Below are 72,089 nucleotides of genomic sequence, written 5' to 3'. Positions count from 1 at the left end.
CAGTGCAATCTCTCTCAGGAAGGAGACTGAGGCAGAAGGAAATGTAAATAAAGTTAAATTTCTTCTAAACCTAAAACTCACTGACAAGGATGTTTGATATGTGACACTCCACCAGGAAACTCCCAATTGTCTTCATGTTAGTGCCTCATTAGAGGGAAAAACAGCCTTGGCTTGACACATACCAGGCCTCCAATATCCTGACAGTCTTCTTTACCGTGACAGCCCTTCTGAACGTCCCCTTTGTCCTCACCTACCCAACTCAGTTACCCCTGCCTCCGGGAAGGCTGACCGAAGGTTTTGAAAACAACACGCTATACCAAAGACCAATTGGGAATAGGATAGCTTAACGTTGTAATAAATTGTGTCAGAAGAAACAGGAACATAGATAGGGCCAGCAGTCGTAGCCCAATTACCTACTGCCAAGTCCACCCCTCCTCTGCCTTTAAAAACTCTGACTGTAATCCAGTTCCGGGTCCAAGTCCTGATTCTGCTGTGACGGGTATACTTGGGCTTGTTGAATAAACCCTTGTGTGATTGCATCGGTGTTGGCTCCTTGGTGGTCTCTCAAACACAAAAACTAGGGCACAACAAAACACACTTGAAATAAACATTCAAAGTAGAAATTATTGGGCCCCTGGGTGGCTCAGTTGGTTAAGTGTCTGCCTTTGGCTCAGGTCATGATCCTGGGGTGCTGGGATTGAGTCCCACATCAGGCTCCATGTTCAGCAGGGAATCTGCTTCTCTTCCCCTCCCCTGGCTCAGGTGCATTCTCTCTGTCTCTTACCCACTCAAGTAAATAAGTAAAATGTTTAAAAAACATAGATAAGAAAGTAAAGTAGAAATTATCAGTAAAGAAATAGGTGGTAGAAGAACCAAATGGAAATATTGGAACTGAAAAGTAACTAAAATTTTTAAAAGCTCATTGAATAGGCATGGTAGATGACAAGAGAGGACAAGAGAAAGACCTAAATCAATACAAATCATCCAATTTGAACAACAAAGAAAAATTCCAGGGTCACGTCCCAGGAGTCGCGGAATGAGAAGAGAAAGCATGATGCTGCAAAACGTCACAGAAATGATGGCTGACAATTGCCCAGGGAAGCTGAGCCTCAACCCAAAGAAATCCAAGCCCAGATACAACATAAACTGTTGAAAACTTAAAGACATCTTGAAAGCAGCCAGAGAAAATGAAACATTCCCTAGAGGGGATAATTCAAATTGCCGTCCATTTCCTTGGCAGAAACTGTGGAGGCCAGAAAAAGTGACATGTTCCTTAAAGTGCTTGAAAACAATTGTCAGCTCAGAATTCTGTCTCCAGTGCAATCTCTCTCAGGAACGAAGGGAAAATAACAACATTCTCTCATGAAGGAAAGCCAAGCGAACTGAGAGCTGGCAGACCGGCTTTAAAGGAAGAGTCAAAAGGTATACTTCAGACCCAAGAGGGAACTTGGAACGTTGGGGGCAAAGCAAGCAACAGTGATAATACGTGGTCTTCTGTCCTTGGTTCCTGAAACAGCTCAGAGCCTTAAAGGTGAAAGGTGTGCCCTGTTCTTCTAGACAAAGCCCTTCCAGCCACACCTGACTGGGTGTTAATGAAGTGACTTTGGGAAAGGCCCCAAGGATGGGGTTGGTGCGGAAGGACTGCTGCGATTGCAGGGTTAGGAACTCCCAGTCCCCACCCTGACCTCTCGGGAGGGGACAGTGCTAGAGATCAAGAACCAAGATCAAACCAACGGTGCCTGTGTAAGGAAGCGTTCATAACTCAAAAGGACAGGGTTTGGTGCACTTCTGGGTTGGTAAACACATGGCGATGTGGGGGAAGTGCTGTCCCTAGAGAGCATGGGAACTCCCACATACCTTGCCCTATGCCTCTCTTCCATCTGGCTCTTCCTCTTATAATAAACCAGTACTCTAGTAGGTAAACTGCTTTCCTGATCTCTGGGAGCCACCCAAGGAACTTATTTTACTATTTAAAACATTTTTTAAAAGATTTTATTTGTTTATTTGACAGAGAGAGACACAGTGAGAGAGAAGGAACACAAGCAGAGGAAGTGAGAGTGGGAGAAGCAGGCTCCCCACTGAGAAGGGAGCCTGATGCAGGGCTTGATCCCAGGACTCTGGGATCATGCACTGAGCTGAAGGCAGATGCTTAACGACTGAGCCACCCAGGCTCCCCTTAAAACATTTTTTAAAAACATGTCATCTTTATTTTCCCTCTGGATAACAGTGTTTACGTCCTGAAGTCTGTATGTTGCTGCAACTCTTTTGCTGATTTTGAAGTGAACTTCATTCTTACGGTGTTAGAATCAGAATGTTAGGGCTTAGAGATCACACTATCGTATCATATCGACCATAATATGATAATAATATATGGTCCTAATAGCATATCATATTAGAGATATATATTATCCAACCTCCTCATTTAAAAAGAGTACAGTGAGCTCAGAGAGGACAGTGACTTGCCTGGACACAGCCTCCATTGTAAAATGGACCCCCCTGTTCTCAAACACCAGGCCCAGCTCTGAGAGGGCACAAGTCCTCCTTTCCCTGCTCAGCTGCCACCTCTGTCTTCCATGGTCTAGATAGTGCCTGGTGCTTAGCAGACACTGTATTTGCCGTTCTTCCTTTCTTAAGCTTTTTAAAATTTTAATTCCAGTGCAGTTAACAATATTATATTAGTTTCAGGTATGTAAGGCAGTGATTTAACAATTCTGTACTATTCCGTGACTCAGTGCTCATCAAGGTAAGTATACTACAAGGTAAGTGTACTACTACCCACCTCCCCTCTGGTGACTACCAGTGTTCCTTTCTTCTCTTGCTCTCTTTTCTCGAGCTTGGTTGCTTTCTTTAGTGGTCCTTGGATTCCTTTCTCTTTATTTTTTGCATATCTATGACTGATTTTTGTTTGGTGGTTACCTCTAGGTTTGTATGTAATATCTTCAGTATATAGAGTTTATATTAAACTGATGACCCATTCTTTGCTCCTCTCATCCCTACATTTTGGGAATATGGTATCATACTTTAGATCCTTTTATTTTGTGAGTTCCTTGACTGATTTTTACAGATATACTTATTTTTACTGCTTTTGTGCTTCCTACTTTCCTTACTCTTGCTTATGGTTTTTCCTTTCCACTCAAAGAGTTCCCTTTAATGTTTCTCATAGGGCTGGGTTGGTGGTCATGAATTCCTTTAACTTTTGTCTGTCTGGGAAGCCCTTTATCTCGCCTTGTATTCTGAATGATGGCCTTGCTGGGTAGATTATTCTTAGCTGCACATTTTTTTCCTTTCAGCACTTTGAATATATCATGCCACTCTCTCTTGCTCTGCAAAGTTTCTGCTGAAAAATCAGCCGATAGCCTTGTGGGGTTTCCCTTGCATGTAACTGTCTTCTTTTGCTACTTTATTTTTTTTTCTTCTTTTGCTACTTTAAAAGATTTTATTTACTTATTTATTTTAGAGGGAGAGAGAGAGCAAGAACAGGAGGAGGGGCAGTGGGAGAAGGGCAGAATCTCAAGCAGACTCTGTGCTGAGTGCAGAGCCCAACACAGGGCTCAGTCCCATGGCCCTGAGATCATGACCTGAGCTGAAATCAAGAGTCGGACACTTAACCAACTGAGCCACCCAGGTGCTTTTTCCTCTTGCTGCTTTTAGAATTCCATCTTTATAACTTCCTTTTGCCATCTTAATTTCTATATCTTTGTGTGGACCTCTTTGGGTTGATTTTGTTGGAAGATCTCTGTGCCTCCTGGATCTAAGTTTCTATTTTTTCCCCCAGATTTGAGAAGTTTTCAGCTATTCTTTAAAAAAGTTTTCTGCCCACTTTTCTTTCTCTTCTCCTGGGATCCCTATAATGGGAATGTCATTATGCTTGTATTCCCTGTCTGTTCTCATTTTGCATAATTTTTTCTCTCTCACCTGATCAGCTTTACTACTTTCCATTACTCTGTCCTTCAGGTCACTTCTACCATCTAGTAAACTATGTATTCCATCTAGTGTATATTTAATTTCATTTATTGTGTTGTCTCTGATTGGTTCTTTTTTTATCTCATTGCTAAGGGTCTCACTGAGGTCCTCCACTCTTTTCTCAAGTCCAGTGAGTATCTTTATGATCATTACTTTAAATTCTTTATCAGATGGGACGCCTGGGTGGCTCAGTGGATTAAGCCACTGCCCTCAGCTCAGGTCATGATCTCAGGGTCCTGGGATCGAGCCGCACATTGGGCTCTCTGCTCAGTGGGAAGCCTGCTTCCCCCTCTCTCTCTGCCTGACTCTCTACCTTGTGAGTCTCTCTCTTGTGAGAGAGAGATCTCTCTCTTTGTCAAATAAATAATTTTTAAAAAAAAATAAATTCTCTATCAGACATTATCTCCATTTTGCTAAAGTCTCTTGTGATGATTTTGTCCTGTTGTTGTTGTTGTTGTTTTTCACATTTTGGACATATTCTCTGTCTCCTCATTTTATCTAATTCCCTGTGTCTGTTTCTGTGCTTAGGGAAGATAGCTGCATGCCCTGCACTTGAAAGTAACAGCCTTATGAAGAGGTCCTCTAGTGTCCTGCCGTGCAGTGTCCCCTACTCACCAGAACCTGTTGCTTCAGGGGTGTCTTCTATGGATGTTGGGTGCACCCTGCTGTTGTGGCTGAACCACTTTTTCCGTCAGTCCAGTAATCTGCAATGGCTCTCTTTGCCTGTTGTGGGCAGTGTTTGGTCCCTGTGGTGGTCATGGACTAGTCTGGGGACACCCTGGGCTTGAGTTGAGTCAGACCAAGCATTTGCCAGAGATGCAGTAGCACCAAACTGTGGGGCACTTTCCCTGTGTAGCTTTGGTTGGTGAGCAGGGCTTGAAGTCAGACCAGTTACCTGCTTCCAGTCCACTGCAGGAGCCAGACTAGTTTGCGTGATTATCTTTCCCTTTTTCTGGGGCAGGAATTATTGTGGAGCTGTGCTGGCCAATGTATGGGCTGCTTGCTCTTTTCCAGGTCTGTGCACTGCCCTAATGGGCTCTAGTCAAGAGCCTACTGGAGAGGGCAGAGCCACCAGCATATAGCATGGGGGTGTTGGGGTAGGGGTGTGAGGTTAGCAAGCTTTGACTTCTTGCTGTGCCTGGATTGAGGTGGGCTCTCCAGAGGGGTGAATGAGCAGAATAGTGTGTTTTTGCTCGAGTGGGGGGGGGGCTGTTTATGGGATATGGAGGAGGTGGAGCTAGCAAGTTAGTGAGTCCCCCGGGGTAGCTGTGTGTTTATACTGCATGGGAGGAGGGGAATGGTGCCTGCCAGGTTCTTTGTTCCTGCAGGAGTTCCCCAGTGATTTCGGTCTTTCCTGACAGGGACTGTGCTCTGAGATTAGTAAATAACTCTCCCTCCCATATGCCCCAGGCATTTTTCAAGCTGCTGCAGTATCCACGTGGGCTGTTTGTGGCTGTGTTTTTTTTTTTTTTTAAGGGCGGGAACTCAGTTTCCTGTCGCCCACATGCTCTCTAGACCTGAGCCTGCTGATTTCTTTGGCCCCTCGGGTTTTCAAAGCCAAATGTCATGGGGATTCATCTTCCCTGTGCGGGCTCCCTGGTGTGAGGGTCTGTTTCTCTCCCCTCTGCGTGACCGTGGCATCCTTCCCTCCCACAAACAGCTCCTGAGTCTCTGCACTTCCTACCCTTCTTGACTGGCCTCTTCTCTACCTTTAGTTGTAGAGTTTCAGCCTTCAGACTGTTTTTCTGCGTTGTTTACACTGAGGTGAGTGTTATCGAGTTGTATCCATGGGATGAGGTGGGCCTGGAGTCCCCCTACTCTGCCATCTTCCCTGGAAGTCTCTTTTCTTCTAACCCATAGTACAGTTGATGCACATAACATTAGTTTCAGGTGTGCAACATAGTTATTCAACAAGTCTGCACGTTATGTGGTGCTCACACGTGTAGCTACCATCTGTCACCATACACAACCATTACATATCATTGACTGTTCCCTGTGTTGCACCTTTAATTCCTGTGACTTACTCATCCCGCAGCTGGAAGGCTGTGTCCTCCCATCCCCTTCACCCGGGTTGCTAACCTTCCCCCCCTTTCTCCTCTGACAATCACCAGCCTGTTCTCTGTATTTATGGGACTGTTCTGCTTTTTGTTTGTTTTGTTGGGTGTTAAATTATACCTATAAGTAAAATAATATGGTATTTGTCTTTCTCTGACTTATTTCACTTAGTGAAATACCCAATGGGTTTAATGGCAAGATCTCTTTTTTATGGCTGAATACTATTCCATTGTGTATATAACCACATCTTTATTTGTTCAGCTATTGAGGGAAACTTGGGTTGCTTCCACATCTTGGCTATTGTAAGGAATGCCACAATAAACATAAAGGTGCATATAGGTTTTTGAATTAGTGTTCTCATGTCTTTTGTATAAATACCCAGAACTGGAATTACTGGATCATAAGGAACCTCCATACTGTTTGTTTTCCACAGTGGTTGCACCAATTTACATGTCCACCTACAGTGTATGAGTGTTTCTTTTTCTCCACATCCTCACCAACACTTGTTATTTCTTGTATTTTTGATATGGCCATTCCAGCAGGTGTAAGATGATATCTCATTGTGGTTTTGAGTTATATTTCCGTGATGATAGTGTTGTTGACCCTCTAGGAATCTAATAGACCCAAGGAGGGTCATGGAACCTCCAGTTTATAACTGGTCAGACAGAAGTACGGGTAATAATCTGGGCTTGTGATTGGCATCTGATGTGGGGAAGGAGGGCAGTCTTGTAGGATTGAGTTTTCAACCTGTGGGGTCTCATAGTATATCCAGGTAGATACTGTCAGAATTGAATTAAATTGTAGGATACCTGTTGGTGTCACAGAATTGCTTGATGTGTGAAAAACCCACAAATCTGGTGTCAGAAGTGGAGTAGTGCTCTAGTATTGAGAGCAGAGGAGACACAGAGGAGAAGTGAGTTTTCCCTTAGATCCTAACAACAGTGCTATAGGATATATGAGCTTCTGTCCTAATAATGCTGTCATGAACATGGTGAGTGTTCCTAAAGCTTGGTGAACTTCTAGAAGCATGGCAAGGATCATCCCTACAGAATCACAACATGCAAGAAGAGCAAGGATTCTCTGTATGCCCAGGGAATGCAGGGCTGTGACAGGAAATAGAGGAGCTCGGGTGGGCAGACTAAGTTGTCCTTTCAGAAAAGGCTAAAATTGCAAAGAAAATCATGCTTAGGCAAAATATATGCAGGAAAATCTGACGATTGGAAGGAAAATTAGACAAATTTACAATTACAGTTGGAGACACTATCAGTAATAAAACTAGGAGACAGAAAATCAATGAAGATATAGAAGAGCTAAGGAATGCCACAATAAACATAAAGGTGCATATAGGTGCAATATTATTAATTGAAGAACTGGCATTTATAGAACACTTTACCCAACAACAGAAAAACATATTTGTCAAGTGCACATGGAATATCCATTAAGGTAGACCATATCCTGTTTATAAAATAAACATTAACAAATGCAAAATAATTGAAATTATACAAAGTATATTTCTGATTATAATGGAATTAAACTGGAAATCAGTAACAAGAAAGATAACAGGAAAATCTCAAATCAGTTGGAAATCAAACAATATACTCATAAGAATCTCCCAAGGAAGCCTCAAGAACAATTAAAAATATTTTAAATGGAAGAGAAATGAAATTACAACCTATTAGAATTTGTGGGCACAGCTAACAGTGCTTAGAAGGAAATTTATAGCTTTGAGTGTTAATATTAGGAAAGAAGTTCTTGATCAATAACCTAAGCTCCCGTCTTAAGAGACTGGAGAAGAATGAGGAAAATAAACCCACATCTAGTAGAAGAAAAGAAAGTAAAAGGATAGGAATCAATGAATTTGAAAACAAAAATGAAACAAATAGCTCGTTCTTCAAAAAGAACAAAACCGATAAATGTGTAGCAAGACAGAAAAAAAAGAAAAAGTCATATATTACCAATATCAGGAATAAAATGTGGTTATCTCAATTTACATTTTACTTGGTAATGGAGGTTCACATCTTTTTCATGTCTGTTAATCATCTATTTCTTTGTGTGCTTTCTTCTTTGTGTGCCTTGCCAATCTTTTAAAAATATATTGGAAAAATTAGAAAAACACATTTTTTAAAAGTACATTCCTATCTGTCTAGCTTGTTAGGATCTCTATACATTGGTGTCAATCTTCTGTTACTGTGTTGCAAATGTGTTGTCCTAGCCGATGCCAAACTTCATGTGTTCCATTGTCTTATAGGAAATATTAATATGCAGAGTCAAACCTTAAACCTTTACTCTACAGATGGGGGATTTTGTGTCACTTTTAGAAAGATTCACCCTTTGATCATTAAAAAAATTCTGTATGTTCTCCCAATGCCTTAAAGAAAAAACAAACCCTTGCCTATTGTTTTCAGTTTTTTATTCCAACTGGAATTAATTTTTTGGTGAATATGAAGTAGAAATTGAACTTTTTTCCTCCCAATTAAATGAGTAGTCAATAAACTTAACACTATCCAGTGAAGAGCCCTTAGATATAAGATGTCACATTATATGTTTTCGTGAATTGCCATAGATTGAAGAGTAAGTTTCTAGAGGTCGCTCTTGTAGGTCTGTGAGGTAAAGACAGGTTGATCTAGAGAAGAGCATACTGGCCATACCAGATACTGAATTTTCTAAATTATTCTTGCCTATATAAAAAAAGGGGTTAAACTAGAAGTAATGCTATTACTTTTTCCAAGAAATGAGGGAAGGAGAATGTAGGTAAAGACTGAGAAGTGCTCTCATTTAGTAAATATTTTGGAAAAATTTCAAAAGAACCAGAAAATTGGAAATGACCCAATTGTTTACCAGTCAGGAGCTGGTTAGAGAAAACATGGTCAGAAGCAACACTATGTAGCCTTCAGTGAGAAGATTAAGCTCTCGGTGTACTGAGATATGCAAGAGCTCCAAGATACAGTAGAGATGGAAAGTGGATAGTATGTAAGATGTTACCTTTTGTTTAGGGGAAGAGTAATAAAAACTATCTGTGTCCAAATCAAGAAGCTGGAGGGGAGTACACAAAGGACAAGAGGTTTCGTACAGAGTTGAGGGAAGAATGGGGGATGGGGACACTCCACAGTGTGTCTTTCATTCTGCTTTGATTTTTGACAAAGAGTGTATTAGATATTCAAGAAAAAAATCCTAGAGAAAACACAAACTAAATATCCCTCTTCAAAGGTATGTCTGCCCCCTGAAGATTCTTTTGTCTTTATTCAATTCTAGCTTTTCCATAAATACTGTAGTAGTCATGAAGAAAGTAGTTTTACTCCGCTAAGAGCAGTCTCCGGCTACTGCTATGAGGTATACGCTGAGCTTTGTTAACAGTAAGATATAAATCCCGAATTTTCACTAAAAAGACTAACCTTTTCTAGGCTAATAAAGAGAAAGTATAAAACTTATGGTTTGGAGTTTAAAAAAAATTTTTTTTTAAAGATTTTATTTGACAAAGAGAGAGAGGTCACAAGTAGGCAGAGAGACAGGCATAGAGAGAGGGGTAAGCAGGCTCCCCACCAAGCAGAGAGCATGACGCAGGGCTCCATCCCAGGACCCTGAGATCATGACCTGAACTGAACCATTCTCTGATCTAGGTAAGAGTAACTACGTGTGTGCACTGGCTTTACTGTTCCTTTATCTGTCATTGTTTTTATGGCCTAGGTGTTGACTAACAGCTGTGATGACATCGGTTTTCTCTTTTCACGTTCTTACGGCTTTAGGATTTCAGAACTTTGAGTTCCTTCATCTCCATGCTGCTTTCAGCCAAATGCTTGCTTCCTGCCCAGAGCCCCCTCGAATGGCTCACCTGGCTCAGCTGGTCACCTCTGTCTCGGGCAGGGCTCTGCACCCTGGCTTAGCTCCAGGTCCTTTGTCCCGTGCTCACTTGGGGATGACCCCCAACACTCAGCCCTCCTATTTGCTTTCTGTACTTTCTACAACATCCATTGAACTTCTACTTTGCCCCCAGCGGAGTCCCGTGCTGTGTGGCGTCACCCAGTAACAGAACAGACCTGACCTGCAGGGAAAACATGACGTCAACCCTATGAACAAACACCTGACTTGGCCTAAAGTTGAGGTCACTACACAGGGCCCAAAAGGTAAACTCTATTTGGTAAAAGTCGGAAGCAACAGGTTAGCATTTTATTAGCACAAAGCCAAAATTATTGCTGGAAATGAATAGGAGAAAAGAATGTCACAGTAGAATAATCTGATAGTTAGAGATTAAGTTAAGAAAAATCCTGAGTAAATAAAGCAATTTTTCTTTTACTCTTGCTCAAGGACTAACTTAAAGAAATGGAGATGAGAAGCAGCACAGGCCAGGGTAGCCTGGGTCAACAGGAATGTGGTCTCGGCAAATTACATGCAATGTTGCGGTGGGGGCTGCAAACCTCACCATGTAAGGGGAGGATAATCTCAGTACAGGCTCCCCCCGGCACATTCTTACCTTTCCCTTACTATTTAACTCACCTACAACTTCAGTTCTGGACAGCTTTAAAAGCCACCGACGAGAAGATGGTGGCAAGCATTCTAAAAACCAGTAAGCGTGCCTTTTCAGCCATGCACTTTTAACTTGTAGTATTTTCAATTAACTAAAGGCAGGCACAAAAGTCAAGTTACCCAAATTGCAAGGTGGTTTTTTTTTTTTTAATTAAAAAAAAATTTTTTTTTAAAGATTTTATTTGACAGAGAGAGATCACAAGTAGGCAGAGAGGCAGGCAGAGAGAGGGGGGAAGCAGGCTTCCCGCTGAGCAGAGAGCCTGATGCGGGGCTCGATCCCAGGACCCTGAGATCATGACCTGAGCTAAAGGCAGAGGCTTAACCCACTGAGTCACCCAAGTGCCCCAATTTTTTTTTTTAAATCAAAAGCTGATTTTACAGTGATGAAATCAACATATTCCCCCCCAATAATTTAGCACCAAAGATTATTTTTAAAGTAAATATCACTCTCACTAGTTAAACTAAGAACTGTTTATAGAGTTTTAAGAATTCCAACAAATGGATGTTTGAAATTTTCATAGTAGATTTTAAGGCAAGAAAGGATTCCAGCCACTAGAAATCCCAGTGCCTTGTCTGGCTGCCGAGCGGTGGGGTCCATAGCGGGCACCCAGTGCCTTTTGCTCACTTCCTAGGGGCGGTCTGCGGCTACGCCCCGTATTTTGGGCCCTCAGTTGTGAGATGGGGGAAGATCTGCTCCATACTACTACGAAGGGCTGTTCTGAAAGTTGAATCAGGTGTTAAATGTAAGAATACTTTTAAGCTGTAAAATATGCAAAACCCTTGGAAAAAAGGTTTTATTATTATAGAAATTTTAACTGATAGTATTAGAAATGAGCTTGTTAAAAAGTTTTTAGTAATTTCACTAATAAACTTTTTTGGTTTTTGTTTTTTAAGAAATCATTGGTTTCCCCCCACCCCACCCCACTCTCCAGCTGGAAGCTATCTCTGGTTTGAGTCACCTGTGGTCAACTCTGGTCCATAATTATTAAATGTAAAATTTCAGAAATAAATGATTTGCCAATTTTAAATTGCATGCTCTTCTCAGCTGCAATGTCCCACCCAAGAGGTTAAGCCTCCCCTTCTCTGACATATCCATGTTGTGCGAACTCCCCCCATCCCCCCACGAGGAGTCACGGGGCCCACTTAGCTCTCAGTGTGGCTGTGGTGGTATTGCAGTAGTGTTCAGGGAACCCCGATTTTACTGTCTGAGGGTCCCAAAGCACAAAGCTGGTAATACTAACAATTTGGATGTTCTCTTACTGTGCCTGATCTACAAATTAAACCTATCATAGCTATATATATGAAAAGAACATGGTGTGTGTGTGTGTGTGTGTGTGTATAGTGGTCAGTAGGATCTACAGTTTCAGGCATCTGCTGGGGTCTTGGAATGGGTACCCCGGGCTGTACTTGGATCAGAGACCCAGGGAGCCACCCATTTGCTGAGCCACTCAGCAAATGGATTTCTCTAAGTGCTGAACTATAGTTCTCATAGCTCAGACAGGGTGAAAGTTTGAAAAATCAGGTAAAAACTGGTCTAATCAACTTAAATAGATACAAAGTTCAAGTTTCAGGTGAAATCATTTAATCTTAAGATTAGAGTAGGAAAACTATTTGCCATTCCTCTCCCCCTTTGAAAAGGCAGCAGGGTCCAAGTTTTCAAGATCTGATTAGGGCTCTGGCTTCTCCAACACGGGGACTTGTCAAGTGTAACAAAGTATGTAATGAACAAAACGGAGAGATTTGACACATTCTGCCCCCAAGCATTTATGACCCGTCATACAATATTTAGCAAGCTGAGCATGCCTAGGTCTAAAACAAGAGACATCAATAATCATATCCTCAACTGCTTCTCACAGCTCTCAAGCCTAAAGCTTGGTCATGAAAATGGAGAGGACAGGCTGAGTACCTGCTTTCCCACAGGCTGCACCGTGAGGTACCAGGAGGTCAACCAAGAGTACAGACAGAATTCCCAAGATATACTCATCCAAAGAAAAACCCCCGCTGCCTAAATGTCAAAGCTCTTACCACTAGAATGTGAAGTAATTGGATAACTCTGTTACCCAAATTTCGGAAAGGGAATAGGACATATGATTTTAGACACTTTTATTAAAATGTGTCCTGGAGAAGATAGTTTTGGACTGAAATTTTGGTTGACTCTTCAACTTCAATAACTTGGATGTCCAAATGACTTCCCTGATTTGGGGAGTTCTCAGCCTCTACTTAAAAAAATTTTTTTTTAAACATTTTATTTCAGAGAGAGAGACACACACAGAGCATAAGCATGAGGTGGGGGCAGAGGGAGAAGCAGGCTCCCCACTGAGCAGGGAGCTTGATCCCAGGACCCCAAGGTCACTACCTGAACCCAAACCAGCCACTTAACTGACTGAGCCACTAGGTGCCCCCGCCAAAAGTGTTTTCTCCCTTCTCTTTCAGGGACTCCAAAGCCACGGGTAGGCTTTTTGTTGTTGTTGTTTTTAATTTTTAAAATTAAAAAAAAAATTTTTTTTTAAAGATTGTATTAATTTTTCAGAGAGAGAGCATGAGGGAGAGCACAAGCAGATGCAGAGGGAGAAGCAGACTCCCCACCGAGCAGGGAGCCAGATGAGGGACTCAATCCCTGGACCATGGAATCATGACCTGAGCCGAAGGCAGCCACTTAACTGACTGAGCCACCCAGGCATCCCAGGTGGGTTGCTTCTTAATGGTGCTCTGTAAGTCCTGTAGGCTTTCTTCATTCCTTTTCATTCTTTCTTTGCTTCTCTGGGTAATTTCATACCATCTGCCCTTAAGCTCATGGATTCTTCCGTCTGGTCTGCTGTTGAAGCTCTCCACTGAATCCTGCATTTTAATAGTTGTATTCTTCAGCTCCAAAATGTGTTTGGTTCTTTTTTATGTTTTCGGTCTCTCTTTGTTGAACTCATTTTGTTCTTGTGGTTTTTCTGAGTTTGATAAACTGTTTGTGTTTTCTTGTAATTCTCTGAGCACCTTCCAGAACAACTATTTTGAATTCTTCATTAGGCAATTCATGTCTCTCCATTCCTTTGGGGGTCAGCTTCTGGATGTTTCTGGCGCTGCTCTTGTGTTCCCCAGTTCTTTGTGATCTGTCACCTTGCAAAGGTATATGTGCATTTGGAGAAGCAGTCATCTCCTTGACTGCATGGACTGGCTTCAGGGAGGAAAGCCTGCCGCTGCGAACGGAGGCTGCTGGGGCGTGCTGTGTCACCAGGACTTGTCACGCAGGGTGCCGAGTGCCGGAGGGTGTGGTGGCTCCAGGTCAGATGCTGTATTAGTTCAGGCCAGTGAGGTCCACGGCATCAACTGGGTGACCCTTGGCAAGCACTGGTGTGCGAGGATCTGCGGCGGCTTCAAGGGCTGTTGGGATCCTCGGTGATGTTTCCTGTCCAGTAGCTCGGGACCAGGGCAGGCAGCAGTGGTGGCCAGGCTGGTGGTGTGCGCATACTTGGCTGCGGAAGCCAGCCACAGGTGTCGGAGTAGTGGCAGAGGCCAGAGCCAGCAACAAGGATTTGGGCCAACCGCAGGCCCAGAAGCAAGCAGCTGGGGCACCCTGGCTGTGGGTGTGCACTTCTCTGGCTGCAGTATTGACCAGCGGTTGGAGTCAGGCTGGTGGCCTGCGAGTACCCAGCTGTAGGGGCTGGGGTAAATGTGCACGTGGCACTGGGGGGTCAGCCCTGGCATGGCGGAGGGGAAGTACAGGCTGGCACCTTGCACTCATGTAGCTGCAGACCCCGGGCTCTGGCAGGGGCACTGGGAGGGAGCAAGGAGGGACTTGGGCACCTGGCACAGGGGCAAAACAAACAAACAAACAAACAAACAAAAAGAATGAAATCTGCAGGGGTGAAAGCTGCAGGGTCCTCTGCAGAGGTCACTGGCGATCACGGCTGCTCCTGCAGAGTGGCTGCGACCTAGAGCCCTTGGCCCTCTTCCTTGCTCTTGGCCATCTCTATAGGTCTCAGTGTTGCAGGATGCTGGCTGGGGTAAAACTGAAGTGGGTCCTCTGTGTGGTGCCCCAAGAGGCTCGGGAGATTGGTCATTCCCTCCACTCTCCCTTGCCTGGTGGGGAGAACTCTTCCGAGGGGCTGTTCTCACGGTGCCGAGCCGTGCCGGCCTCAGGATGCGAGAACACAGGCAAAATGAAGCTTTTCTTTTTCCCCCTTTTTGTGGTTATTCTCAGGTTTTTTGTCCCACTGTGTTGAAGTTAAGTGGATTGCTGAGCTCTCCTGGAGCTGATTTCGTGGAAATGTGTCCAATGTTGTCCAGATTGATCTTTGCGGGGGGAGAGGCTGGGCTCCTCTACTTCACCGTCTCGGTGATGTCATCTGCAAAGGGGCTCTATGAGTTACGAAACTCCCTCCTGGACAGAAAGGGATTTAGCAGGATCATATGAGCACCTTTCGGGGATTTTGCAAAAGAGGGATCTTGCCGTGGATAGATGGGACATCCGAGTACTTTAGAAAGCCGTGGGGACAGAATTGACGATCATCTGTCCTTCCCACAAGCACTCCTATGTGTCCCCAATGGGGCACACAAAAGGCAGCCCCATTCTGGGGAGGTCTTAGCCCAGGAGAGAAGACAAGTAAGAATAACATATAGATAAAAGCGATCAATATCAAAAGAAAGGTTAGGATAGAAAATGACAAGAGCAGAGTGTGCTGCTGTCCGGGGCAGGAAGGGGCTTAGAGGAGGCTCCCAGCAAAGCAGTTCCACAGCATCCCCTCCAGGACAACAGGCTGAGCCCGACAGACTTGCAGAGCTGGTGGGGGTGCATTTCAAGTGAAGAAAACACACGGTCCATGCAAAGACACAATGGGAAAGCAGAGGGGCATTCAGAGAAATGTGCATGTCCTATAAAAGCACCAGTATCCCCTGGAAACGGGCATAATATGACTGTGGGTATGTGATGTATATTTATGGCCATGGAAACGAATACAATGACTGTTCTGGAAAAGGGAATAATGGGGGAGATTTACTCTGAATTACTCATATTACAAAAAAGAAATTCCATATAAAATGACTTGAGGGCCGCCCCCCAAACACAGAGAAATCAGTATTTTACTGATGCTGTGCTGGCCACCCCAGTGCTCCTGCTGCAGGAACAAGGGCCCCCAGGGCCAGGGACTGCACTGCTGTGAGTTAGCCACATGCTCTGAAAACACTGTACAAAAGATTTGCATCTTGCTTTTTCCATAAATGCCAGAAAACTTTATATAATTGCAAGACAAGAAAAAACAACCATTCTTGGCTTTGTATCAGTATCTTTTAAGAAGTTCTTAATGGCAGGGCGCCTGGGTGGCTCAGTGGGTTAAAGCCTCTGCCTTCAGATCAGGTAATGATCCCAGGGTCCTTGGATCAAGCCCCGCATCGGGCTCTCTGCTCAGCAGGGAGCCTGCTTCCTCCTCTTTCTCTGCCTACTTGTGATCTCTATCTGTAAAATAAATAAATAAGATCTTAAAAAAAAAAAGAGGAAAAAACCCAAAGAAGTTCTTAATGGCACGGTGATTATGTAAAATTAAAAACATTCTTGGGGCGCCTGGGTGGCTCAGTGGGTTAGGCCACTGCCTTCGGCTCGGGTCATGATCTCAGGGTCCTGGGATCGAGTCCCACGTCGGGCTCTCTGCTCAGCGGGGAGCCTGCTTCTCTCTCTCTCTCTCTCTCTCTGCCAGCCTCTCTACCTACCTGTGATCTCTCTCTGTCAAATAAATGAATAAAATCTTAAAAAAAAAAATAAAAACAAATAAAAACATTCTTTTCGGAGATGCATACTGAACTAGTGTGGGTGCAGTGGCAGATGCCTTGGATGTTTGCAACGTTACAGCATGAAAAATGGGTCAGAGGTAGAGCAGACAGAGACACACACAGAATCACACCATTGTCTTCTCATAGTATGTAGTATTTTCTAACCTGGGAGGGTGATGGCCGACACTTAGCCATGGGTCTTCCTGAATCTGCTGGGTGTTTTCAGAGAAATCCCTCTAAAAGTCTGAAACAACTCCTCCAAGAATTTAATACAATTGGCAAGTAACTAAGCCACAACTGGGATAAACTCTGATTATACATATATGAACAGGTGGAATGATTAGGAAAGAGTCACTTTACAACTGGCACATTAAAAAAGATTAAAAATTCATAGGTGTTTTGAAATTCCTCTAAATCTCCCCTCAAAAAAAAAAATAAGGATAGGGGCGCCTGGGTGGCTCAGTGGGTTAAGCCACTGCCTTCGGCTCAGGTCATGATCTCAGGGTCCTGGGATCGAGTCCCGCATCGGGCTCTCTGCTCAGCAGGGAGCCTGCTTCCCTCTCTCTCTCTCTCTCTGCCTGCCTCTCCATCTACTTGTGATTTCTCTCTGTCAAATAAATAAATAAAATCTTTAAAAAAAAAATAAGGATAAATTTGACAGAAAATGAAGAACCACCAATGGTGTTACAGTATGATTTGCTAATGATTTAAATTTCTAATTTTTTTTTCTTTAAAGATTTTATTTATTTGACAGAGACAGAGAGAGAGAGAGAGCACAAGCAGGGAGAGCGACAGGCGAGGCAGACTGAGAAGCAGACTTCCGCTGAGCGGGGAGCCCAACGTGGGGCTCAGTCCCAGGACCCTGGGATCAGGACGGGAGCCAAAGGCAGACACTTAACTGACTGAGCTACCCAGGTGCCCCGAATTTCTAATTATAACATCAGATTTTTCATCACTCTGAATAATACTGATCTGCTATGAAATCCTTAAGATTTCATTAGTCACAATAAAACAGGTTTTTAATAAAACCATTAGATTTCCAAACTGTGACATTCTTATTTTCACTAAATGCTGGACTTGTAAAAGAACAAACAATTCCAAGTCTAAATGGAGTTCAGAATATTTTTCTACAAAGACTGAAAAAATACTTTTCTAGAAATGTAAATTAAGAGTATCCTGGAAAGCCATAAGTTGTGGAAAATGTATACATAACATTTACTAGACTAGAATATAATAACATATATTTGTTTTTTTGTTTGTTTTTATTATGTTTTATATTTGTTTTTTGTTCCCGATTCCTGGCACGGCGCTCCTAAAACCCCTGACTCTTCCTGTGATGGGCTGTGTTCTGTTAGTCACAAAGCGTCCCGCTGAGCATGCTGGGGCTTATGCTAATGAGGCGACTGAGGATGCGGCCCCCTGAGCCTCAGACGGAAACTGGTGACCAGAGAAAGACCAAATCATTGGAGGGCCTGGAACTTTCAGCTCCACGACCTCAACTTGGGAAGGACGGGGGGGCAGGCTGGAACAGGGCTTGATGAGTTTCCAGGCTGATGAACAAGAACACATCCTTGACTAGGAGGCTGGTGCACCCCAAACTCCAGGGGCACAGGGGCTCCTGGGCTCGGGACCCTTCCAGCCCCGGCCCCATGTATCTTTCCATCTGGTGGTTCGCCGGTAACCTTTGTGATGAATCAGCATTCTAGCAAGTAAATGGTTTTTCTCAGTTCTATGAGCTATTCTAGCAGATGAATCAAACCCAAGCAAGGGGTCGTGGGCACCTCAGATTTCTAGATGGTCGGAAGCACAGGTACCTGCTCACTCGTTGTGCCTGAAGCGTGCGTGTGTGGAGGGGCAGGGCAGACCACGCCCGGACCTGTGCCGGCTGCGTTATCTCCGGATGGATAACCTGGGACCCAGGGGCTGGGATCTGTGCAGAACGGAGAACTGGCAGAGGACACTCCACCGGCCAACACTCAGTTCTCCTCCTCCTCCATTTCTCCCGAAGGCCTTTATTAAGAACCACCATGGTTTGGTTCTCCAGCAACTTTTATTGGTCAGAGGATGTGGAATTATATGCAGTACCTGTGGTTTCATGAATAGGCTCATTTAGAAACCAACTTCACATTCATTTAAAAAATTCCTGCTTTTGAATAAATGATGTGTAGAACAGACATGCTCCTGTCCCAGGCAAAATGCGGCTCAGACGTGAGCGGCCCACGGAACTGTCATAAATGCGACACTGCATCCAATGTTCTCCCAGCCCGGTCCACGGAGTAGCTCAGTCTCAGAGTCTGCGTCATATTCTGACTTTTCAAAAGAAAATATCCATGGCATTGGAAAAAAAAAAAGCAAAATGGAAGTACCTAAAACAGATACGTACTATTTTCCTCCAAATCCACCTTCCAGTCTGTGGCGCCGCTGTGCTCTGTTGACTCCGTCAAACAACAAAAGCGGTGGGCAGCTTCTAACTGAAAGGCAATGAAATCTCCCAGTCTGCAGCTAAAAGTCACAGTGAAAGAACACACTGAAGGTGAAGAATGCTTTTTAACCTTTTAGCCTTAAATAACACTGTATTCCAACTTTAAAGAAAAGTTCTATTATATGCTTTTTGCATTGACATTTTAAAATATCAGAACAAGTCTTTGTAATACAATATATATAATACTTCAATACACCGTAGGTGAATTAAAAACATGTCAACTTGATAACCGTAGTAAGGCATTTAAGTATTCAGCGAAAGCTATACAGAAATTTCTTAATGAGTGGTATTCCTTTAATATTGACTTGATTTAGTGGGTTTCCTTAAAACAAACACGAAACAATAAAAGACTTAAAAAAGAGGCAGTGACATCATACACTGAATCCCAGGAAAAGCACAGTTAACAAACAATGTCTTCCAGCAGGGGACCATCAAGAGCAGTAAACCAGAAACACAGGAGCAGCCCCAGATTACACCATCCGTCACACTTACGAACAGCCAAAAGCAGAACGGATCTCCCAGTCTGGCGCCTAAAACACAGCGGGCCCTCAGGCTATGCTTCCCAAACTGGTCTGGATGAAGATACTTTAAAGTTGGCAGAGTACTGGACAGTGTAAAGTTCATGGAAACACTCCACGTTTCATTTTACCTCCGTGTGGGGATAACTACTGGTCTAGCATTTCAAGGGCGGATGATGGAAACACTTGAAGGACGGTGGCAGGCGGAGTGCTGCACTGGCCACCGAGGCCAGAGTCTGTGAGTGTCAGGTCGTAAATGTAACCAGCTGTGCGCGACACCTGACGTGATGACCCAAGGACACCTCACCACTAACATATGATTAAGAACAACAACATCTTTGACTGCACTTAGGGCAACATTCTACCATGCCCGACGTCAGATACCATGCTGTGGAGACGTGATTCGCTGGAGCATATATACGGCACACAGGATTGCAACCAAAAGTGAAAGGGAAATATGGAGCAGAAAATCTTTACATACATGTATACACCTCACAGGACCGTCCATTTAATGAGATTTATTACTATCTGATTCGCTGTGCCACATCTATAAGCTTGCATAACACCCCGGATCATTTTTCTTCGCACAAACATCTACTTCTGTATAAAGTAGGAAAAGATGGTGGTAAAAAAACTTCTTCTTCAAGGTCCAACAACTGTGTCCCAAGTACCACTGTATGAACACCTAAAATATATTAAGAACAATTTAGAAATATGCATAACTATAAATGTACAGACAAACATAGCTTGAAGTCCCATTGGGACTCAGTGAATGTATCTTCCAACTTCACTTAAACCTACCTAAACCTGTTAGATAATGTGGTAGGTACGTTAAAAAAGTCCACTGCGGTAAATGGGAAAAAGAAAGCTTTAGAAAGGTAAAATCTCCATCTGCAAGTTTTCATAAATAAGCCTTCTATTTTAGCAACAGATACATTTAGACTTCAACTTACCCAAAAGTCTCCTTATGGATACAAAGGCAGAAAAATCTCTATCCCAATTACTCCCTCCACTTACCACTCATCCTTTCGTTCTGACCAAGAACCTAAAGATTTCCTATAACGCTTAAATTCTTTCAAGCAGAACATCTTTTCTAATTGGTAGAGTTTAACCGACCATTTCCTGTTTGATCTGTTCTTTACTCATTTTCTTCTTCTGCCTTCTTTTTGATTAGTTAGCTTAATTTTGTGTTTACTCCATGTAAATTCCTATGTTCGCTCATTAGCCAAAACTTTTTTTGTCCTGTTATTTTAGTGGTTGCTTTAGGATTTTTTTCTTATGATTTTGTGTTTTTCTTATGAAGATTTTTTATTTTTATATTTTCCCATACGCCTCTGCCCACACACGTGCAGAGCCTCCCCCATTATCGACATCCCGGACCAGGGAGGTCCGTCTGTTAGGACTGATGGAGCTCCACTAACACACAATTGTCATCGTCACCCGAAGTCCATTATTTACACCGTGGTTTCCTCCAGATGCTGGACAAATATACAGTGACAAGTGTCTATCATCGCGGTATTATGCAGGGTATTTTCACTGCCCCAAATATCGTCCATGCTCTGCCTATTCACTCCTCCCATCCTCAACCTGAAAACCACTGACCTAGTTGTTACTGCCACAGTTTCATCTTTTCCAGAATGTCAGTGTGGGGACCACGCAGGATGGAGCCTTTTCTCCAGATGGCGTCATTCACTTAGTAACGTGCTCTCACAGTCCTCCACTCTCTCATGGCTTGATAGCTCATTTCTTCTTAGCACCGAATAACTGCACTGCTTGGATGTACACAGGTTAGTCTATCCATTTGCTGAAGACCATCTGAGATGTTTTTAAGTTTTGGTAATTACGAATAAAGCTGCTATAAACATCCACGTGCAGATTTTTGTTTTCTTTTCTCTTTTTAAGCAGGCTCCATCCTCAACATGGGGCTTGAACTCATGACCTTGAAAGTTAGAGTCACCAGCTCTACCAGCTGAGCCAGCCAGGCACCCCAGATTTTGGTGTTTGCACCTCCTTTCAGTAAATACGGAAGCAGTGAGCCTGCTGGGTCATGTTTACAGAGTGTGTTTACTTTGTGAGAAGCTGATCCATGGTCTTCCAAGGTGGCCGCACCATTCCGCCCTCCCGCCAGCAACGAGTGACCATTCCGACCACTCCACATGCTTGCCAGCATCTGGTGGTGTCCGTGTCTAGTATTTTGGCCATTCCAGTGTATTGTAGTGGTATCTCACTGTTGCTTTCATCTGCATGTCCCTGACGACGATGCCTGCAGTATCTTCATAAACTCGCCGCTGTCTACAGTGTATGCCTCCTTTGGTGAGGCGTCCGCTATAGTGTTTGGTCATTTTTCTTATTAAGTTGGAAGGGTTCTTTGTCTATTTGGATAATAATCCTTTATTAGATATGTCTTGGGAATATTTTTTCCCAGTCCGTGGCCTGTCTTCTCTATCTCTCCTCATCTTTCTTAAAGCAGAAATCTTGTATCAGCTTATCAATTACATCTCCCATGGATCGTGCCTTTGGTGTTGGTTCGAAAAAGTCACTGTCATACTCAAGGTCCTCTAGGTTTCTTTCCTATGTTATCTTATAGGAGTTGAAGAGTTTTATGTTTTACATTTGGGTCTATGATCCATGTTGAGTTAATTTGTGTAAAGGGTGTAAGGTAGGTGTCTAGATTTTTTTTTTTTTTTAATGCAGATGGCCAGTTGTTCCAGCGCCTTTTATGGAAAAGACTATCTTCACTCCATTGCCTTATCTGTGTTCCTTCATCAAGTGACTATACTTATGTGGATGTATTTCTGCGCTCTCTATTCTGTTCCACTGATCTGCTTGTTTTTATTTTCATCGATACCAAACGGTCTTGACGACCACAGCTGGACAGTGTCTTGAAGTCCATTAGCCACAGTCCTCCAACTTCGTTGTTCTTCCATCCTGTCTTGGCTCTTCTGGGTCTCTTGCTACTCCATAAACTATAGAATCAGTTTGGTCTTCCTCATATAGATCTTGTACACATTTTATAGGAATCATACCTAAGTATTCGCTTTTTTGAATGCTAATATAAACAGTATTGATTTCAAACTGTACTTGTTTATCAGTGGTACACAGGAAAGTGACTGGCTTTGTACACTAACTGTATCCTGCAATCTGACCTTGCTGTGTAACTGCTTAGGCAGGAGTCTATGGATTCTTTCAGATTTTCTACATTATAGATAACCAAGTCACCTGTGAACAAAGACAGTTTCTTCCTTCCCTATCTGTATTCCTTTCATTTCCTCTTCTCATCTTCTGCGTTAGCTAGAACTTCCAGTACAATGTTGAAAAGGACTGGTGAGGTGACATCCTTGCCTGTTCCTTTCAATAATGGGAAAGCTTCAGGTTTAATGATGTTAGTGGTAGTTTTCTGTCGATATCCTTTACCAAGCTGAGGAAATTCCCCTCTATTCCTAGTTTACTGAGAATTTTCATCATGAATGTGTACTGGATTTTGTCAAATGATGTTTCTCTTCACAGGATCATGATTTTTCTTCTTTAACCCATTCATGTGATGGGTTTTGGAATGGTGAGCCAGCCTTGCATACCCAAAATAAATCCCACTTGGAAGTGGTTTAGAATTTTTTTTTGTACATTGCTGATTTAATTTACTAATATCTTATTGTGGATTTTTGCATTTATATTCATGAGAGATACTGGTCTGTAGTTTTCTTCTAATGTCTTTGGTTTCAAAATTAGGGTAATACTGGCCTCATAGGATGAGGTAGGCAGCATTCCATCTGTTTCTCTCTTGTGAAAGAGACTATAGAGAAATGGTATAATTTCTTCCTTAAATGTTTGGTAGGATTCACCAGTGAACCCATCTGGGTCTGGTACTTTCTGTTTTGGAAAATTATTAATCACAGGTTCAACTTCTTTAATAGATGTAGACCTATTCAAGTGGCCTATTTTTTCTTGAATTTTGGCAAATTATGTCTTTTAATTAATTGGTCTAGTTCATCTACGTTATCCAGTTTGTGGGTATAGAATTATTCATAGTGTTCCTTTATTGTCCTTTTAATGTCCGTAAAACCTGCAGTGATGTCCCCTCTCCCATTTTTGATATTAGTAATTTATGAACCCCCTTTTCTTAATTAGTTTGGTTATAGGCTTATTGATTTTACTGATCTTTTCAAAGAATTAGCTTTGATTTTACTGATTTTTCTCTATTGACTTTCTGGTATTAATTTCATTAATTTCTGTTGTAATTCTTATTTCTTCTGCCTACTTTGGATTTAATTTGCTCTTGTTTTTCTAGTTTTCTATGGCAGACACTTAGATGACTGATTTTAGATCTTTCTTCTTTTCTAAGTATGCATTCAATGCTTTATATTTCTCTCTAGGCACTGCTTACACAGCCTCCACCCACATTTTCATAAGGTGAATTTCATTTAGTTCAAAATGTTTTTAATTTCTTCTTGAGACTTCTCCTTTGACCCAAGAGTTACTTAAAAGTGTGTTGTTTAACCTCCACATATTTTGGGTTTTCCAGTTATCTTTCTGTTACTGACTTCTACTTTCATGCCACTGTAGTCCAGGAGAAGACATTGTACAATTTCTGTTCTTTTAAATTTGTTAAACTGTGGTTTTATAGCTCAGAATGTGGTCTATCTTGCTGCACATTCCACATGAGCTTGAGAAGCATGTGTATTCCACTGTTGCTGAAATATCTAACTTTTAATTACCCACTCACCTCTCAGGTTCATAACGACGCTGCAAAGAGGAATGAGAAGCTTCAAGGTTAAGCATGCGCAGGACTCCAGAGCAGTGGACAGAGTCTACGGTAAGAGGGCCAGCAGAGGTGATGTGACAAGAGCACCTACCTGGATACTCTGCTTCTCTAACAACCACATTCCTGAGCGCTTGGGGCCTGTGCACGACGCGGTGACCGCAGCTGTCTCAAGGCGGCATCCCCGTACTGAATACCAGAGCCCATTCTTTCCGGGTCCAGCTCACCTGAGTACCAAACAAGTTTTCTTTAAAAAAAGCTTTCATGTTTCCGTGATCCCCAAGAATATGTTAAGTGAAAAAAAAAAGTGCAGAATGCTGTGTATAAACAGTTGTTCTGAATAATGAGCAAAAAATATACACATATGTTTTCTTATATGGGCACAAAAATATCTTTGGAAGGAATGAGAATGGGGGGTGCCTGGGTGGTTCAGCTGGTTAAACGTCAGCCTTTGGCTCATGTCATGATCCCAGCGGTTGGGGAATGGAGCCCTCTGTTAGGCTCCCTGCTCTCTCTTGCTATTTCTCTCAAATAAATAAATAAATACATAAAATCTTAAAAAAAAAAAGTGAGAATAACAGTTGACTTCAAGAAGGGGTTTTAGATGGCTCGGGGACAAGAGAGGGGCTATAATGGAGGGAGACTTCCACTGTATCCACTTTTGTATTTTTTGAATTTGGAAATATATGAATATATTATGTATACAAAGATAAATTAATTAAAAATTAAACCACAAAGAGACCATTTCCTACTTATCAGACTGGTAAGAACCCAAGTATGTTAATGCACCACCCTGTGGGCATGGCTTCGGTGAAAGAAGCACTTTCATTCGTTGTAGTGGGATCATAAATTGCTACAACCCATGCTAGGAGGAATCTGACAGTCTCTACCCAAGTTCCAGATGCACGTTCTTTGACCTGGCAATTCCACTTCAGGAACTCATCCTCTACATACCCTTCACACAGGGGAAATTATATGTAAAAGATTATTTACTGCAGTATTTGTGACAGCAAAATGTTGGCAATACTCCAACGTCCAAAGTAAACTGGTTAAATGATGGCAATACAGACAACCAACATTACACACACTCGTGTGTATATGTGCGTCAGCATACGCATGTACATGTACGGAAGTCTCTATGTGTTCATTTGTAATGATCCGTAGGTCCAGTTAGCAGAAGCAGCAAGGCGTAGAATTTATAGTACACTAACTTTTGTGTAAAAAAAAAAAAAGAGGAGGAGGAGGGGTGTCTCGGTAGCTCCTTTGGTTAAGTGATTTCGGCTCACGTCCCAACTCCAGGGTGGTGAGACTGAGCCCCACGTCGGGCTCCACCCTCAGCAGGGCGCCCTCTTTTCTCCTCCCCCACCCCTCCTGTGCATGTGTGCTCTCTCTAACCAATAAATAAGTCTTGAAAAAAAGAGGAAACAGTGGTTTTTGAACCATGTGAATGTACTGCCTATTCAGAAAATTTAAAGTACTGCTGAAAAATTTTAACTTACATCTGTATATTTTCTCACCTAGATGTAATTATGATTTTGATGATCTTTTTACCTTGATGATTGCATATGCAGTATTAAGGAAGCAAAGTAATTACATCAAACCAGGTGCTAAGCTTAATAATACTCAACGCCAAGCCAATTTTAATAACAATGTTACGGAGTCTTTAAAAGTAACAGTTTTTCTGCCAAATTTAGTAAAAAAAAAATCCTTTATTTTCAGACCAAGAAAATCCAGAAGGATGAAGGGTCCCTCTTTTCCATCTGGGCCCTTGACGCTCTCTCCCTGCAGCTCACCCCGCATCCTGCTGTCTGTCATCTCCTCTCCTTTCCTTCCACCTGTTTCTCTCTCTCTCTCTCTCAGCATTCACACAAGCTAACATTCTTCCATTACCAAAACCTCTTTAAGTTAACCCTTTGTGCCCTACGCTACCACTACTTTCCTTCCAGAGAAGAGTCAACACTCACTCTGCCTTCTCACCTCCTCTTTGTTCCTCAATTGCTGTCTTCTATTTTCTTAATTCTACTGGCATTGATCTTGATAAAGAAGCCCAACGACTTCCTATTGCCCACCCCAGTGGGTATTTTTCTAGCTTAGTTCTTGGCTTAGGAGACTGTTCTCTACTGCATTTGATAGTGAACAAGTATTTGACTCATTGTTTTGGCTGAAATGACAGACACTTTCCCCTGGTTCTTTCCAAACATCTCTCTGACCACTTCCTACTCCTCTTTTGTAGGTTCCTCCTCTTCTCCATTTCTCGGTCTCCAAGGTCTTGCTTTTGATCAGTGCTTTTCTCACTCTCAACTGCTCTCAGATGATCCTGTTCCTTCCACAGTTTCAACCACTCTATGTACTGATGGTTGACAAATGCATAGTGCTGGCCCAGACTTCTCCCCAGAGCTTATGAGATCATTCCATGGGCTTGTGCCAGTGGTACTGCAAAGGGAAGACGTCCAGAACAGAATCATCTACATGCCCTTGACCCTGCTTACCCTCTGGTTTAATGACATCTCTTTACCGAGTCACCCACGTGTGACATTTAGTTACCCCCGGCTCCTTATGCCTTCCTAACCCACCTCCTCACCACTCCCCACCCCCAAATCGACCGCCCTGTCCTACTACTCAGCACGAGTCATATGATGCTACTACCAAAATAATTCTGATTCATCTATATTTCTTCGTCTCTACTTCCACATCCTCCTCAAAGCTTTAATCAGTCACCTTTTACATGGATTACTCAAAAATGCCTTAATTGTGCTGTCCTTTCAATCCTTCCTCAACATGGCCACCTACATACATGATTTACCTCAAGTCTCAGCCTGACCACACTGCTCGCTGCTTAACATCCTTGAATAGCTTCCCGGCCTCTACAGCAGCAGTTCCTAATCCTGGATGAGCATTAGAATCAATCATATAAGAGGGCTTTTAGAAATGCTGATGCCTAGACCACACTTCAGCCCAATTATTCAGGATCTTGAGAGATGGCGCCTGGGATCTGAATTTTCAAGCATCCCAGGAGACTCTAGTGTACAGCCAGGGTACGACTCAGTAACCCACAAGATGAAGTTCCAGATCCTTGATGAGAATCACTAGTGTGGCTGCCGCCTCTCTCCAACCTTCTCACCTGCCATTCCCATGGGAGTCTCTCTGGTCCAGTGACTTTTCTTTCCGTTACTTTCAAATCATGCTGTACCCTCGGCGGGAGTACCCCACCCCATTAGCCAGCTCACCCTTCCTCACATTGTGAAAGGCTCAGCTCAGCTGTCCCTCCTCCTGGAGCCCTCCCAGACACTACCTCCCTGACCTAGCTAGGCAGGTCCCCCTTCTCTGTGTGATCCCAGGATCCTACGTACCCCTCAGTTATTGTATCCACCACACTGTATTGTAATTGTTTTTTGATGTCTCCCATGAAAGACAGTTTCCTGAGGACAAGGATTATGATTAAATCATTTTTGTATCCCAGCGCCTGACAAAGAACAGACATTCAGATATTTGATGGAATCAATTAAAAAGTAAATGTCCACATATAATTTCAGTAATATTTAAATAAAGTTCAACTTTAATAAATGACAATTATATAGTAATGGTCTAAATTTGGGTTATTTTAAATTTATTTTTACCAAAGCAACAATTACAACAATAATGAGACAGGTTACAACCGAGGCACACACTCAGTTAGCTTGAGAAATAAATTCATGATGCCCAAGCTAGAAGTATGCACATCATGCGTGTACCTAGAACTCGCTCAATCTGACTCAGGTGGTCCCCCATCACACCATGGGACCACTGCCCAGCAGGGCCAGCAAGCTGTTGACAGAGAGTGGACCACAACCCCACCTTCCTCCTCTAAGCAATGGACCCACAAAAGGCCGTGGTTCTGAAAGCAAACACATGCGGAAACCCTGTCCATTCTCTTTCACCAATGGTGCAAGGAAGCCCCTGGGAAAAAGGGGTGGGCCTTTGCCTCAGCCACGAGGATGAGACCTTCAAGACCGTAAGTGGCAATTTTAGGTTGGCAGGTGTAGAGAGGGTGCTCTTTGACCAAATCACTCCTGGAAAATTAAAAAGTGGTACTGTTGAGCTAAAAAGGAAAATATGCTGAAGAAAAGTTTATCAATGGAAAGCCTTTTACCTGATTCAATTTTGTTAAGTATTTTTCTTGCACATTGTACAAAGGCCTCTTCCACATTCTCCCCCGTTAGTGCACTGGTTTCCAAGAACATCAGCTCTAGAAGTGACAGCAAACAAAATGTGAAGCTACGTTTAGAAGGTGACCACAGCTCAAGTCCCGACGGCCTGCTGGGCATTCTCTTCCCACAGCAGGCAAATGGACTCTGTTACTTCAAAACCACGCAATTCTGTAAATACAGCATCAGTAAATGTCAATACATTTTTTTAAATGTTAGCAGAATTCTAAGCCCCTCTCAGCAGTGACAGGTGTCTTGTGCTGGCGCTCGTCGGTGGAGGATGCCGGGCCGGCCCGGGGCCCGCTGAGGAAGCAGGCTGCCTGGAGACACCCAGTTGTCGACAGGAGACCAGAGTCTCCAAAAACTCTTCATGTCACCACAGATACAACTGACACGGGGGGGGGGTGGAGGGGGGCTACGCTGCAGCTTGTCCTCCTGACGGTGAAGAGGTCCTCTCTGGACTCATACTTCTTTTACCCACCAGAGCGGTCACCAGCCCAGTGTCAAGGCGGGCTCTCCTGGCTTCTGGACGTCTAAATGGCTTCTTTACAAACTCACGATAGCTCATGTTCGTCTCACATGCTTATTTTCTTAGCGTAAAACCGGTCAGTTTGTAAGAACCGAATTTGGTAGTCCTAGAGGCCAACTGAAAGTCAATACTAGAGTATTTTAATTCTTGACTGGTTCTAAAAATTAAAGTTCTTTAAAATGTCTGAACTCTGATCATTCTGTTACCTATAAGCAACCATTAATTTTATGTGTCATTCTCTGGTTTTCTACATGGAAATTCAGAGAATTTTTGAAGGCATATAACCAAATGACTTATATTTAATCGAAGTAAAATAAAACCCAAAAGCCCAGTATTTCTGCCACTGCTTTCCCCTTCTATTTAGAGCTAATATTCCACCAACTTAGCTCTAAATTATATTAGAAAACAGGACAGGACATCATGCGATTAGGGCCTTTAAAAATCATTACAAACTTCACTTCTGACCAAGGCCTGAGCTCAGACCAAAAAGTCATTACAGAGTATTAGCACACTGGTCTTTATCAACATCATGACTTCTGTAGGCAGAATGCAATACAGTGAAAATAGGCTAAAGACACCTAACTTCACTAAAAACACCAGGAAATTTCACTTTTCTTGAGTGCCATTTAATCTTAAAATTCCAATAATGTAAATTCAAAGCAATGTTATTACCCCCAAATTTGCCCATTTGAAAAGCAGTCGTATAGGTAAAGGGTCACTTGCCATTTTCTTGAGCGAATCTGGAAGCTTCTAAGAAAGTAACTTCACGGTCGGCATCCAGGTCCTTCTTGTTCCCACACAGGATGATCACAATGTTCTGACTCGCTAGCATTCTGGCATCTGTTAACCAATTAGTAAGCGCATTGTAGGTTTCTCGGCTGCGTAATATAAGATTGTGAAAACAGTACATGTATTTTATAAGACCAGCAACTCTTTCCAGTCATTCACACTACTCACATGCCACTTTTGCACATGTCAGGGTATCGCCGACAAGCTTGAATTTAACGCAGGAAGCCTGAAGGCCCAACCACACACCATACCTAGTGGGGCTGGACTGTTCTGTTTCCAGAAAAATGAAACCGCAAGTCAGAGGTTTTGCTGTTTGTTTTTGCCCAGTCAAGGTACAAAAGGAAACAGATATTCATTTACTCATTGTACAAATATTTACTGAGCTCTTAACTCTAAGCGCCATTATGTGCAACATGGGTAAGCAAGACGTGAGAGCCAACCGCTGCTGGTCACCAGCTCTGTGCAGTGCGGTGGTACTTTGTTTTGTAGGATTTATCACATTCTTTCTAAGGGCTCTGTGACATACACTGTAACTCGCTTTTCCAGGAGAAACCTGAACCCAGAGAGTTTAGTTAAGTTGCCCAAAGGCACAACGGCAGCCAGCGGCAGAGGCAGGGCTTGCCCAGGTCTGTCGAGCTCCAGGAGATCTGTTTTCAGCTCAGACACACCCAGGGATACATGCGCCCTGCTGGCACCCTAGACAGCCTCAAGACCTCACTGGTGAGCAGGCTGAGCCTTTCACCACCTGAGCAAGTGCAGGGGGACTGGGCCAGCAGCTGCCCACCTCCCGGCCAGCGTGCCTCATCCTGAACATGCAGACGGGGGGTGTGTCACAGCACAAGGATGACCCTCTTAGCTGTGCAAGTTCCCACCCAGACAGCCACCAGACGATAGGGCAGAGATGCTGTTTTTCAGGTGGTGTCAGCAAACACTGAGACTGGCGCTGTCTGCTGGGACTTCTGCAAGGATGAGAATGTTCTATGACCCGTACCATCCAATACAGCCACCACCAGCCACATGTGGGCACTGAGCACCTGAGATGGGGCAAGTGAGACCAAGGTACTGAATTTTTAATTTAATTCGTGATATTTGAGTAGCAGCTACACATAGGACAGTGCACTCAGATTCTTAGCATGTGCCGAGAGCTTCACATTAACCAATTTAACAACCAGAAAATCTCGTGAGTGTAACACAATCAGCATGACTGCATATAACAGGAAAACTGAAGTCCGGACAGCAAGAGAACTTTGCCCGAGGACATCACACAGCTACTGACCTGGAACTGAGACTTGAACCCAGGCAGCCGCAGGGCAGAGCCTGTGTCCTCAACGTTCATCAGTGTCCATTACTTCTACTAACTGACCACGTGTGAGCTTCCCCCCTGCGAGCCTGGAGGAGTATGTCAAAGCACCGTGCTAAAATACACACACCCCAGGGATGCTTTATGTATCTCGAACCTCACCCGCAGATTTCCTGACGGGGGAAATCTGAGCAGGGGGAGGGCTTGCCTCCATCGCCTCTAAGACCCCAAACGAAAGGGCTGAGGGGATTCCAGATTCCCAGCCACACAGCACACATACGACACGCAGGTGCGCCTCGGGAAGACGAGACTCGGGGAGCAGAGTCCCCAGCTGTGTCTCCCACGGGGGAGTGCGCATTACCTGGTGATGTCATAGACGAGGAGAGCTCCTGCGGCGCCTCTGTAGTAACTTCTTGTCACAGACCTGAAAGAATCACACTGCTTTGACTTCTGGCCAATCGAGACCCTTCCTACTGAGCACCACCACCCATGTTTCTGGGTAAACATCGACATAGGGATGGATGTTGCTTCAAACAGAAACGGTTCAGACATCTGAGTGTAAGGGGGCTCTTCTGTCTGAAATCATGTCACAGAAATGCTGGGGAGGTGGGGACGTTAGACTGAGACAAATAGGACATTTTCGAACAGGGAGATGAAGCTCTCCCACAGAACTTGAGGTTATCTTTGAACTTAGCGGGAGAGGAGAAGCACTCTGGAGAGTTAGGTGGCCACTAAGCGCTCAGCCATCCTACTCTGCTCCCTCTGGGGTTCCAGTCTCCCCCAGACCCCTGCACAGCTGCTCCCTACTCTTTCCCAGGGGAAGTCCTCCGATGGGAATAAGCTCATCTTCCAACCAGGAACCCACAGCCACCCCCGCCCCTCAGTACTTCCCTCCAGCCCCTCCCTGCTTACTACCAAGGAAACAGGGCTTTACCTAGCTTACCTATCCCCACAGAGTGCCTCCGAGCATCTTAGCTGTTCTCCGGTCCTGCGGGTTAGTGTCACTAACACTTTCTCTGCATTATCAGTCTCTCCCTCTTCATTAGATATTTCCCCCATTAGCAACATAAAATGTGCTCTGGTATACCTCCCATCTTAAAATACAAGAAGATATGCAGCCCTGTCCTTCTAGAGCTCTTCTCTGGATCCAAAGTCCTCCGAAGAGTCATTTTTGCCCACTGTTTCCCTCTCTTCCCTCCTCTCTGGTGTCTGCCCCCCTTACTCCGCAGCTCTGAGCCCAGCGGCATTTCTTGGTCCTCACCCTTCCCTGAACACCTTCCTCGCTCCACCTCTGCAGCCACAACGGCCTCCTCTCTCACCGGCCAGCTCTCCTCCTCAAGCTCTGGGTCACTCTTCCAGGCCTGCCTTGTTTGTACCGGAGCTCCTCAGTGCTGGGGCTCAGTCCCGCGTTCTCCTTCGTCCTCACACCTTGACTCCAATGTCCTCTTCAGCCCAGACTACTTCTGAAAGATCTGGCCATTGCCCCACCGTCTCCATGACTGCCTCCTGAACATGTCCCATGTCACATTTGTAAGACAGAACACTTTGGTTCCCAGGCTGTAGGTCCATCCTGGTTTGGGGCGGAGGAGGGCACCACCAACCCTCTGTTTATACCACCAGAATGCTCCACCTTTATCCTCGCCTCCTCTTTTTGCCCATCTCCATGCTGGAACCACAAGTCGGTTCTGTCGCACGAACATCTTCATCCTCACTGGTGCCATCATAATCCAAATCACCGAGTCTCCGGCTGGACTCCTGCAGTCACCAGTGCCTGGTGGCCCCACTACCATGCATGTCCCCACTGCCACTTGTGTCCCTCGGTCCACTCTCCTGAGCAAGCCAATTCCTCAAGACCTACAATGCTCCCGGTGCTCAGGGGCTGGAGACTGAGTTCAGTCTCCAAGGGGCAATGATTTAATCAGTCCTGTTTACCTCCTGAAGCCTCCATAAGAAACCCTAAATGATTGAGGTCAGAGAGCTTCTGCTTCGTGAACACTTGGAGGGAAGGTAGTGCGCCCACAGAGGGCCTGGGAGCTCAGCACTCAGCTCCCACAGCAGCACCCAGTGCAGCTCTTCCATTTGGCTGCTCCTGGGTTCTGCCCTTTATGATGATCCGGCAGCAGTAAATACGGCGCTTTCCTAAGTTCTGTGAGTCACTCTAACAAACTGCTGGGCCTGGGAGATGGGTCATGGGGCCTGTGACTGGTGTATGAAGTGGGAGCGGGTCTGAGGGATGGCGCCCTTAGCCTCTGCGGCCTGCTGCTAACTCCAGAGAGTCAGAACTAGCTGAATTGTTGGCCACAGACTTGACGCTGGAGAACTGAAGAACTGGTAGGGGAAACCCCGCCCCCCTCATCTGGTGTCAGAAAATGGGCACCACAGAGTGATGCTTCCCTTCAGGGTAAAAAGAGAACTGGGGACCTTATCAAAAATAAACAGAAGGACTCATTACGGCTTCGACACTTTGAAAACGGCAGCTATTTTTAAATGTACTTTTAGCTCCTAAACTCCAAAGGCTACCTATCTGGTAGCCTGAAGCTTTCCCTTTCCACCTCTAGACCGCTCTGCAGATGGGCATATGCTTTAAGAAATGGCAGACAGGCGCCGCATGAGGAAGACCGGATTGCGAGTTCTTCCTGGGGTTTCCTCTCCAAGTTGGAGGGAGGCTTCTTTTCCACATAGGTGAAGAGGCAACTTTTTTTCTATCTTAGTTTCTAGAAACTAGCAGGTTTCTAGAGAAAGAGGTATGTAAGAGTTCTCCTCAAGAGAAACTAAGTTACACCCATGCTGAGTCGTTGACTTCACCATCATTTATCTCACATTGACACGTGCCATCTGACAAATTATTCAGGTATACAAGCTAAATGCTTAAGAAAAGTACTTTTCTGAGGTATTTAATTTTCTCAAAGTAGTTTAAACCAGAAGTAATACTGCCACCAAGTTTGAAAAGCAAAGACTGCTTACGGGCCCAATGTTGCAGTCTGCAGTCTCCTGCCGCACTCTTCCCGGAAGCCCCACTCCCCAAGGCCGTCTTCAGATCTGACTGATTTCCTAAATGCAGTCATTAATGGAATACATGGTGAACGTCCATGTGCTACATTCTACCCTGGGCTTTGCAGAAGCAACAACAACAAAATACAAATGTCCCTACTTTCATGGATCTTAGTTTTGTCTTCCTGGTATTTGCTTCCATCTTTCTATAAGACGCTTGTGAAAACATTTGACTTATGAGCTTCAGGACTTACTGCCTTCCTGCTTTGACGAGACTCTAGCTTACCCGTATGCTCCCAGCCCCTTCCCTGCATCTTCTCCTCCTCCTGTCGGCAGCACCCTTGCCCGACAGCTGTGCTGGCCCCGTCCCCGCTCGCCTCCCCAGCCAGGTCCCCGGTTGGCTGGACTTCACCTTCCTCTTTCAGCGTTTACTTCCTTGTGTTGACAAAGTATCTCCTCCTGTAATTTCTAAGAATACGTGAAAAGATGGCCTTTGTTTCCCCTATTCTTGAGTATCTACAGCTCTTCTCCCCTAATTCTCACACTTAATGGACAGTCTGGCCAAGCTTGGTGTTTCTGCTGGAGAGGAGTTTTCCACGCGGAATTAGGAGGGCAAGGCTTCCGTGCCTTCGAGCTTAGGCAAGTTGCTGTGGAACAGTGTAACGCCATTCCTCTTGCTAGTCCTTGGGTGGGACTGTTTCTTTTTCTCTTGGGATCTGTTTGCATCTTCAGTTCGTCCGAGTCCTCCACAATTTCACATGATACATACTGGTTGGGACTGTCCCTCCACTCAGGTATTTGGTGTGAGGTGGGCCTGGTACATCGGGGATCTCGTTTCTTTGGTGGAGAATTACAGCGAGCAGGCTGTTTTATTGGGGGGGGGGCAACACGTTTGTATATTTGGCCTTTCCTCTGGAGCTATTCATTTCTCTGGAGAGAAAAACCGTTTACCTTGCCTGAGAACACATACACACCTGGATGCCAGCAACTGGGAAGAAGTGGGGAGAGGCTTGGGGTCGCAAACTTGCACAAATTTCCTTTTTCTCCTCCTTCCCTCAACTCTGCCCTCTGCTGGCATTAGAAATTCCGAGTCCTGACCCTATTTCAACTCACACTGAACTTCTCCTGTGGGTGCGTACACAGGCAAATGTAAGCACTTTAACCCTCCCTCCTGCAGAGCCCCAGGCTTCCACATTCTGACCTTTTCTGGGACTCAGCAGGAGGACGTGGCCCCCCGCTTGCCGCCCTTCCCCCACGACAGGCCCTGAAGACGCAGCTCCCTCTGCTTTCAGGCACTTAGCATCCATTCGGGATCACTGACATTTGGGTTCTTTTTTGGGGAAATCGCTTCATCATCATTATGTACTCTCCCTTTCTAGGTCTTTGTAAGCAAATGCCATTTCAATTGTTTTACAGTCATTTTAGTAAGGGTTTGGGGGGAAAACACATCAAGTCTGGCTTGAATCCACAGTGTTTAATCAGTGGTTCCAGAAGAATAACTGTGATTAAAATTTTTTGAAGCAATTATTGACCATTTCAAATACAATATACACCTGATTTTAATACTACCAGGAAGAGTGAGTTTTACTTAACTAAGTTTTAAAACTGCTTATCTGTTCTGACTTTGAGTATCTGTTCAAAAACCACAACTAAAATACTAACCCACTACCCTGCTGCAGTAGTTACAGAATATTAAACATGTAATCTCATCTGCAGCGATCTGGGTTATGACTGTAGTGTAACAAAAATGTGCAAGACAGAGTATTTGGTGGGATGCATATCAACCAACAGAACCTGCTCTACTTAATATAAAACAAAACAAAAATGCCAAAAGAGGTTTTTAAAAATTCTCCTGTAAAAGTGAAGAGAAAAACTGCTGTGCTATTACTTTGCCTTCATTTCAATCTAAAGTATACTGTAGAGTACACAATACCACACCCTCTAATGTACTCACTAGTCCCAAAGCATAAATCAGCCTCTACGGGAGAGTGCATTCACTCGAGACACTCTAATGCATTCTTTAGTAAATCAATGCTGCATGGGGAAAACTTGACTTTTGGCTTGTCTTAAAGCTTCTGGAGGTGAAGTTTCTGAAATCTGTGCAGGGAAGGAGGAGACTATATATATGTATACATAAAGAGACTATAATTGGTTATTTCAAATCCAATTTTCAAATATTTTTATTACATTAGAGAGAAAGCTACCTGAATCGTTCTTGGCCTGCAGTATCCCATATCTGTAACTTTACATATTTACCACCAACATTTATTATCTTTGAACCAAATTCCACTCCTATTGTATGATTTGAGTCATCTTTGACTGAAAAAGAAAAAGAACAAGATATTTAATTTGAGAACATTAAAGAAACAGACTAACAGATTTAAACAAGCAAAATCAAGGGCTAAAGTCAATGGAAATGTAATTTACTGTAGCCTTTCGTTTTTCCAGTGGTCAGCTGATAAGAAGCACACAGAATACACATACAGTTCCTACTCTGGAGGAGATGATAAGGCTCTTTCACAAAACCCCTAGAGCGAACCATCCATCGTAAAGCCTAGGCCTGGAGGTGGCCATGCCACAGACAGTCACAGTCACCTGTCCGCTGCGAGGGCACTCACACGTGGAGACGGCATAAAGTACCCGGGGGCCAGTCTGAAGGGCTGACAGCCCAGTGACAGGTCTGTCACTGAGGTGTGACTCTGTCAGTACTGAGGTGGTGACTGTCTCCACTACCTAAATGGATAACTATTCCAAAGAAATAAAAGGGAAGGAAAAGGACTGTAGCCCCCAAAAGGAACTTGATGGACACCAAAGATTAAAGGAAAAGGAGGAAAAGATAGACAAAATAAAACAAAGCCGAATAACAAAAATTCTGAACACATCGTAGCTGTGGACTTTCCATGAATTTGCAGGTTGTGTGACAGTAATTTGGGATGAATTTGTTGGAGAAGCCGATACTGTCTCTACTGAGAGGCAGGCAAACAGAGCAGCTCACTAAACCTGCCCAGGATGAACTGTCTGTGAAAAAAGTCCTTGTGGGGGATGAAGAGCCAAGTTATCACTAATAACACAGCTATACAGCCCATGACTGACCTACACTTCTTAACCGCAGGGCAGAATCTAAGTGTGTTAGAAATCACCAATGCCACTTGAGGTGCACTGAGTGTTTCCTGGGGCTGGGGTGGGGGACTGACCAGTTAATACCGACCACACCAGCCTGTCCCAGAAGATGGGGAACTAGTGTGGACATTCTAGAATTCAAGCTATCGAGAAACCTCAGAGTAAAAGCATCAGAAGGTGATGGCTGAAGTCCAAGGGCGTCCTGATTACAGTACGGCCACAGGACCAATCAAGTGGAGGCCTTCCCATCATGCATAGACCACGCAGACTAACCCAACACACATGTCGCCATGGTGAGGAGTTGGGGAGGACTGTCAAGGGAGAGCTCGCCACAGGGAGGGGACACAAAGATAGGCAGGTGGGTTCTGCGCCCAACATCCTCAGGGCACTTTTTTCTGAGATGCTACAGTGCAGTCTTGGCACCTCCTGAAGAGACCTGGACCACCCAATGAGGAAATACTTGTTACATTCACTGAGGATTGGCTCTGTGACTAGCCCGTGCGGGCTCTGTGTCACGAGACAGAAGTCCCAACAAGCTCTTAGACAACGAACACCGAAGTAGCAGAATATGTTCCTATAGTATTTTTCAAAGCTCCCTCTGCTGTTTCCCCATGTGACCCACCACCACTTAGGTGCACATGCAGTCTGTGAAATTAATTATTTTTTGTGTCTTCAACCCGACTGCTGTGAAATAGGTCATCCTCCACAATTCTTCCCATGATTGTAAAAGCACTGTTCATTTTAAGGGTCTTTCAACTTACAAGTCTTTGATACTACCTTGGAATAAAATATTTAACTTCCCTTACCAAAACAGTGTAAGTCAATGGCAAAAAGATGGGTCTGTGGTCAAAAGACCTAGACTTGAGTCTAACCAACTTTAGCGTCCAATCCCAAGGGCACACACCCAACTGCTCTAAACCTGTTTCCTAAACCTACAAAACAGAACTGATGACAATAACCACCTCCACTATAGTACAAGGCCATCGAGGACCCAAGAGGACTCTTATCTACAATGTAATACTCGGGCTTCCTGGGCGGCTCCCTGTCAGGGCAGGAAAGTCCTCTGTGGCCTTCCGCCTCACGGTGTTGTATTTTGATATCTGGAATGTATTAGAGTATCTGGAAAGTGTACAGTATGATAATATATTGAACAATGAACCACCATAAAACAGAAATAACTTAATAAAAAACTTAGTCATACTGCTAGAAGCTTAATATAAGCTTTTAATATGATTTTAATATACTTTTAAACTCTAACTTTTTTCTTGAAATAATGTTCAGAAGTTTGGCTATAAACAAATTTGAGCAAGAGAGCACTCTCAGGGGAAGACATGCATGAAACACGGACCATCTGTTGTCACTTACATTTTTTTTCTATAAACTGATGAAGCAAGCAAGACTTGCCAGTTCCTGCATTTCCAATAACCAAGAACTTAAACAAAAAATCTGAAAAACAAAAAGAGATCATGAAAAATAACTTTAAAACATGTGCTACAAATGTATCCTTAGACTATGATCAAAAAAAGTTAGCAAAATCTTACTTGTTAATATAACAGAAAAAAGGCAACTATTCTGTGAACATAACAAAAAACATGTCAACTCATCTTTTCACCTTTTTGGTATTGGGCACATATGCCAGCTCTCAGTGGTTTTCTGAACTCCGCTCTTGGGAAAATTTCCTTTGATATCGGAAGTTTGAAGACTATTCTTGTAGTGAATAAAATCTGTCCCTTTGCTAGTCACTATTCAAAGAAATATGTATAAGCAGTGATAAAAATAGTCTAGAAATTTCAAGAGTTTTCTGTATAAAAGAAAAACCCTGGGAAACTTCTAGGCTTTGAGAAATCCACTCCCTTCTTCTTTTTAAAAACAGGTATGTTTCCCCCACCCCTGAAGATTTTTTGTGGTCTTGCTTCTATTCCCTTATCTGTAACTTGTGGGAAGGACAGCTTAAGCCAAGTTTGGGTTAGTATTTGAAGTGGGAAATTTGTCTCATTCAGTGCGGCAAGAATTCTTCCTTTCTTCTTTACACAGAGTAATATATAAAATTTGGAATATTATTTTCCATATAATGGAAACGAAGACTCTCCAGTAAAATTTTAATTAAATTAGCATGATGTAGCATCAGTAGCCCCACGTGGCCTAAATGATTAATTTTGCTTCTTCTGTTAGCAAAGAACTTTAGTTCTGCTGAGACCAGGAGCTGCAGAGGACCCACGCCCTCCCCCACCCCTCACACCTTGATCAGAATCCTACCATCACGAGCCCCCCATCCCCCCCATACCCCGCTGCTGGACTCATTCTGTGGCCCTGAAGGCCCTGGTCTGTCCCGGTTCCCTGGTTTGCACCTGTGAAAGTGTTACCTCCACACACCTTTTCCAAACCCAGACCAAATTCTCCTGGCCCTGGCTCCTCTCTCCCTGACGTAAGTTCAAATGACCTATTTCTTTGCTGACATTCAGTCTAGCCCTGTTTCTTCAGAACTATATTCAGCATCACTCAGAGACAGAGCCTATTTAGCCTCTCATGATTTTCCCATGGTTACAGGCAATAAACCTACAGGACAATGATATCAGAATTGTCAGCATTTAACCATATCAGGTTTTACGCTTCTTACCGCATGATTTTAAAGCATGCCACATTCATGATCACAGGAGTCAAAAAGAAGCAACCCATTTATAGATAAATGGATAAAAAAAATATGGCATAAACATACACTAGAATGTTACTCAGCCTTGAAAATGAGGAAATTCTGACACATGTCACAACAAGGTTGACCCTCAAAGACATTAGCTAAGGGAAACATTCCAGTCACAAAAGGAGAAACACTGTATGATTCCATTTATATAATGTACCTAGATTAGTCAGATTCGGGGACAGAAAGTAGAATCGTGGCCGCCAGTGCCGGGGGAAGGCGGGGAATGAGGAGGTATTGTTTAATGGACATGAGTGTCAGTGTGGAAAGATGGAAAAGTTCTGGAGATAGATTTTGGCAATGGTTGTCAACAACGTGCATGTCCTTAATACAAATTAACTGTAGACTTAAAAATGGGGCAAGTGGCAAATCATGTAATTTTACTACACAGGCACATGAAACAAAACATGGCAAGTCAATCATGTTCACTGAACAGCTTTTATAACCTAAGAAATCAAAGGTTAAGATTGCCAGGTTAAAATGGAAGTCCTGGAATTTCTCAGTCTTTTTTTTTTTTTTTTTAAAGATTTTATTTATTCATTTGACAGAGAGAAATCACAAGTAGATGGAGAGGCAGGCAGAGAGAGAGAGAGAGAGAGAGAGAGGGAAGCAGGCTCCCCGCTGAGCAGAGAGCCCGACGCGGGACTCAATCCCAGGACCCTGAGATCCTGACCTGAGCCGAAGGCAGCGGCTTAACCCACTGAGCCACCCAGGCGCCCCTGGAATTTCTCAGTCTTGTTCAACATCTTCTTCTATTTAAAATATAAAGCCCAATACATCGTAAAGTTGCCCTCGAATGACTACGTGGTTCCATATACATGAGAATTTTTTACAGGACAGAACTGCACCTGTATTTTCTCTTCCTTGTAATTTTCTTTCTTTTTTAAAAAAGACTTATTTATTTATTTGTGTGAGAGAGAGAGAGAGCGTGTGCTCACAGGAAGGGGCAGAGGGAGAGCAAAAGACAGAATTTCAAGCAGAATCTGTGCTGAGTGTGGAGCTCAATGGGGGGCTCGATCTCATGACCCTGAGCTCATACCTGAGCCAAAACGAAGAGTTGTACACTTTACCGACTGAGCCTCCCACATTCCCCTGCCTTGTGACTATCTTTAAGGATTTTATTTATTTATTTGAGAGAGAGAGAGAGCAAGCAAAAGCAGGGAGGAACAGACGGGGAGGGAGAAAGAAGGTGAAGCAGACTCCACATTGGGGGTAGAGCCCTACTCAGGGCTCAGTGCCACAACCATAAGATCATGTCCTGAGCTGCTAACCAAGAGTGGGACGCTTAACCGACTGAGCCACCCAGGCGCCTACCTCCTTGTGATTTTCTTAATAGCATTTTCTTTTCTCTAGCATGTTTTATTGTAAAAATATGTTACATAATACATCGGAAATATGTGTTAAGTGATTGTTTTTGTTATCAGTAAGGCTCCAGACAACAGTAGAATATTAAGAGTTAAGTTTTTGGGGAGTCAGAATTTATATGCAGGTTTTCAACTATGCAGAGGTTTGGTGCCCTTAACCCCTTTGTTGCTCAAGAGTCAACAGAAAAAGGTGAGAGCCAAATAGAGATGCTGCCAATATGTAGTGAACAGCAAATACTAAGAATGAAAAGAATTTCTATATGCAAATGGAAATATTTCTTATGTTTTGTATGTATACAGAAAGATGAGTGTCACAAATCTATGTGATCTTGGAACAAAACTCACATATCTAGACATGGACTTTGGCTTGGTTCTTGTTCCACTGTTATTTTCTGCTTTGGAAGTTTGGCTTGAATGCACTTTATTATGGTAACTGTTATCTAGATTGTACCAAAGCTCTATCAGACAAAAGAGTAACATATCCACTGAACTACACCTTGCTGGGCAAAAGACAAGGAAGACGTGTAGTGTCCATATGTTAAAAATTCCTCCAACAATATTTAAAAGATTTATTTATTTATCTGAGAGAGCAGGGGGAGGGGCAGAGAGGGGAGAATCTCAAGCAGACTCAGCTGCTTAGTGTAGAGCCTGATGTGGGGGTTGATCTCATAACCCTGAGATCATGACCTGAGCCGAAGCCAAGAGTCAGATGCTTAACCAACTGAGCTACCCAGGGGCCCCTCCAACAAATTCTTCATACACCACATCTTGTAGCTCAAACAGGTAAGTATTCGTACTTTAGTAGAAAATCTTTTTGTTTCAAAACCCTTTTGGGTCAAACATCTAGAAATGCTGGATAAAATACACATTAAAAAAAAATCATAGCTGAGCTTTTAGGAAAGAAAGGAAAATTCTAGATACTTGGGAAAGAGAAGAAACAGAAAAAAAGCAATAGGAGCCCAGATGTGTCAGTATTGAGTGTAAAATGTGTATGGGACAGAGCATAAGAGCTTGTGCCCATGCGAAGGAGGGAGTAGAGAGCTAACTCTGAGTTCTTCTCAAGACTAGGTCTGAAGTGAAAGGGTAGGCTGGAGGAAAAACATCTATTCACTAGCTCAGGGAGATGAGGAGATTTCTTTCACTCTGCCTGGCCTCTTTAATGAATGGGAAAAACATTTCCCTTTGAAAACTAATCATGGGCGCTGGTAAGACAGGTGGGTTTGAAATTCAAGTTTACATAAACATGTGCACAATGAACCTCCAAATCAAGAACTGAGCAACAGTAAGAATGAAAGTGACATGACTAGGATGCCTGGAAGAATTACTTTGGAAGGACATGTGCTCCACCCAAGAATTGGAATTCTCACATTTACAGCTCCTTGAAGATGAGCTCACAATATAAAATTACAAGACACTCAAGGAAACAATCCATCACAAGTCCACCACCTGCAGACGGATTACACTTCCAAGAGTTTGATTTAAAAAAAAAAAAAAAGAACCCAAAAAAGTACAGGTGATCCTTGAACAACATAGGGGTTAGGGGCACTGACACTACTCCCCTCCCCCTATCCTATGTTATGCAGCTGAAAAACCCACATACAACTTTGACTCCCCAAGTACTTCACTACTAACAGTCCACTCTTGACTACTAGTCCATTCTAGACTGATAACGTAAGTGGAGTAATACTTATTTGCTATGTTATATATTATATACTGTATTCTCACAATAAAGCAAGCTAAAAAACAATGTTACTAAGAAAATCATAATGAAGAGAAAACACATTTACATTGCTATATTGTAAAAAAAATTCATGTGAAGTGGACATGTACAGTTCAAGCCTGTGTCATTCATGGGTCAAATGTCTACCCAAGATTACAAATACCATAAAAAAGGAACCGAATTTATAAGAATAAAGTAATATGAAAAAAATAGGTAGATTTCTAGAATGTGTCCAGAGATAAAAATTGCAGTCTTTAAAATTAAATAGTGAATGGATGGGTTTAAAAAAAAAAAGAAATCAGCAAAAATGAGAAATTTAACTGGAATAGGGACTGAAGAAAATTACTAGAAGGCGAACAAAGAGTTGAGAGGAGAGGAAACTGTGTGGGTTTAAGCAACATGGAGGATTAAAGGAAAAGGTCCAATACAGTTCTAATTGGTATTTGGGAACAGGAAAATAGGGAATGCGGTATAGAGCCAACATTAAAAGAAATCATGCCTCAGAATTTCAACAGAATTAAAATTAAAGGGACTATCAGATCCAAAATAACTGTGACCCATGAGAAGGATAAATAAGAATAACTCCACATCTAAACACATTATCATCATAGTGAAATGGAAGAACTAAGACTATAAAGGCAATCAGGAAGAACGGAAAAATTCCCTGTTAAGGAAATTAGGTTCCTTATCCCAAAGGAAATTAGGTTCCTTATCCTAATAAGGCAGTGAGATAATCACAGTGTTGAGAGGAAGAGCACAAAACCAAAAACTCTCTAATGTAGAATGCAATGTACAAAAATTATACTCAAGGCCAAGGTATACCTCTGCTTCCAGAAGCTGAGACAGAAATACTTCTTCCCGCTCAGTATAACCTAAGACACTAGACAGTATATATAAAGGCAACATAAGGAGACTTTGAAAGTGTAGCAAAGAAGGCAGACTGGCCAGGGACCTTGGGGCCTGAGAAAGGACACGGGTGAGTTCTTCAGGTTTTCCTTTCGCCTCACATACCCTAGACCTGGAGCTGAACAAGCTGGCAATCTGCAAATGGCAATGGGTGAAGATCTTAAAAAGCCCCACCCCACCCACCTCCCTCCCCAAAGCTGTTCTGTGTAGCCGTAGAGCCAGGTGAGGGCAGCCTAGCAAGGAAAAAACTTTTACACATCAACGGCTCTACTGCAGCCAAGCAGCACAGGAAAATCTGGGACCCCACCCTGACCCACACCAGCAAAGGCTGAGTGGGGAGCCTAGACGTCCCCCAGGGAAGCCGGAGGACCTCATTACGGCAGGGTGGTGTAGCAGCACAGAGCCAAGACTTTCATTTCCGGTAGCTGGTCATGAGCCGCCCCCAGCCCTCCCCACAGTGTCAGCAGAGACCCCAAGCCCCTGTGGTGGTGGTGGTGGTGGTGTGGGAGACGTGGAACATGGGCACTCTCGGCCCCACCGAGCAGTAACAAGGAGCACTCCCTCCACCCACAGGTCAACAGAAGCCCAGCCTGGACTATGCACTTCTACCTTCACCTGGCAGTAACGAGGTTGTGCCCAAGAATGGAAACCAGTTAAATAAAAAATTTAAATAAAGATCTCAAGTCTCATAACATAATATAAAAAATGTCCAGGCTTCAAGGAAAAATCACTCAACGTACTGAGAACCAGCAAGGTCTCAAACTGAAAGAAAAAAAGATAATAGATTCCAATGCCCAAATATCAAAAATGCATGACAAGGGACACTTGGGTGGCACAGTCGGTTAAGTGTCTGCCTTCACCTCAGGTCATGATCCCAGAGTCCTGGGATTGAGTCCCACATCTAGCTTTAAAATCTTTAAAATCTTAAAGAAAAAAGAAATGGATGACAAAAATTTTAAAGCAACTTAAAATCTTTTAAAAGAGTTTTAAATATAAAAATATTTCAACAATACAAACATGCTTGAAACAAATGAAAAACAAACCTTTGGCAAAGAGAAAATCTTATCAAAGAAATAACAGATATAAAGAACCAAATGGTGTTTTTAGAATTGAAAAATATAGCAAAATGGAAGGGACAGTGGAAACAATCTGTTAACTGGATGACAAAATGATAGAAAATATCCAATCTAAACAACTAAGAGAAAACAGACTGAATATGTATGCATAGAGCCTCAGGAACCCTTGATCCTATTAAAAAAAAAAAGCTCTAATATTTGTATCACTGGAGTCAGGAAAGAAGAGGAAAAAGAGAATAAGGTTGCAAAAATACTCAAAGAAACAATGGCTGAAAACTTTCCAAATCTGGCAACAGACAGGAATCCAGATTCAAAAAACTGAGGACAAATCCAAATAAATCTATGCCGACATACATCATAACTCAACTTCTGAAAATTAAAGACAAAGAAAAGTCCTTGAAAACAGACAGAGAAAATGACAGGCCAGAGAAAATGATGGCTTGCCTACAGAGAAAAAAAAAAATAATTCAAGTGACAGCAGATTTTTCATCAAAAAACCAGAGGCCAGAAGAAAGCGGCACATTTTTCAAGGGCTGACAGAGAACTCTCTGTCCAGAATCTTGTATCTAGTAAAAATGACGGTCTGGAATGGAGGGAGAATCAAGACATTCTTGGGGGCAGGGTGGGGTGGGGGGACTCTAACAGAATTTGTCCATAACAGACCAATCCTAAAAGCATGTTTAAAAGAGGTAAAGAAGTTCTCTGAAAAGAAAGTGAATGATAAAAGGAACCTAGAATGTCAGGAAGGAAGGAAGAACACGGCAAACAAAAACACATCTAAGTAAGGGCGCCTAACTGGCTCCGTCAGAAGAGCAGGCAACTCTTTTGATCTCTGGGTCATGAGTTTGAGTCCCATGTTGGGTGTAGGGATTACTTAAATAAAAACTTAAAAAAAAAGCATAAATACAATAGACTTTTCTTCTTCCCCTATTGTGCTTTCTAAATTAGATCTGGCTGTTTAAACAAAAAGAATTAACAGTTATGTGATTCTAAATATGAGGAGAGGAAACATTTAAGACAATTATATCAAAGGTGGGACACAGTAAAGAGATGTAAAAGAAGGCAAGGTTTTTATATGTCCCTCAAATGGAGAAAATGATGACAGCAATAGACTGTGAAATGTATTTATAATGTAACACACAGAACAACCCTTAAAAAACCTATACAAAGAGATATTCTCAAAAATATAAATAAAGTGAACAGAATTCTTAAAAATGTTCACATAAACTGCAGGAACACTGGAAAAAGAAATGAAAAACAAGGCAGGTTAAAAACTGGTAAAAATAAGTCCTAATATACCAATAATTACAATAAATGGAAACTATAAATATCCCAATTAAAAGACGAAAACTGGCAGATTAGATGAAAAATCATGACATGACAATATGCTGTCAACAAGAAACTCACTTTGATTAGAATGACACAGGCAGGCTGAAAGTGAAAGGATGAAAAAAGCTGTATCATGCAAACATTAGTCAAAGGAAAGCATTATTATTATCAGATAAAACAGACTTCACAGCAAGGAAGATTGCCTGAGACCAAAAGGATTATTACATAATGATAAAGGAATAAATCCACCAGCAAGACAGGAATCCACACCTGAAATTAATAAAATAGAGCTATAAAGTGTATGTCAAGCAAAAACTGGCAGAACTAAAAGGAGAAACAGGTAAATCCACAATTACGGTTGGAGACCTCACCACCCTTCTCTCTACAACTGAGAGAACTAGAGAAAAAATCAGCAGGATACAGAAGGAAAAAATCATAGCAAACCAAAGCGATCTAGCTGACTTTTACAGAATACTTCAACAAGAGCAGAACACACTCTTTCCCAGGACCCATGAGACACATTATCAAGTTAGACAATATCTTGGGCCACAAAACAAACTTCAACAAATTTAAAAGAATGGAAATCTCACAAGAATGTGTTCTCTTAACTACAATGTAATCAAAGTATAAATCAGTAATATGAAGACAACAGGAAAATCTCCAAATACTTGGCTACTAACCAACATATTTCTAAATAATCTATGATTTCTCTCTTTTTTTCTTTTTTTTAGAGATTTTATTTATTTGAGAGCAAGGGAGAGCAGAGCAAGATAGAGAGCATGAGTTGGTGGGGGGCTGTTGGGGAGGGAGAAGCAGACTCCTCGCTGAGCAGGGAGACCAATGTGGGGCTCGATCCAGGGATTTCGACCAGAGCCAAAGGCAGAGGTTTAACTGACAGAGCCACCCAGGAGCCCCTAAATAATCTACGATTTAAGGAAGTCTCCTGGGAAAGCAAACAAATATATTGTGCTGAATGGAAAATAAATTACAACCCATCAAAATTTGTGGGATACAACTAAAGCACTGCTGAGCGGAAACTTTTTAGAACACTAAATGCATACATTAGGAAAAAAGTGTCAGTCAATTATCTACATTCCTACCTCAAGAACCTAGAAAAAGAAGAGTACGATAAACTTAAAGCAAGCAGAAGGAAGGAAATAAAAAGGGACAGAAATCAATGAAACTGAAAATAGAAGAACAAGAGAGAAAATCCATGAGACAGAAGCTGGCTCCTTGAGAAGATCAATAAAACTGATAAACTTCTGGCAAAACTGTTACGAGTTCAAGGAATTAGGGGCTGAGCCAGGAAAAAGACATGGCTGGGAGACAGCACACACCACTTCCTTCGGGCAGCACTCTGACAGGCTGCACTGGAGGGGACATCCCTCACGGCAGGAGAGCTTCCAGAAGGGGACAACAGCAGGGGACTTATGAGGGAAAAGGGTCTGGAGAGAGGCTTTATGTGTCCACACGATGTCACCCAGCAGCCTGGGGGGCAGCCAGCGGCTTGAGGTCTTTAATAGCCCCTGAGTTTGTTTATCAAAGGTTAGCAGATGGTGAGTGTTAATTTCACAGGGTATGCAAAGCAGGAAGTCTCTAAATGGCTAAAAATATTACTTATTTGGGCTGTATTTTAAGCAACCTAGGGTGTAAGAATTTTAGTGTAGTGCTGGTAGACTTTGAACTAATGTCCTAGCTTGCTGTGAAGAAGAAAACAAAATAGAGGCTAATATAGAAGGCTACCTTTAATCCATTTATACAACTAAGACTGACAAAGTAAAGGAAAGAAGACACAAACAGTTGATTTCAGGAAGTAAACAGCAATCATTGCAGACCCTGCAGACATCAAAAAAATAACCAAGGGGTTAACATGAACAATTCCACATACATTAGTTTAACAACTTAGATGGGACAGGTCAATTCTTTGAAAACACAAAGTACCACAGCTCACTCAACATAAAACAGACAAAATTTAAAGAGCCCTACAGTGATTAATAAAATTGAATTGTTAGTTTTAAAACTCGCAAAAAATATTCAGGCTGAGATGGTTTCACTAGAGAATTATATCAAATATTTTAAAAAGAACACAATTCTATACAACCTCTTTGAGAAAACAGAAGGGGGAACCCTTCCCAAGTCATTTTAAGAAGCTGGTATTTATTATTACCTAATTTACTATATGTTTTTGTTTATTTAAAAATTTTAACATTATATATTTGACATATTAAAGATGTTTCACATACTATATACAAGTAATATGTTAATATAAGTATGTGTTAAGTAGATATTAAGTTATGTAACATATTACATATATGCATATTACATAGCATAAAAATATTGAAAATTTTATTTATATATATTTATTATTACACTGACACCAAAAACCAGATGACAGTATTGAAACAAAATAGACTATAGAACAATATCTCTGAGTACTTAATAAAATACTAACAAATAGAATTCACTATTATTTATATTTATAAATACAATTATACACTATGACCAAGTGGGCTTTATTTCAGAGGTGAAAGGCCAGTTCAATATTTCAAAATCAATATTAATAGGCTAAAAAAGGGAAGTCAGATTGGTGCAGAAAAAGCATTTCACAAGAGTTAACACGTGCTTGTGATAAAACTCCCGGGGGCGGGGGGGGGGGGGGAACAGAGGGCAACTTCCTCAACTTGATAAAGAGCATTTAAAAATTCCTACAGCTAACCTTATCCTTAATGATGAGACTACTTCCCCCTAAGATCAGGAACACAGTAAGAATGTCAGCTCTTATCACTATTTTTCAATACCACACAGTAAGTTCCAGCTAGTGCAATAAGACATGAAAAGGAAACAAAAGCACACAGATCAAAAAGGAAGAAATAAAACTGTTTATATTGGTAGGTAATATGATTGTATACAAGAAAATTCAAGGAATCTCAAAAAAACAAAACCAAACCAAAAATTTCCTACAACCCATAAATGAATTCAAGGTCAAGATTACAGAATATAAAAATCAACTGTATTTCTAATACTAACAACAAACATGTGGGCATCAAAATTAAAAATATAATGCCACTCACAATCACTCAGAAAATACACTTAGGTGGCACCTAAGTGAAGCCTCTGCCTTAGGCTTGGATCATGGTCCTGGGATCTGGGGATCTAGTCCTGTGTGGAGCTCTCTGCTCAGCTGGGAGCCTGCTTCTCCCTCTCCTTTTGCTCCCGCCCCCTGCTTGTGGGAGCATGCCTGCTCTCTCTCTCTTAAATAAAATCTTAAAAAAACATTTACTTAGGTGTCAGTCTAACAAAACACATGAAGGACTTCAATGTTAGTAAGTATACAATGCTGAGCGGAAAAAACAACAAAAACAGTCTAAATAAAGGAGAGATATACTGTGTTCCAGGATTAGAAGACTAGACACAGTAAAGATGTCAATTCTCCCCAAACTGACATGTTTATGAAGTTTGTATCACCATTATGGTAAGGCTGTGGCATAGACAAGCTTATCCTACAGTTTATATGGAAAGACAAAAGAACTCGAACAGCTAAGGAATCACTTCACCTGATCTGAACCTCATTATGCAGCTGCAATAATGATGTCTGTATGGTATCAACACTTGGAGACACACAGACCGATGGAGCAGAACAGAGAACCCAGAAGCAGACCTACACTAAGTCATCAACAGAATTTAAAACTGCAAAACCAGGAATGCCTGGGTGGTTCAGTTGGTTAAGTGTCTGCCTTTGGCTCAGGTCATGATCCCAGGGTCCTTGGATCAAGGCCTGTGCTGGGTGCCCTGTGTTTTACTCTACTCTTCCCCGCTGTTTGTGATCTCTCTCAAATAAATAAATGAAATCTTAAACAAAACAAAACAAAACAAAACAAAAAACAAACAAACAAAAAAACTGCAAAAACTATTCCATGCCAGAAACTTAGCCTTCTCAACAAATGAAGAGGAAGCAACCGGATATCCATAAAGGGAAAAAAATGACACTATGACTTGAGTCTCATACCTTATGCAAAATTAAATCAATATAGGTCACAGACTTAAAGGCAAAACATTATACTATAAAATTTTGGGGGAAATCTTTAGTATCTATGGAAAAGCAAAGAGTTCTTAGGCTTGACTCCAAAAGACAAGCCAGAGAAAGAAAAACATATAAATTGGACTTCGTCAAAATTGAAAACTTTTGCTTTGTAGAAAATTTTGGGGGTATCTGGTGGCACAGTCAACTCAGCATCTGACTCTTAGTTTTGGCTCAGGCCATGATCTTGGGGTCACTGGATCAAGCCCCGTGTCAGGCTCTGTGCTGGGCATAAGGTCTGTCTGAGATTCTCTCTCCCTCTCCCTCTGTACCTCCTGCTTGTGTACACACACACACACACACACACACGCGCGCGCGCGCTCTCTCAAATAAATCTTTTTTTTTTTTTAAGAAAATTTTGTTAGGAGAATGAAAAGATAAGCTACAGAGAGGAAGGAAAGACCAAAAATATATATATCCAGAGTCCATAGTCTGAAAAACAATCTGAGGGGTTTGAAGTGGCGGGGGGGGGGTGGGAGGTTGGGATACCAGGTGGTGGGTATTATAGAGGGCATGGATTGCATGGAGCACTGGGTGTGGTGCAAAAATAATGAATACTGTTATGCTTAAAATAAATAAAAAAAAATATATCCAACAAAGGACTAGCATTTAGATTGTATACTTAAAACAAAAACAGAAACAAATAAAAAAAAAAAAAACCTCTCAAAACTCCACAGGATAAACTCAAACAATCCAACTGGAAAATGGTTTCTACATGGAAGGAGATTCGCTGAAAAACATAGGCAAATGGCAAGTAAGCATGTGAAAGTATTTCTAACACCATTAACCAATAATCAGGCAAATGCAGATCAAAACCATAATGAGGCATCACTATACAATTCCCAGAATGGCTCAAATCAAAAACAGCGGCAACAGCAAATGAGGGCGAGGATGCTCAGAAATCCTACCACCCACACACGGCCGGTGGAACACACTTTTGGAAATTAGTTCAGTTTCTTAAAAAACTTAACACGCAACTACCATATGACTCAGCAATTGTCCTCCTAGGCATTTAGCCCACAAAAAGTAAGATTTATGTTCACACAGAACCCTGTACACCAACATTTATAGTAGTGTTAGTCACAAGAGCCCCAAACTGGAATCAGCCCAGATGCTCTTCATCAGGTGAACAAAGTCTCGTTCGATCCAACCAAGGAATCCTGCTGAGCAGGAAAAAGGCATGAACTGACGGTACATGCTGTAACCTGGAGGGATCCCCAGAGAAACAGTCAGTCCCAAAAGATGATGCCACGCATGACTCCATTTACGGACACTGCTGAAATGACGAGATCACAGACATAGAGAACACAGTAGTGGTTGCCAGGAAGGAGTGTGTGCCTACCCTGGGGCTACAGGAGAGCTCTCTGTGGGGACAGAAATGTGTGTTTCTGAAGCTGTGGCCACACCAATATGGTGTTATCTTTGGAGGCGGTGGTATCCCCCTCTGGATACCCAGTGGTGGTCTCTTAGGAGAGTTTTGTGTGATGTTACCACTGGGGGAATCAGGGAACAGGCACAGGAGAGCTCTGTATTTTTTTCTTAAACCTGTATGTGGGTCTATAATTATCTCAAAATCAATAGCTTTATAAGAAATAAAAGAAGAGGAGACAGTCTCCAACACTGACTCTAAGTCTACTACGGACAGTCCTAACCTGGAGGAAGCACCACAGGGTGGGCTCCAGGCAGGAAATGGAGCAGAAGGAAGAAGGACGCGTTAGCAGCCAAGCTGTCCGGTGTGCTATTTTTTGTGCGGAGAGATCTGTGTTTGGCTAACGCAGATAAAACCAAGCACCACGATGGGTAATGAATTCCTCCTTGTAGTGAGAAGAAGCCAACTGTATGAGACTTGCAGCTGATACCCCTCCTCTTTCTGAGGGGGTCTGGAATTCACAGACCTCCTTGTAGCTGAGCACCAGGAGATGGGGGCCTCATGCACTCGCCTTCAAGCTGGAGGTCAGGGGTACAGAGAGCAGGTATTTGAGGTCTGCTGGCCTCATGCCCCCGTCTCTGTGGGTACAGTAGAATGTGCATTGATTTTACTGATTTATTTTGTTTTGATAATCTGTTTAGTTTGACTTTCTTTTTCTCTTTCCTTGCTTGAAGTTGAATGACACATACATCAAATATAGAGTATGTGTTTCATATGTTAAGTGTGCAGGGCTTCACAGCTACAAAAGGGTTTAACAGGAGCAGGTGAACAGCCATATTACAGAAAGATTATACAAGAAGATAACCTAATGTGAACTAGTTAAATACTTATGTCTACTTACATCAAATTTGATGTGGTTTTATGATAACGGGTATTAACTTTAAGGCTCTAAATCACAAAGAGGTTATTTGACTCCAATCTGTGATAATTACAGTCACCTGATGAGGGTTTCCTCAGCATGAATTAAGCTAGAAGGTGGGGGAATGACCATATTCCAAAATAGAAAAAATGAAATGAATATATGCTATTAATGTGCTTTTAATTTTCCATGAGAAATTTAAATGAGATAATAGGGAAAGCTATCAAATATATAGAAATGGGTTTCTATTTAAGTCAACCATTCAGGCAAAGATGGACACTGACCATGGAGTAGAGATCCCAGAAACAAGCCTACTTATTTATGACTGATCAGGTATTACAAATGCCTGGGAGAAGAGAACAGAGAATTTGGTAAGTAACAGCTGGACATTTGGGTATCCACGTGGGGCATAAATATGAAGTTGAACCCCTACCTGAAAACATGCACAAATATTGTTTTCAGGTAAATTAATGCAAGTGTAAAAGGCAAAATTTTGAAAGTTCATTCATCATCTGAAGGGGAAGGGAAGGATTTCTTAAATAAGGTACAATAAATGGAAGCAAAAGGGGAAAAAAGAAGGTCAGACCATTCAGGAACACAGACAAAATACAGATCAGAAACAAATGGCCTCCAAGCCAACCGAAACAGCTAAACACAAAGCCAAAGGCTTTAGTCTTTGGGAGAAAACTCATTCATTACTGACTTGTCTTTATATTCATTTCAAGGAAGCACTAACTTCCCAGACTGCAGCTGATTAGAAGCATATACCAAGGAGGACAGTGAGCCACAGGCACAATGACAACCAGGTCCTGAGAGCAAAGGCAACCACTGACCAGGAAACGAGCCAGGAAGTGACTCTAACAGCACAGCACACTTGTTCAGCAATTGATTGCCAATGACGACCTTGAATCTTCCAGAAAATGACATCATAGTGAGTAGACAAGATGGCCTTTGCCTTCCTAGTTTCTCCCACAAACAACAGTTTGGCTTTTCAGATTTCCAAAGGTTGGAAAGGAGGCAGAGGTGGGTGGCCTTGACCACAGGATTCGGTCCATGTTCCATTTCCTGGCAGAAGAAATGTGTCACGCGGGGACAGTGGGGTCATCTGAGAGGACTCTGTGGTTTCCAGCTGGTGTGTGACACCAGCAAGGGAGATAACACTGAAGGAGGAATCCATTTTACGGCAAAATAAAATGATTGCAGATTCAGATAGACTGAACTTAAAATGCCCGTGAGCCAACACGGTAGGGATGTGGGGGAAGCAGTCCTAAGGCGGAGGTGCCAAGTGTCCGCTACGTCCGAGTCCCAGGACCCCACGCGAGCTCAGCCTCACCTAAGGCGGAGGCAAAATCAGTCGGCTGCGACTGAAGATGGTGCTGCAGATGAGAAGCACGACAGCCCTTCCCAGAAGCTTGGCTGTGATGGGATGAAGAGACGGGTGTTCAGGGGGCTTGCAGAGCACGAGGCAAGCAAACTGGAAGTTACCAGGAGCAAAAGAAAGGATGGTTGGTGGTATAAGTCTGAAAACTTGAGGGATGAGGGCCAAAGCAGGAGGCAGGGACTGGTCCCAGACACAAAGAGAGACGTCCTTGCCTCTGCTACTACAAGAGAAGGGTCAAGGGAGAGCATGAGGTTAAGTCACTTTCCGGGTTGAAGCAGGGAAGGCGAGGAGATGTGGTTCCCCAGCAGGGCCTGTTCCCCCTCCCTCTCATCTACCAGACATGAGAAAAGGGGCTTGAACAGATTAGTGAAGGTTTAAAACAGCAGGTGGAGAGAAAGGGCAGGACGGCCAGGGAAGGAAGAGGATCACTAAGTACTACTGAGAGTCCCTCGGAAGCAGACGGTTAATCCACAGAACTGAATTGAAAGAGAGCTCTGTCCATGCAGCAGCAGGCAAGGCAGGCTGGGAAGCAGCATGTACAGCTGAAGGATGGAGAAGGAAGGGGTGGGAGGAAAGGTCGATGGTGTCCTATTTGGAGAGGGGACAGCTCATCACCTGGCAGGGGGGATAGGGGTGCCCAGGAGGCCGGAGCTCCAGGAAAGACTGGGTGGAAATGAGCGGAATTGGACACGTGAGCTGCCAGGGAAGTAACTCCAGCGCGGGCAGCAGGGAGGAAGTTAGGAACCGGGCACTGAGCCGCGCTCTGACTGCTCTGCAGGGACACGGCAGTCACTCAGGAGCAGTGAGGAGTGGGAGTGGAGAGTGAGGCCCTACGCCAGGTGACGCTGCAGAATACGAAATGACCCCAAGGTCATCAAGCAACAGCAAAGAGAAGGAGCCAGCAGAGCAACAGAAGATGGCCCTTCAGAGAAAAAAATGTTCTGGCACACTGGTCAGAGAGGAGCTGCACTGTGAAACTTGGCCAAGTGCTGGCTTGGGGAAGGGAGAAGGGTTGGGCAGCAGCGGAACACGTGACCTGTGGAGGGTGTCAGGCAAAATAAGGAAAGGTAGGCAGGAGTAACAGCAAAGCCTAACTCTGGCCCTCTGCTGGTCTGCTTGAGCCTGAATTAAATGCCAGAGGAGAGGAATGGTGACATCCGTGGATTTCACATTTGCAGCAAAGACTCTGATCGTTGCTCAAGGTCAGGGACACCATCTGCAATTTTGCTGAAGGCCTCATCGGGATCAAACCTGCTGTGGGCCAGGTGTGTGCATGCAGGTGAGGTAGCAGGTGACTGAGTCTGGTGAGCCACCCAGCACGGCAACTGCAAGTTTGGAGTTGTTTTCCACATGATATAACAACATATAAAAAAAGAAATAATGCTCCCGAAGTGGAAAACTGTCCCAAAAGGAAGTCAGTAGCCAGGTCAGTACAGAGAAACAAAGAAACCTAATAAAAACAATTACCCTTCATCAAGAAACAAGTTTAGATACTTTAAAGAGTACAATGTTTCATTTGATTCTGATACATGAGGATAAAACTGTATTAAGAAGGGTAAGTAGTGGGGTGCCTGGGTAGCCCAGTTGTTAAGGGTCCGCCTTCCGCTCAGCCATGATCAAGATCATGATCCCTCTCCCCTGGCTTGGGTTCCCTCTCTCGCTGTCTCTCTCTCTGTCAAATAAATAAATAAAATCTTAAAAGAAAAAAAAAGGGAAAAGTAGTTTGTGAAATGTTTCAGAGAACACTCCAACTAGTGTAATTAAAAGAGACAAGTTGAACAGTTAGTTTTTTATTTGAGGATACATACACAGAATGCTGTCTTTCTGAACTGTGACTATGAAGCAAGCCTCAAGTTCTACAACAATATCTGCAATTACACAGAGATCACATGGATCTGGGAAAGTGTCCCTCCTCGACGGTGAAGTTCTTCCGCGTTGGTCTGGAGGGCCACACTTCAGTCCCTGCTATTCTCTGTGTCCTAGTTTCATGCTGAATTCAGAGAAGTCTGACTCATATTAAATGTTCAACGCTTGTCCAGAGCATGCACTAAAGCAATGACATCCAATGGGAATGTTTATTCTGGGTCACCACTGACCCTAGATTCTATGGAGATTTCTATACAAGACAGAGAAGCCGAGTAACAGCCCGACTGCCCTCGGGCACACGAGGCAGGGCAGATCTGAGTCCAGATTCTGGTTCCACCTCTCCCAGCTCCAGGACTGGACCTCTCAGGTTCCTTACCCATCAGTGGGCCCGTGTCCACCTCACACAGTTGCAAGGATCGGAGACACCGCCACAGAGCACTCTGTGTACACACTGCTCTAATGTCACCCTTCATCTAGAGGTAAGAGAATTCAGCCTCTGTACACCAACAGCTTTTCAATGAGGAACAACTTCTAGTATAACCAGGGAAACAGAGCCAGAGGTTAACACCAGAAGACTCTTACTCTTCAACCAGCCCACACTCTGAAAGCTTGTTTAGTCATGCAACAGCCAGAAATAATGCTGTTCTTGGGACAATGTAATAGGGAAAATTCACTTTATTATTGTATGCTACATGCCAGAGAAAATACTCTAACTCACCAAACTTTTATAGGTGTAAACATTGAAAGGAACTTGTATGCATAATAACAAAAGACAATTTAATATCAATTTTACTAATAAAGCCTTAGCAATGTCTCAACTTACGAATGTCTCTACAGAACTGAATATAAAGAATATGGACTTCATTCTCAAAAAGGTAGAGTATCCTACATTACATATGTATTTATGACGAGTTACTTAAGGTGCTAATATATGAAAAGCGGAAAAATGACAGTTGCCAAATAGCCAACTTCTGTTTGCCCCCAAAGTATTATCATGGTCACAGTGACTCTGAAGAGGGTTGTCAGTCTTCAAAACACCACGTGTTTTTAGTCCATTCACAAAGACAATAAGAACTAAGAACACCTGTAGGTATATCGTGTCTATAAAATGACAAGAGAAATTTCAGTTTTTCTAAGACAAGGGACTCTGATGTGTGTGCACGTAGCCAAGGTGGATGGAGGCCCACGCTCTCTCAACTGCTGGGCTGCTTTCTCTGCCTACTTCCTCACTGGAGGAAGAGGGGCGTGAAGGAACACTTAGGTCCATCATTTTCAGGAAGATCACTACCCAGAACAAACAGCTGAAACTGTGCATTTTTTGCAGACTGTGGTAGATGCTGCTGTAGTAGAGGTTATCTGCCTAATGGCTACTCCTGCAAGGAGCCAAAGTAACAGGGGAACGTGACCCCAAAACTGGAGACAGGCTTTGGTTATTTTAAGCCAATTACGGTCATTTGGAGCCAGAGACTTGGTTAGAAATACATACAGGCTTAGGCTAAACAGTGTGACTTGTTACCCTGGCCACATAATTGGCCTAGGGGTAGGCACCTGACCCCACGAGGCCCAACCAGATGAACAGGAAGGACTATTACTCCATAAATGCAGCAAAGAACTCCTTTTGTCCATGGCTACGGGAAGGCACACACAGATTACAAGGAACAGCTATTTTGTCACCAAGGGGAATGACACCAATAGAGCTAGCTAGAGGACAGACATGGGAAGCACTTAGGTCCTTGCTGACACAGCTGAGCTTCTGAATCAGCCAATCCTGAAACCTCCTCATCTATAGTTATTTGAAAAACAAAACAAAACAAAACTTTTTCATATTACCTACGGCATACTGAGTTGGGTTCTCTACCCCCTGCAGTGGAAAGCATTCCACTTGATAAAATGATCAAAAAAGCTAATCACCTATTATCTAGTAAACAGAAATCTTGTTAAGCATAATTTTATAAAAATTCTTCTATTTTTTGGTCACAGAGTATCAATTTACAATCAGAAGGTTGTTAGGTAAGCAAGGATTTAGAGCGAGGGGAGTTCATCCCCCGCTAGTTACTCGGGTACCACCAAATACCGGCCATTTGAGTGTTCAGTGGCCATGGATTCAGATCCTGAATCATCTACCACCACAGGAGGGGCTTTCTGCCCCTAAGAGCCCCCTGGCTACTGAGCAGGAAGCCAGTGTCCCCACAATGTGCCTGATGGACACACCAAATCCTGCCTCCCCGGTTTGTTCACCTCCACCGTTGACCAACTCCCCCCACTGATCAACATGTTCCCTCCTTGGGTTCGCTCAATGGGGCAGCAGCACGCAAGCCCTGTGACTCCAGAAAGCCCGGGAAGGACTTCCAGCTCTCTGCTCCCACACCCTGGGAACTGCTTCCAGAGTTCAAGCCTCAGAAGGGAAATTTGTTTCTTAAAAGATGCATTGTGTGACCTCTTCAATTCAAGCAAAGGTGGTCTATGGAAAAAGGCTTTTTTTTTTCTTTTTAAATTTTATTTATTTGTTTCAGAGAGAAAGAGAGAAAGAGCGAGCCAGGTGAGAGGCAGAGAGAGAGGCCAGAAGAAGAAGCAGACACTTGCTGGGCTCTACCTCAGCACCCCAAGAACATGACCTAAGCCAAAGGCAGTGGAAGGGGTTTTAATTAGTTGCATTTATATTATACACAATGTAAAAACTGTTTGACTTCTACCATAATGAAAGGAAGACTATGTGACCAGGGTTTTCTATTAACATGGTCTTTGTTTCATATTCTGTACCGTAGAGGAAAAAGGCTGCTCTCGAATGGAATCCAGTCAAAGGTGCTTTCAGCAGTCTCTGAAGGCTGTGTCTGGGAGCCATTCACCACACCAGGGACAGAAAGTCACCTCAACAGTCCCCTGCCTTTAAAGAACTTATGGTCTCATCTTGAGAGAAAAATTTTCTTTGTCACAATTGAGATTTAACCAAATTATAAAACAGATATTCAAAGTCCCCGGGATGCCTGACTGATTCAGTCAGTACAGTGTGTGACTCTTGATCTTGGGGTTGTGGGTTCAAGGCCCATACTGAGTGTAGAGATTAGTTAAAAATAAATAAATAAATAAATAAAAAGATATGCAAAGTTCCCACAGGCAGTGCCAATATGTAGTATTTATTTTCTGAGGACTCCTTTAATAACAGGCATAAGCAAATGAACAAGAGAAACAGGACAGTAACTAAGGGAGCACATTACATATAATAATATTTTAAATTATAACACGGGAGAGAGAGGCCTTGCTTTAAAGTTCCCAATGTTTTTCTACATGATTAAAAATTCATATTTGAAACATTACAAACCGCCTTCTTAAAACACATCTTCTCGTTCATAATGTATTAGGACTTCATGAATACTCTACCCTCCCCCCATAGCTAAATATCATTTGCTGCTTTTTAAGACTTAAATTCCAAAGATGCAGCACACAAGAGAAATAGAAAGAATCCAAAGACGGACAAAACTGAGTACTGTCACACAAGGGTTGACCATTCTGAGTGGAGGAGTTGCTCTTGGCAACTTAAAAGTTGCCACCACAAAGCATTCTTTCTCCGGGTGTCAAAGTCCTCGCTATCAGGGATGTATTGCTATCGGTCAAATCTCTCCACGTAAATTTATTGTAGTTTGGGAAGCTTATGGGGGGATTACAAAGGAAAAAATGTGCAGTTACACAGTGTTTATTTGATTTATTTGTTATAGTGCCACCGTAGGTTATTCTCTACTTTTGCCTTACTCTATCTATCCTTTAAATAACAGTACCTTGCGTGTCATTTTAGCTTTTAAATTATATTCACAGCTACAGAGAAGCAAAAAAGTATTCTTCAAATATACAGAACATATCCATTATCGAGATCATACTGATGGAGAAAGCAGTGACAGAGAAGCACTGCAAAACACAGATGATTCAAAGGTTTTCCCCAAACTGTTTCCACTGGCATGTATCCTAATGGAGTTCTCAGGAATGGGGGAAAAAAATCCATTCCAATAGCCTAACCAATCTCTAGGGGATGGGGTATAAGAAATAATTCAAGAAACATCAGCTTTCTTCTCATTCCAAAGAAATATTCAGAGCACAGACCATCAACACACCAGCCTGGTTACCTATGATAAAAGCAACCAGTACAGTACTGAACCTTGCATGAGAATCCCATTATGGCTAATCCCATACAAAGGGCCTAAAGCGCAAGATACTTTCCCCAAAATGTGGGTGACATGGTCCCTCACAGTAAAGATGTTACCATTATTATTTTTAGAAGTAAAGTTCACTTTGATGCTCACACAGAACCATTTTCCAAGGAGCACAAAAAGCTTTGGAAATACCATTTACTTAAATCGCTATGTTATTCCTATGAAGCTATGGCATATGTTAGCAGTCTGGGTCCCCAAATAAATTTTACCTAGCCCCTTCCAACATGCCCCTGCCAGAACCCACTGAACTCATCCCTGCCCAAGGAGTCTGTCTCTGTACCTGCCCACAGGCAGGAGATGCTGTTTATCACCAGTTACGTGGCCTCCAGCCGCAAGAGGCAAACCTCTAGGACAACTGCTCTAGTCCCGTGGTGAAGAACCTTGGATGATGGGTCTTCTTGCCTTATAATCCACTAAGCTGGCCCCAACTTCACCTTCCCTTGCCTCTTCTATGTTAAGGGGTCAGTTTAAAAGACAGAAACCAAGTGGACTCAGGACACAGGATGCTGAAGAATTCTCTTAGGCAAATGGGTACATGGGACAGACAGAAGGGAATAGGGGTGGGTAATTAATTGGGTTTGGGACACATTGTGTTAGGATACCACAGGCCATACAAATAGAATAGTTAGGTAGGAAGCTGAATATAAGATAGTAAGCTTGAGTAAATGATATGACTGGAAAAAAAGATTTAGGAATAAGACATTCACAGGCAAGGACTGATAGGCTTTATAGTTCAAATGACCATGAAAAATATCAGCAACTTCTGCTTTTCTAAAGAACAATATTTTCAAACGTCTATGGCCTTGGAGCCATTATATAGCACAGGGTCTTGATACTCAATCCGGCACCTGCCTGGCTTGGGAGCTGATCAGGTGCAGGACCTCATCCACCCCACACCTACTGAATCAGAATCTGTGTCTTCACATACCAGAGGACTCAGGGGCCCATCAGTTTGAGACCACTGCTATAGTGCTCCCCAAACTCTGGTTCTTAAAATGTTCATCCATTTTCAGCAAATGAGACAAAGAAAAATACAAACATTAAATGTAATAAATGCATTCAATTTAGAGAAATGTTCTTTATCCTGATGTTATATGCTTTCTTTGTTGATCTTGTTTACACGCCCTGTCTTTTCTGAAATTAAGGTAACGGCCATCTTGGCAATTTCTCTAACAGTAAGTTACTTAATACTTTATTGGTTCCACGTAACTTTAGAGATGTTACTTCCTTTGCCCAAAATATCTTCCTTCCTCTGCCTCACCTATTAAGCCCCAAATTCTCCATGAGTCATATTCTAACTACCAAAGCCTATGTACTAGCTTCTTAGGGCCATTATAGCAAAATACCACAGACCGGAAGGCTTAAAATGAGAGAAACCTATTGTCTAACAGCTCTAGAGGCTGGAAGTCTGAAATCAGATGTCAGGAGGTCCATGCTTTCCCAGATCCTTTCTCCAGGAAAGGATCCCTCCTTGCCTCTTCCTAGCTTCTGGTGGTGGCGAGCCATCCTTGGTGATCTCTGGCTTATAGCATTTACTCCGATCTCAGCCTGCATCTCTGTATCACATTCTCTCTGCATGTGTCTATGCCCAAATTTCTCTCATTTTACAAGAATACCAGTCTTTGGATTAGGGCCTACCCTAACCCAACAGGACCTCATCTCAACATGATTACATTACACCTATTTCCAAATAAGATCACATTCACAGGTACCTGGCGTTCGGACCTGAACATATTTTTGGGGGGATACAATTCAACCCACAACCATCAACAATGATGTATTCCTAGAAGAAAATCTCTTGCTATTTCTCCAAATTACGTGGTAAGTACTGTAATATAGTGCTTTCAAAATAAAGCACAAAATAAAAATATTAAGACTATATTGTAATAAAAATCAGCCCAAGACTCACCATTTGTGTTCCTGTTTCACAAATTGTATTCACTATAGGAAGCATAAACTCCAAAGTGCAGAGATTTTTCCTAATGGTAGACCGCTTTAGCACTTACTTTCTTCTTCCCTAGCATTTTTGGCACCACTTATATTTTTTTAGCACCTTTCTGACCATCATTGCTTGGTACTACCTATTCAACTTGTTAATTCTGTCTCAAAGTCTTGGTGTCAGGAATTATTTAGGGCCAATTTCTGACCTCCCAAGTCTTAGATGGCTGGAGTTCCTCAGGAAGTTCTAAGCCACACTAACTGGCAAGGCTTTAAGAGTGCAGTGAATCTAACAATATGTGGGAAACACTGTTTCAGTTTAGAGATATTCAGATCCAGGGTTTCAATCTGAAACTTATCTAAGATTTCAATTTTGTATTACAATATTATATACAATATTCAATATTATATGGTTATATAGTTTCAAGGCAACAAAATGTTGACTGCTACTCAGTCTATGGAAGATGAAATATTGCCTTAACATGCTAAAAAACAGGTAGATATAGCTCATAAATGGTTCTCTGTAAGCACTGGCTCTTAAATTTTCATCCTATTCCTGTTGAGCTAAACAGAGCCTCCTTTTCTGGAAGAAAAAAATAACCCTAGAGCACAAAGGAGTTTAAAGGTTAGGCACACATTCGTTTGCCAGCTATCTAAGAGTCAAATGATTGTTTTACTTTTGGGGGAACAATGCTGTGCAAATATGGTCAGTGATAAGTGAAGGTGACACCTTAGGACTTTTGGTTGGTTCTTAAATTTTTATTTTAGGTCCGCAATTTCAATGACCACATTTGCTGTTTCTAAAACTAATTCTCTATTCCATTAGTTTCCTCTAAATTACCTCTATTAGAGGTAATTGCAAGTAAAAAAGTAAAAATGTACTTGGGAGGTATCATGACATAAGAATACTGTTGATTGGGGACGCCTGGGTGGCTCAGTTGGTTGGACGACTGCCTTCGGCTCAGGTCATGATCCCGGAGTCCCGGAATCGAGTCCCGCATCGGGCTCCCAGCTCCATGGGGAGTCTGCTTCTTCCTCTGACCTTCTCCTCGCTCATGCTCTCTCTCTCTCACTGTCTCTCTCTCAAATGAATAAATAAAATCTTTTTTTTAAAAAAAAGAATACTGTTGATTGAAGTCTTTGGATCAGGGCACATGTGTGGCTCAGTGGGTTAAAGCCTCCACCTTCAGCTCAGGTTATGATTTCAGGGTCCTGGGATCGAGCCCCACATCGGGCTCTCTGCTCAGTGGGGAGTCTGTTTACCCCCTCTCTCTCTGCCTGCCTCTCGGCTTACTTGTGATCTTTGTCAAATAAATAAATAAAAATCTTAAAAAAAAAAAAAAAAGCCTTTGGATCATCATTTAATCAGTCAATCCGTGATGTTCAAGAGTTCAGTTAACTGTGTCTAAAGTCAAGTAGAGATGCGTGATATTTTATCAAGGTTATTTCATATAAGATAAATGAAAAATCTTTATCTCCCAAAGTCTTCCAGTCCTTTCTTACTAATTTATAACCCCCACTTGGTTTTCTTATTTAGACTCCCCCCCGCCAAGGATCCAGGTTAAAGAAAAAAAAAATGTGGGGTAAGGAGCACTTGAAAATAAAGAAAAGCAAAAGTACAGCTGAAAATTGCTAGAGAAATGTATTTTCTTTACAAATTCTCTGACTGTGGTTCTCTATAGGAAGAACCAGACAACATAGATGTACAGTTCCATGTATAGCAATGACAACATGAAAAACTGCCATCGACTTCCTGGAGGGTTTCCTAAGCCTTCTAGGAACAGATGTAATGCCCAATGGCACCAAGAACAGGGCAAGCACAAGTCACAGGAGGGGCTGAAGGTGAAGCAAATGAGACCTCACCCCTCTTAGAAGAAAGATGGAAATGTTCCAAAGGCCCTCTCTGCCACACCCTCACCTTTGTCCCACTGTTTCGGCTCCCCTTATTGGAACTCCATTTCTCTCCGTGGCTGTCTGGGCCTGGGTATCTGCTGTTCAGCCATGAGAATTGCTTCCTACCTCCCCAGTCTGGGTCAGATTTCCTTCTAACATTCTTTCCCAAATCACGCTCCTTCAGAACTCCTTCCTGCCTGAAGTTTTAACTACTCATTCTTAGGTTCATGATGCCCTTAACTCTGTATCCCCCACTAGACTGCATGCTCCAAGAGGAGAACCACGCCTGTTGTGCGGCCCGCAGTGTGGACAGCGCCTCCCAGCACCTGCCGGCTCCATCACGCCATTCCTCGCCTATTTGTGAAAGGAGCACAGCAAGGCCAGCACAAGTGATCCGAGATCAGGTACACGCTTTTGAACTCGAACCTCTCCCTGGGATTGTAAAAGTCCCAATCAAAGACTTAATCTGAGAATGCACACATCTGAACAAGTGATTAGAGGCCGGTAAACACCTCCTCAAGCCCGATGCAAACGAGACGTGTAGGGTAGTATTTGTTCTTACCACGCAGGGCTAAACCACCACAAAACAAAAACACAGTGTATGAATTGGGAAGGCTTTCGACTACTCAAAAATTATTTGTGGAGACCCCTCCAGGGGTGGCTGTTTTAGGGGAAGCAAAGATTAAACAGATAGGGCTCTGCTTCCAGGGTGTTTATGGTTTCAAAAAGGCACATTTATAAATAGCCGTAATGCAACCCAGAAAGGACTAAAAAGCTGGAGCGACTGAGAAACAGCAGTGAATGAGGCGAGAGGTCTCCGAAGGAAGGCGTGGATTGGTCGATCACTTCTATCGATCACTTCTCCTTGTAATCCCAGGGCAAAGAAAGGAATTCCAAACCAGGAAAGGTCACGCTGGAAGACTGGGGGAACACACTGAAATGCAGGCGTCGCCCTAAGTCCTTCCCATCCTGGCCGGGCACAACCTCGCCGAGGAAAGTCTGGAGCTGGCTTCCCAAACCCCGAGCCACGGAAACAGGGCGAGGAAAGGGGAAACCCCACGGGTGCGAGCGCAGAGGGAAGGCGGGAGGAAACTTGAAACAGCAGGTCACGTCAGTGCCACACACAGCCCGGCCCGCATCCCCAGCCCCCGCGCCCCCAGCCCCCGCGCCCCCGGCCCCCCGAGCCCGCGCGCACGGGCGCGCACCGGCGCGCCCCCGCGCGCCCCAGCCCGCCGCGCCCTGCCGGCCTCCTACCGTAGGTCTCCGACATGGCCGTCTGCGACATCTTGGGAGCGGCACCGCCTCTCGCTCAGTCGCCAGCGGCAGCTCGGGCTGGCGGGAGAGGAGGGTCCGGGTCGTCCTCCGCGTCTCGGTGGAGGCGGCGCGGGGCAGGGGACCGGAGAAGGGACGGGCCCGCGGTCCCCACGGCAACGGCCAGCCACCCCGCGGCTGCGGCCCTGCCGGACTGCCGGCTCCGCGCAGGCGCACGGCCTCCACCCCCACGCCGGGCCGGGACGAGGACCGGGGAAGGAGGGGGGAGGAGGGGGGATGATGGGGGAGGCGGAGGAGGAGGAGAGGGGGCGCGAGGCCCGGCCCCCGCCGTGGTCGCGCGTGCGCACGCGGCCCCAAGCGGTGCGAGGCGCGGGGAGGCGGGACCCGGGGCGGGGGGCGCGCGGGGAGGCGGGGCCTGGACTCCGGGCGCGGACGGAGGGGCGTGGCTGGCCAGGGTCGGGTGGCCGGGGTGGGGAGGGGCCGGCGATGTGCAGGCTTGCGGGTGACCGAGCTTTGGACTGCGGGGTCTAGCTCTCGGGCGGAGGTGGCAGAGTGCGGGCAGTGGGAACGGAGTCCTGCGGGAGCGGCCCTCTTCGGCAAAGACTTGGTCGTCGTCCTTGGCGGCTCCCGGGCAGGAAAAGACTTCCTCCCACGGACTACTTTGTGATCAGAGAGCGTGTTAACGTGTAACTAGGACGCAGTAGCCCCAGGTGCCCAGCTGGAGAGGCTGGCGGACCTGCGGGGAAACTGAGCTTTCAGCCCAACCTGCCAGGCCCTCTCCTGTAGGGCCGGGCTGGTGTCTGGAGAAAACTCGGAAGCTTACGGTGCGCAGGTGCTGGGAGTCCCCCTAAGCCCATAGATATTGGCCCCTCCGCGGCGCAGTGTAGGGGAATCTGGCTTATAAGCAGGAAGCATCCCTTGGTCCTCAACTAAGGTTAGGAGTCGATGGCTGGGGATTCTGATTTAAGGCGCACAACTGTCTTCAGAATCCTCTTCTGCTGAAAATGCAGCGAGAAACATTAGGAAGAGAATTTTGGTTGGGAGTTTGCTTGGCCTGAGCCTGGTCAGGGCCACATCGTATCACCTAAGACCCAACTTTATTCAAAAGATATAGTAGAATACTAAAAATAGGCCTTGGCTAAGCTCCTAAGTAACTTGGACTGTGGTGAAGTGCTAGTAAATACATTTTTTTCCTGTCCATTTGGCTCCGTCCTCCACGTAAATTGACATCACACTTCACTGAGGTCTTCCCTTCTTCCCCAATGGCCATTTGGCTCTATATTTTATTCTTTCTGATCCAAATAGCAAATAAATATATCCTTGCTTCTAAACAACAGATAAGGCCCCATGTTGAAATATTGTGAGAACTGTAATTTCCCGGAATTATTTTGTATGTTTCTTGCTCAACGGGCTCAGATACTTTGTTGCTTTTTTATTTGGGTTTCTGCCCGTTAGTTTTAATTGACACTACTGAGTGCAGCAGTCTAATCTGATTGAAACTATTTCCAAAGAAAGACAGGGATCCCATTCTTTAGATCTAAGTTTTCTTCCTTCTCGAAGCTTCCGTGGGTAAGAAAGGAAATCACCAGATTATTGACTGAAACCGGACTCAAGATCTCTGAAACCTGGACAGAGTGATAGAAATAAAAATTAAGCTGCTAATTCAAAGCTGAGAACAGTTTCCTATTCTGTGGACCATGAAGACTTACGGAGACCTTTCTGGAAAACTCTTTGTTTTGGAAAAACTGCCCAAAGAAATCATTTAGTTTACAAAGAAAAAGCCAGATATCACAACTGGAAAAGGAAATACTTGAGCTGAGATTTGAAGGAGCTAAGTTTTTTGAATAATAAGGTGGAAGAGCCTTTGCCTCCTAGTCACCTGGGATCTTTGAGAGAAAATAAATTTATCCTAAAAATTCTCAGAGATCGCTTTGATGCTGAGGTGCTATTGATTGTGTGAAAGGAAAACTTGTTGCAAAATTCGTGTTTTCTCCAGTTATTGCCTTCATTCTCTTTAGGGGAAGTCTGTGACCCAGTAAAAGTAGGTTTCCGAAAGCCTAATAAGCACCTTGGAGATTTGTCTACAGGAGTTGAAGGGAGAAGGATTTCTTCCAAAATAGATCCACTCCTACCCAGTCCTTGGGATGGCGGGTCCTGCAAGTCTCTCGTACTTTCCCCTTTTTTCTCTGGCAGTGCTGCACATTCCCACTAGGAACCTCAGAGGGCTTCCAGCCTCCCAAAGATTCCTGTTCCTCAGGACTGGCAGAGGACCACACGGGACAGGACACAGATGGGCACAAATGGACAATGACTGAGGAGACTTCTAGACTCCTAGGCATAGGGTTGGACCCCGAACAGTGGTCCAGTCCCCTGGGGGTGGATGGAGGCTTAAAAATGCCTAGGGATGAGAATCCAGCACGGCCTTGATGTTCCAGAAAGCAGTGGCATTGGGAATGACAGGACATGGCCTCCTTGGGAGAGTGAGACTTGGTGGAGAGCACTGGTCACAGTCTGTGAGGTATGGTGACTTTACTTGGTGGCTGGAGTTGAAGAACATAAGCCAACTGTGTCTGAGTCCTTGAGGACTCAGAAATATCTAGGTGTTACTTTGCGAAGGAGCTAAGTTCTTCCCAGGTAGGTAGGGGCTTGAAAAGGTAATACCCTTTTATTTTTTAAAAAAGATTTTATTTATTTATTTGACACAGAGAGATCATAAGTAGGCAGAGCAGCAGGCAGAGAGAGGTGGGAAGCAGGCTCCCCACCGAGCAGAGAGCCCAATGTGGGGCTCCATCCCAGGACCGGGAGTTTCTGACCTGAGCTGAAGGCAGAGGCTTAACCCATTGAGCCACCCAGGTGCCCCGAGTGGTGATATCTTTTTAAACACCAAGCTGGTAACACCTGTGACATATAGCTCTTCAGGTTGGCAGAGACCTCAGAGGCCACTGGACCAGTTTGCTTTCCAAGGCCATCTGAAACTACCACCTCTGTGATTGGACATGTCTGTTGTTAGGGGATATTTGTTGAGGATGGGCTAAATTAGCTTCAGTAACAAAGATCTCCCAACATGCCTGTGACTAACACAATGAAGTTCACCTCTCAGACCACCTGCCCCACTTGTGCTGGGCTCCATGGAAGCACCTACAGACCCAGGCTGACCTAAGTCTCATGGAAACACATGCTCCTAACTTCACTTGGGCAGGAGAAGAAACCAGCACCAATGATGCATTAGCCCAGGATAATCCCATCAGGAGTGGGTAGAATCACTTCCGTTTATGTTTCAAGGGCCAAAGCAAGTCATGTGCCTACACCTGATTTCAAAGAGAACAGAGAGTGCTATATTGTTACATCCCAGAGGGAAAAGAGAAGAGGATATATTTGGAAAGATGTGATGACTACCAGAGAACTCTGTACCTGTCCAAACAGCTTATTCAGGTTTGAGTTTAAATAACTGCATTGAAGTGTAATTGACATAGTTGTACATATTTGAAGGAGACACAGTTTTTGGTGTAGGTGTGCACCTCTGCTGGTGTGTCACTACTTTTGGCCTTTTTAGGAACAGACATTTTCTACGATTCCATTGTATTTCTTTGTTGCTGATTAGGAATAAAATTCTTGTAGGGTTATTTTAGTGGTTGCTTTAGGATTTATGGTATAGGTTTTTAAATTATCACATGGTCCACCTGTATGTGCTGTGCTATTTTATGTAGAGTGTAAGAACCTCACAACATTTTACTTCTGTCCTCCCCATGAACCGTGCAGTGGAGGTCCTACTTCTGCAAGTCTTGTACACCCCACATACTTACTCTGTTGTTATTTTTGTTTTAAACAGCCAATTGTGGTAAAATATGTATCATGTGAAATTCACCATCTCAACCATCTTTGCGTGTACAGTTCATTGGCATTAAACATGCTCTCATTGTTGTGTGACCATCCATCTCCAGAATCTTTTCCTCTTGCAACCTACAGCTGTCTCCATGAAACACCAAATCCCTAGTCCCCCTCCTCCCAGCTCTTGCAACCACCACCCTACTTTCTCTCCCTATGATTTTGATGTTCCAGGCACCTTAATATGAATGGACTCATACCGTATCTGTTCTTTTGTGATTTCCTTCCTTTTCAAGGATGAATAAAATTCCCCTGTATATATACACATACCGTATTTTCCAGAAAATTCTCTTTAAATAGATTTAAGCAAGTATTTTATATTTACCCACATACATACCATGTCTAAGATGCCTCCGTCCCTTATACACATTCCAGTTCCATGTGGTATCCTTTCCTTTTTGCCAGAAGTAATTCCCTTAGCTGATCTCGAAGGGCAGTATGCTGGGAATGAATTCTTCCTGCCTTCATGTACCTAAAGATGCCTTTATTTCATTTCTGTTCTTGAATAGTATTTTTCTTAACTTTAGAATTCTAAGTGAACAGCTTTTTTTTTTTTCTTCTAACATAAAGTTTTCTGGCTTATATTATTCCTGATGAGAAATCTATGGCTATTCCTCATTCCTTTGTACACAGTTTTTTGGTTTTCTTAAAATATATGTCTTTTTAAAAGATTTTACCTTTATTACTGGTTTATGGATTTCGGTTATGATATGATGTGAGGTGCCTCGGTGTGGTTTTCTTTGTGTTTCTTGTCCTCATGTTCCATTAAACTTCTTTGGTCTGTGAAGTTGTTGTTGTTGTTGTTTTCAGATTTGGATTGCTTCGTCAGCCATTATTTCTTCAACATATTTTCTGCCCCTCCCTCTCTTCTTCTCTGGTGACTCCATTATGTGTGTATCAGCCCATTTGAATTTGTCCCACAGCTAACTGATGCTCTGTTCATTTTTGCCAGTCTTTTTTCCTTCCTGTGTGTCATATTAGATAATTTCTACTGTCATATTTTTAAATTCACTGATATTTTCTGCAATATTTAATCTCTCAATCCCATCCATTGTATTTTCCCTTTCAGACATTGTAATTTCATTTCTAGAAGTTCAATTTGCAGATACAAATATCATATTCCCTACTTATTCTCATTCTCTCCTTTAGTTTCACGCACATACAGAATATGTTGTAATCATGGTTTTAATGTCATTTTCTGCTCATTTTATCATCTGAGGAATTTTTTAAAAAGATTTTATTTATTTATTTGACAGAGAGAGAGATCACAAATAGGCAGAGAGGCAGGCAAGAAGTTTTCTTTGTTTAATTGTATATGTAATATATAAGGATTTAGGGATTCTTCTGGACCTTGTGTGTGTGCTGGGGGTTGATGTAAAAATTCGAGGGGATTCTTCTCCCGGCCCTGGGTACTATGGTCTGCCTCCCCTCTGACTTCTCTCCTTCCACACCCCACCGCCATTCTCTTGGCTCCCATCACTTAGGCCTTCTTGTTGTTTTTGAGCACATCAAGAAGATGTTGGCCTTAGAGCCTTTGTGTGTGCTTTTTCCTCTGCTGGAATGCTCTTGTCCCAGATGTCTATGTGGTTTGTGCCCTTATGGCCTTTATGTTCTCTGTTTATATTCTATACCTTTCAGGTATAACCTAGTGATCCTTCTCCTCCCCTTCCCCGTAGCATTTCATACACTCCCTACTTTGGGGGCCCCCTCAAAGCATTTACCACCACCTAACACATAGATGATTTATTAGAGTAGTGTCTGCTCCCCCTCTAGATGATAAGTTCTATAAGAGAAGGGGTTGTATCTCTCTTACTCTCTGCTCTGTCCTCATGCCTAACAGTATTTGTGTTACCAAACCCTAAATAATTAAATAGTTGTTGAATGAGCAAATGACTGAAATAAAACTCAGCAGCTCTTGATTTAATACAGATTTATTTTAGTGTGATGAAATTAATTTTAAACTTGTTGATTTACAAGAAATTTAAATGCTGATCTTCTAAATTCTACCATGTAATTGTAGAAAGGCTATCATAAAACTATTTAAAGCATCATCTAATACTTGTGTAACTTACTGAGTACTTAATACTAGGTAGAGCACTAAGTGCTTTAGATATAATATTGTCCAACATAGTCCTTACCACAGACTCATGAGGTAGGTATCATCCCATTTAGTAGACGAGGAAGCAAAGGTCCAAGCATATTACGTATTTTGCCCCAGTTCTCAGGGCCAATGTATATCCATGCTCTGATTTTTCTGTTTAACCACACTAAGTGAAACATATCTGCTATTCATCTATAATGTGTAATAAGAAAAAATGCAGGAAGAAAACCTCCGAGATGGAAGTGTGCAAACCGTTCAATGTAAGGGAACCTACAGACCGTAGTGCCCTTGGGGTCATGTTCTATTCTGGGTGCTTTCTGTAACTTCTCTGGACTCTCACCTTATGAGGTGGGCTTTCTAACCCTCCAAGCCAGGGTTCTGTACTTCACTATGATGCTAAGTAAGTCTGGAGATGGGAGTGGGCATGTGTTTCCTGGAGCAAAAGTTCCCTGAACGCCTCTGTAAATTAAGCATAAGTTCAGGCTAGTTCTAAGCTAGAACATAACCCTGAAGGTAACATCCAATTCTCCAATACTGAACATAACTCTTTGAACTTATTTCTAAATGCAAAGGGACTTTGTTTATCCAAAAAGCATGTGCTGCAAATGTTCCACCAAACAGTATGCAGTGTGGAGGTCAGAGCAGTAGACATTTGTTAGTGATGTGATAATTCCTCACCTTCATCTTTTAACTTGAAAGTTGTAACTTGTAACTTGAAAATTACAAATGTTCTTTGTTCTAATGGGAATGCTTCTCTGCTTATTTCCGCATTTAACAACATTTATACTCAGGGATTTTTTTTTTTTTTTGTTTTGAGTCCTTTCAATTTTTATTCTGCATTTCAGTGAAGAGGACTTACTGGCTCCTCTTTTCTTTTAATCCCATTTTAGAGATCAGATTAACCAACTGTGTTTTCTTCCTACTTTCTGATAAAAGTACCATAGAATTATCTTTGTTTTATTTTTCTATTTTTTATAAACTGCAATCAAATCAAATGGCCTATTTTCAGTCTGATTTCTTGTTAAAAAAGATAGTTTGCAAAATGACTGGGTTTTGGGTTTTGTTTTTGGGTTTTCCTCCTGATCAGCAAATACATTAAGCCAGAATTTTCTGTTATGGGCTGATTTTTAAAA

General features: G+C 43.1%; 1 protein-coding gene across 2 annotated transcripts; it reads right to left on the bottom strand.

The window, feature by feature from the left end:
- Positions 1-18,324: 18,324 nt before the first annotated feature.
- RAB4A (RAB4A, member RAS oncogene family) lies at positions 18,325-65,299 on the bottom strand. Of its 2 annotated transcripts, XM_045087086.1 has the most exons (8): positions 64,953-65,278; positions 38,328-38,408; positions 36,047-36,161; positions 31,213-31,275; positions 29,486-29,640; positions 28,179-28,274; positions 24,144-24,276; positions 18,325-19,978 (listed from the first exon to the last, which is right to left on the bottom strand). In XM_045087086.1, the coding sequence occupies exons 1-7, from the start codon at positions 64,981-64,983 to the stop codon at positions 24,161-24,163; spliced, it is 657 nt and encodes a 218-aa protein (XP_044943021.1). In that variant the 5' UTR covers positions 64,984-65,278; the 3' UTR covers positions 18,325-19,978; positions 24,144-24,160. The 2 variants fall into 2 exon arrangements, with proteins under 2 accessions (XP_044943021.1, XP_044943020.1); XM_045087085.1 differs by lacking the exons at positions 18,325-19,978; positions 24,144-24,276 and adding an exon at positions 24,283-28,098 and having other exon boundaries at positions 64,953-65,299.
- Between the last annotated feature and the right edge of the window lie 6,790 nt (positions 65,300-72,089).

Source organism: Mustela putorius, unplaced genomic scaffold (genome assembly GCF_011764305.1).
Source record: "Mustela putorius furo isolate JIRA1106 unplaced genomic scaffold, ASM1176430v1.1 tig00001033_pilon_pilon_pilon, whole genome shotgun sequence".
Classification (NCBI taxonomy): domain Eukaryota; kingdom Metazoa; phylum Chordata; class Mammalia; order Carnivora; family Mustelidae; genus Mustela; species Mustela putorius.
Note: the sequence above shows the minus strand (reverse complement) of the source record. Positions and strands in the feature narration are given on the sequence as shown.

Excerpts from the sequence above, each read along its gene's own strand:
- RAB4A (XM_045087085.1), bottom strand. The coding sequence starts at position 64,983 with ATGTCGCAGACGGCCATGTCGGAGACCTACG. Across the intron at positions 29,641-31,212 it reads CTCGTCTATGACATCACCAG|CCGAGAAACCTACAATGCGC; the intron begins GTAATGCGCACT and ends TATATTACGCAG. Across the intron at positions 28,099-28,178 it reads ACTTAACAAAATTGAATCAG|GAGTGATTTGGTCAAAGAGC; the intron begins GTAAAAGGCTTT and ends TTAATTTTCCAG.